At 43.1% G+C, this 72,089-nt stretch overlaps 1 protein-coding gene across 6 annotated transcripts; it reads right to left on the bottom strand.

The window, feature by feature from the left end:
- Nucleotides 1-7,060: 7,060 nt before the first annotated feature.
- CD96 (CD96 molecule) lies at nt 7,061-38,649 on the bottom strand. Of its 6 annotated transcripts, none has more exons than XM_048295477.1 (14): nt 38,538-38,649; nt 34,321-34,539; nt 30,986-31,411; nt 27,418-27,527; nt 25,738-25,960; nt 21,517-21,572; nt 19,504-19,594; nt 18,964-19,140; nt 17,745-17,798; nt 14,924-14,995; nt 12,950-13,027; nt 10,282-10,371; nt 9,086-9,209; nt 7,061-8,038 (listed from the first exon to the last, which is right to left on the bottom strand). In XM_048295477.1, the coding sequence occupies exons 2-14, from the start codon at nt 34,376-34,378 to the stop codon at nt 7,930-7,932; spliced, it is 1,668 nt and encodes a 555-aa protein (XP_048151434.1). In that variant the 5' UTR covers nt 34,379-34,539; nt 38,538-38,649; the 3' UTR covers nt 7,061-7,929. The 6 variants fall into 6 exon arrangements, with proteins under 6 accessions (XP_048151434.1, XP_048151436.1, XP_048151435.1 ...); XM_048295479.1 differs by lacking the exon at nt 38,538-38,649 and adding an exon at nt 36,936-37,131 and having other exon boundaries at nt 12,950-13,024; XM_048295478.1 differs by lacking the exon at nt 38,538-38,649 and adding an exon at nt 36,936-37,130 and having other exon boundaries at nt 34,321-34,536.
- Between the last annotated feature and the right edge of the window lie 33,440 nt (nt 38,650-72,089).

Genomic DNA, 72,089 nt, shown 5'->3' on the forward strand with positions numbered 1-72,089 from the left:
TATTATAAATTTTCACAAGGCACTCCTGACCCTCACACTCAAGGAAGAACATGAGGGTAGGTTTGGCATGCATTCCACTCTCCTGCAGCCCTGCTCCCCCTTCCCATGAAGACCACACTTGCCCCGATATAGGAGGCAGCAGGGTGCACTCTTCAAAGCCATGTGTATGAGATCATAAGCATTTTCTCTTGTAAATAAATTTGTATCTTCAACTAAGAGAGTGGTTGTTATGTGGGAGCTCCAAACAGTCCCTACCACTCCCAAGTTTATCTCCTTTAAATGTCTGCTCTACTGTATGTTATTCACTCTCTCATGCTCCCACCTTTGCAGCTTGTGGCTGTCCAGGAAAAGAGCACTTGTGAATACCTTGAATGCAGCTGGCAACCACGGCTGTGTCAAGTGTAGCTTTGCAGGATGAGAAAGCCTTGCAGTGCAGGGGTAGCCACTTCACAGAGCTTGGTATGTTCCCAGGGACATCTTTGCCTTTGGACAGGGAAACTGTAAACACTGAAGTCTAGGACCAAAATTATTAAGGCTGACTACTGACACAGTACTGCTGGGTGTCCTTGCCAGGCCCCATCCTGCATTTCCCATCTCTCAAAGGACATAACAATGGGGTGTGTATGACAGGCAACGGAGTCTGAAGAGGAGCAGTAGAGTGTGCTCTGACATGGGAGAAGGAAATCTAATCACATCTACCATGAGAGCAGGTCTTAGCAGTCCTCTGCTATCAGATCAGCTAGAAAAGAGGGGGCTACACCTGAAGCAGGAAGAGTCTCAAACCTTCTCCCTTCACAGCCTCACAAAAACCTCTGACCATTTGCCATCACTGTTCCATGGTACTGGGGAATGTGACAGCACTGGGGTCCTTCTGTGCTACCACAGCTCAGTGACTTTCTCCCTTGTCCACAGGTGGTTTCAGCACCCCCAGGCTATGATATGCAGGATGAGCACACCCTGGCTCTTGTGGTTAAGATGGTATCTAGATCTCCAACCTTCAAAGGACGTTTAGACTGTGTGGGACACCACCAGCTCACAAGCAGAACAATAAGGGAAGGAGGACATGCATCCATTCAGCATTGTGGGATGAGACTTCAGCTCTGAGCGTCAGATTTGATGCACAGATGCTTGCCAGCAGTAATCACTACCAAGACTTTCTTATGGTCCAAAAAAACCCTTCCTTTTCTAAGAAAGAAGAGCATTAAATCACCTGTTGCTTCCACCAAAACCTCAACCTCTTTCCATCTATACAAAACTTTGTAAATTTCTTCTGTAATCAGTACCAAACCCTGCAATGATGATCATTAATTAAGATAGCCAGAGGGAACAAATGGCATTAATAATACAATTTTATTTTCCACAGACTAAACTCGCAAATTATATAGGGTCTTGTCACTTGAGACCATTCAAATGCTCCACTTCAAGCAAGTGACTGCAAAAATGAATGCCTAAGCAGGCAGGAAAAACATCACATTACTGACATTTTTAAATCCTGTATCAAGGTCAGTAGGTTGTTGTATTTTTCCATGTAGCTGGAGCATTCCCATATGAATCACATTTAGCAATGAGGATAGCCTGACTAAAGCTTTACTATCAATTTTCCCCCACAGATTATATAGCCATATTTATGCCTTATGCGGATTTACGCAGAGCTCAGCTATTCCCTTTTGCCTGGGTGCTGAGCACAAGCCAATGTCACAGGCAGCCTAGACAATCTAGCAGCTCAAATCCCATTCCCACCCTCCTAACCCTCCTGTTTCAAATGCAGAGTAAAAAGATTAGCTGTGCAGATCAGGCTGGTGCTATTTAAGCACCAAGAGGCATATGGTTTTCACTGTTAGCCAATTCCAAACACACAAATGTGGTTTATTTCAATTTTAACATGTGGGCTGCCATATACAGAATATAAATCCAGAACAATGAACTTTTAAAAGAGCTTTAAAGGAACTGAAAAGAAGCTGATAATATCAGGTGCTACAGGGAGCTTAGCCTCTTTCTCCTTACCACATTGAATATCCTGATAACGCATCCCATTCTTAAACAGGCTGCATTGCCACTGTTAGAAAGCTTTCTGTTAATGTTTTCAAAATCTTCCTTTTCAGCCCAAAGTCTACAGTGCCATGTAAATTCCAAATCCTTACATGCAATTTATCAGCAGGCAATAGATCAAATAAGTTATTGGAACAGCTTCTGTGTCTTCTGTGCATTTTAAAGGTCACTTTGCTACTGATGAGAAGAAAACTGCAGGATTCACTCGCACGGAGAGAAGCTAATTGCTCAACATTGCATGTAAGTATACTCAGACTCTTCCAAGCTGTTCATTACCATTTTTACCCTGACTGCAATGGAATTATTTAACATTTCAAACCATCAGACCATCAGACGCACTCAGTCACAAAGCTCTGCAGACATCACTGCATTTAAAACGCCACTTCTTTCAAGTGCATCACGAGTAGCAGTGTTCATTTTCCATTTTTCATCAAGTCAGAAAACCACTGTTACTATCACGGCACTTTTTGCACTTCCTAAGCCCATTGCAAATACATAGATTTATATAATATAATATAATATTGTAATATTGACTTCCCTTCCTTTTTCTGCCCATCACTCATGGCCTCAGTGTCAGTTCTATCAATATATTGCCTTCTTCTCCCTCTCCCTTTGTTTGCTGCAAGCCAAGCCCTGGCATCTGTGAGCTGTATGTTTGACAATAGCGAGCTATTCAATTTTTCGTTTACACCACATGAGGGTGTTTGAGGCTGTGTAGGATGCCAGAGTCAATCTGGAAGTCATCCCGTTTGGGAAGGAACCAAGGGGCAAACAGATACATTATTTTGCCCTGATTAAAAGTTTTATCAGGGCAACCTGGTATAAGAGATTTTGAAAGAAAAAAGATGAAACATCATAGGCTAGAAAGCAGATGGAAGGGGAATTTTAAAGACATAATCGGATGTTCCCTGAAATCAAATAATCTTTACTGTGGACTTCCCTGAGCTTTGTCTTGTCCTTAAGAAATAATTTCGAAGATAATATGATTTGATATTATTTCCATTAAAATCTCCTTAGACAGGGTTAAGCAGTCGTTACCCCCCTACAGAGCTTTTTAGGAGCTTTCCATTTGTTTATTGCTCAAAAGTTAATTGCAGAGTCAGGAAGAATTGCTTACTAACATAAACAATAAATAAAACAAAATTTCTCATTTGTATCCTGCTTCTTCTGGAGTTAAAGCATACACAGGTCTTTCTAACGTTTTCCATTTCTAACACGTGATGGCTTTAAATCCAGCAAAGACCACGCGAAGTAACCAATACCCTGTGCTGGTTAACAGCTATAATTTCTGTGCACAACTTTGTAAAGCAAACACAAACACTGAAACGAAGCTGGAGCACTTCTCAAGGCTTTCAACACAGCTGCAATGAGGAGAACATCCCTGAAAAGAGAAACTCCATAGGTCGGTACTAAGATGGGCGAAACAGCCCATCCCAGGAATTCCCAAGTGGCAAAGCCTATTATCAGCAGCTGTTACCTAATGAGTCTGGCACTGGGATGGCCAGGCAGCCTGTGCTCTCCCACAGCCTGCTCCCAGGCACTGCCACACCTCTGCCTGCATTCCAATTACTGGAGCACACCGTGCAAACTATAGGGGTGCTTCTTAAATAAACAAGCCAAACTTAATTGATTTACAGGACCAAAAGGTGCCTTGTAAGAGAAACCACTGCAATACTGTTTAAAAAGGTTGTGTGATTCAGAGTGAGGCAAAAGGTAATTCAGGGGGATTAGGGCTTGGGATGGCTGTCAGGTGTGCCAGGACCAGGGCATCCTCTAAGCTCAGGGCTGTCCTCTCTGTCAGAGAGGTGGAAACCAGGCTGAGGAGACTTGTCTGCTCCACACACACTACAGGCTTGGGGCTGGAAGCCTTTCCTGGCCCTCCATCAGCAGGGCCCAGCACCACCTGGATGCAACAGGCAGCAATACAAATGACAGAGTCCTGGGAAGAGTCACTTACTCCACTGAAATCCCCAGGCCTTGCTGCTGACTTCACAAGGCACATTAGCAACTGCAAACAAATACTGAGAACAAATTCCTTGCTTTTGTCATTTTTTCTTCTCACCCTGCAGCATTCACCATCTCCTCAGGAGCAGATGAAAACCACTTGTGCATAAAACCACCTAGCTGCTTAGCTTTCCAGTGTATTGCTTTTATGGCTGTGTAATGCACGTATTAAAGACCATATACAGCAGACCCAGCTAATTTCACAGTATGACATTACATGTTACTACGTGACCTCAGATCCTGACGTGGGTCTGCTTTACATGTTTTATTGTGTCATGGATTTGCATTTAGCAATATAGTTTTGGCTGGGGTAGAGTTCATTTTCTTCATAGTATCTGGTATGAGGATTTATGAGCTGGTGTTTTGGATTTATGATAGAAACAGTGTTGATAATGCAGAGATATTTCCATTACTGCTGAGCAGGGCTTACACAACGTCAAAGCCTTTTGTGCCCTTTCTGCCTCTCACCCCACTACTGAGTGGGCTGGGGGTGCACAAGGAGTTGTGAGGGGACACAGCTGTGACAGCTGGCCCCAAGTCACCACAGTGATGTCCCACACTATATGGTGTCATGTTTGGCATATAAAGCTGGGGTAGAAGGAAAAGGGGAACATTCAGAGCGACGGTGTTTTGCCTTCCCAGTTCACCATCACAGATTATGGAGTCCGGCTTTCCTGGCATTGACTGAACACCTGCCTGCCCATAGGAAGCAGTGAACAAATTCCTTGTTTCTCTTTGGTAGTGTGCACCTTTTGCTTTCCCTACTAAACTGTCTTTATCTCAGCCCATGATTGTTCTCACTTTTACTCTTCCAGTTCTCTCTCCATCCTACTGGTGGAAGTGAGCTGCCACCTGGGGTTAAACCACAACAAACATTTAAGAGTCTCTTAAAAAATCTTTACTATAGCAACACAGCAAGCTTTTAACATTTTCCGCTTACAGAAAAGCTTTTATCTAATACTCCCATAGCCACCTTCAAGCATCTGGTAACTTGATCTGGGCCAATTAATTCCAGAGCTGACAAAACCCAAGCTCAAGCCAAGGATTCCAGTTTATGTACCGGGGCAGCAGCTGCCAAAAACAATCACTGAATCATAGAATGCTCTGGGTTTAAAGAAAAATCTGAAGTTATCATCTAGTTCCAACCCCTCTGCCATGGGCAGGGACACATTCCACTCCACAAGGTTGCTCAAAGCCCCATCCAGCCTGGCTTTGAACACTTCCAGGGATGGGGCAGCTGAAGTTGCTGCAGCTGAGTGTTTTGTTTGGTTGGGTTTTATTCTCTTTAAAGCAGGGGTCAGTTTTGAACTAAATTACAATTATTGAGTAAACTGTATGTTCTATTCTTAGCGTGGTGAGGAACAGATAGAGGCAAACAGAATAGAAACGATCCTACACCAAATTTAGCTGCAGAAAACCAGGAAGATGGGGCTGGCAGGCATGGGATTTCCTCTCTCAGGTCGCAATCTGATGGCTGCCCCTTTTCCCTGTTCCCTCTCTGAAGCTGGCAGAGGAGGGCAGGCACCCTCCGTGTGCCCGTCCCTCCGCCCCGGGGCAGGCAGGGACACCGCCGCATTCCCGCGCTGCTGCCGGCGGGACGGGACAGGCAGGGCAGGGCAGGGCAGGGCAGGGAAGGGAAGGGAAGGGAAGGGAAGGGAAGGGAAGGGAAGGGAAGGGAAGGGAAGGGAAGGGAAGGGAAGGGAAGGGAAGGGAAGGGAAGGGAAGGGAAGGGAAGGGAAGGGAAGGGAAGGGAGGCGGGGAGCAGCCCCGCTCGGCGGCGGGCGCGGTGCTGCGGCGCCACCTGCTGGCGAGCGGCGGGAGCGCAGCTGCTGTGCCCGCCCGCGTGTCCCGGCGGAGGGATTTTTGAGGAAAACCCTCGGGAGAGGCTGGAAGCGCCCCGCAGCCAGGCGGGGGCTCCCGGGCATCGTTGCCCCGCCGAGCACCGCTTACGGAGGCAGCAGCAGCAGCAGCAGCATCCTTCGGGGATGGGCGGTCGGGGAGCGGGGCTCACCGCAGGGAGCGCTGACACCCATGAGCGCTGCTCACGGTCAGAGGGAACATCTCTGGCCAGAAGCAACCGTGGGGATCAGAACACCCGAGATAATAAAATAACTCCCCTTCGGCACGTATTCTGCAGACAGTCATCCTCGTCTAATGGCAAGGAGGAACGTCTTGGCTCTTCACACCCCTTGGAACACTGTTATCCATCTGTTTAGGGGGGGGGGGTTGTTGTTTGTTTGTTTGTGGGTTTTTTCTAATTTATTTTTTTAAGGGCAAAAATCGGCCTTCTTTTGCAGCGACGGACAGTATGACAAAAGTTTAACTACTGGGCTCCTACAACACCACACAGACAAGAAATGCTCAAATTAACATTGGTCGGTATAGTTTTGTAGGAAACAAAGTGTTTTCTGTTCCACACAGATGATGGATTTAGAACTGCTTGTACTATAAGGTAAATAATACAACAAAATATGCTAAAAAGGTCTGTGAGATCATTTTTTCCAGTAAGCCATTAATTTAATCTAAAGTCCCGGGAAATACAGTGCTCTGAACCCTGACACTCATCGACCAGTGTTTAGCAGTAAATAAAGCAAATCCCATTCCTAAATCAGAATATCAATTTTAAGCCTGACATGATTGAATTTTAGCTGATTTGCATTAATTACAGAAATACCATTGTGGTAACAATGCATTTCCAAACTTAAGAGGGACAGTTTCTTGGCTGCCTGAAGGTATTGTAATTGCTGCCAAAAGCAGTGCTCCTCCTGCAGCTCTGGTGCCTTGCATTGGTGATGACACAGCTGCTGACCTGGCTGAGAACTGTGCAGAGGGCCAAGCCGAGCCCACCCTCTGCACCGTCATTTATTCATTAGTGTCAATACAAGGAAATCTGTAGCTTGGGCAGGACAGGGGGAAGATTGGGTCATCTCTTTCACAGGCTTGAGCCACCTGGGAAACTACCCCTGAGGTCTCGGAAAATGTGAAAATAGCAAATGATGGAAGCTCATTAAGACCAAATTAAAATTATTAAATTCTCTTTTTTTTTAATGTATACTGTAAATATAATTCCTGAAGCGCAGACTTAAAAGTAAGTACAATTTCAAAGGCCTTTCAAAAGGACTAGAATTTTCCATTATCTTTAGGCTTGCTTCAGTCCTTAAGTCTCTGGCCCGCAGGTGACTTGTACATGAGCCCAAAATTGGCTTTCTTGTGACTTCACCGATGACAATGAGACTTCTTTGCATACACTTGCACCAGGCCTGCACCATGACCTTTCATCTCACCAGCCACTCTCCATGATCCGGTGCTGCAATCCTGTGCCAAGAGATGCAGAATGTTTTCTTTCTGTGTTTGGTGCTGATTCTTTCTTTTGGTTTCACAGTGATAGAAAATTATATGTTGGGTTATGTTAGTCCACAATAAAAATAAATAATTGCAAGAACAGCTCATGTAGGTCTCAAAATCTTGTGTTCAGCCACTCTTTCCCATGTAACTGTGGTGTCCATACGGCAGAGCTGTCATCTCTATACATTTAATAGATGGACAAGCTTCAACACTTCAGTCAGGCTGGCAGAGTGATGTGTGAATCTGCTGCTATGGACAAGACAGCAAATTCCCAGTCAATCACCCAGTTCAAATTAAGCACATGTAATCTCACAGTGACACTCACGATGGTGTTAATGTAGTGCGTACCTAGAGATACATGGGATGAAGGGAGTGTCCTAAGGAGTGCTCAGCTGCCAAAATTAATGTCATATAGGAGCTCTGAATTTCAATATGGGTCATTAACACCAAGCTCCTGTAATCACTGTTCTAAAGGCAGAACCTTTTAACTGTGTCAGTCTTCTGTGTGCTACACAAGGGGTGTGGGTGATGTTACAGGTTTTCCAGTTCATGGCAGGATGGGGGAGTCCCATCAGACTCCACCATGGAGGTGTACTTTATTGGAGGCGGCGGTGGCTTGAAAGATGGAGGTCTGTTCATACTGAAATAGAAGAGAGAAAATGCACTATCACACAAAAGTCACACAAAAGACATTTGTAAAATGTTCACAGGAGGAGGTGGATTGGCACTAAGTCATTATAAGAGCACCTGGCATTCGCTCTTACATACTGTGACTTCCCTGAGTCTGTTTTATAACCCCAGCACACCTCCTGGTATTCATTTGGCTTTCTCAGCTCCCACCTCAATTTTACTTCATTCATGTTTTAAAAGAAGAGAACATGGTCCTGATGAACCATTCAAAACCCCTGCACAGGCCCTTTGCTCACACTGCTCTCTGAAGGTGTAGTTAAAGACTCGTAACTTTTTTTGGTCAATTTGTAAATAAAGGTCCCATCCCAAATCAGTTAAAAAAATCAATCCTGTTTTTACCTTTGATATGCAGGATTTGCCGCTGTGTTTCAAGAGGGTTTTTTAGAATCATAAGTGATTAATTATAACTATGATTTTTTGAGTGTTTTAGTAATGTTAGTAAGATTAAAAATAATTGTCTCGTAGATATCGCTTTCACCAGTAGATCTCAGAGTGCTTTAGCAGGGAATCAAACTTTGGTAATAATTACAAACTCAACACTTCTTTGACTGGGATTGAGTTTTGGGTAGCCTACTTTCATATATATTATTCAAAACTCAAATAGAGCTGCCCTAGAAGTACAGTTTCATTAAAACATGTCCTCAAGTAACCATAGAAAATGAGAGAGCAAAAGCAGCTGGCAGGGAGGCTAATAGAAATGGGGGGCTCTGGGGACAAAAATTGACTGTTATTCTTCCCTTACACCCTGAAGCTGCACTGCAGCTCTTTTCTTAAAGTTTATTTTAAAGATAACCCACAGAACAGATGAAAGGACTGAGAGCACTCCACTTTTCATACTGTATGAAAAAAATGGCATTAGTTATTCATGTACTTAAAGGCCTTGTGTGCTATGTGTCATCTCAAATGAAAAGGTGTAAATCCAAACAGTTGGGTTAGAGTTTGTGCTGCCCTCTGTGCCACCCCTCCCACCCCTGTGGTTCCATTCAGTTGTACTTACATCTCTTTCTGGTACTGACACCATTTCCTGATGCCTAGAGCCACTAGAGAGCTGCAGAAGAGGAGCAGGACAGCTACTACTGTTGGCCAGGGAAAGCGACTGGCTTTGGTATTCCTCTTGTCACCTGAAAGGGACACACCAGTCAGAGCTCATCAGAGTGTCCTCAGAGAGGAGGGAAATCCAGGTTTTCTGCCTGTGGCTCGCTGTTCCCTGCCCTGCACAGCGCTGGTGTCAGTGCAGCCCCTCATCACCAGGCTGAGGATCCCAAATTCCAAGCATTGCAGCTCTGATTTATGGACTTAGGCCACCTTTGTTCTGACTGGGTGTGTGAGCTGATTTCAGCCACCCACTGGTTCTCTTGACAAGATTATTTAGGCACAGCCCAGAGACCATTTATCCAAAAAACCATTGGCTTTCTCAAGTTCCCCTGTGAGCTGCTCTGCTAGAAGCTCACAGTGCAGAGAGGCACATCTGCCCACCCCAGCCCTCCTTCCCAGTGGTTCATTTTTCACATCACTGATGCCAGAGCCTGCCAAAACGTCTGGCCAAGGGCTCAGCTGCCTTTTGAGGTGAACTCTTGTCTGCAGCACAGCATCCCAGTCCCATTCCAGCTGCCTCTCCCTACTGGATGCTGAGATTCCTGTCCCCTTCCCCCTTCTGCACAGTCAACCTTGTGTGTGCTGACAGAGGTGCCCTGAGGTCCTGGGCATGGAGAAGAAGGACAGAAGGACCACAGTCCTTCTCCAGCTGCCAGAGGGTGCAGCAGTGGCCTGGGTGCCAGAGAGATCCATGGGCGATACGCCTCAGTGTCACCTCCCGTTGTGCTGGCATCACCACCCTGTGCAAGGCTGGCCATACTGGTGTGGCACCCAGCCTGGGTCTTACCCACCATGGCAGCCAGCGCTGTGGCCAGTCCACCATGCTGCATGAGCTGTGAGATTTCCCTGGGGCACGAGTGTGACTGGCCAAATTTTGCTGCTGGAAGAAAACATGCACTGGAACTTTGCTTGAAGATGGAAGGAGAAGGCTGGAATGCCAAAAGCCTGTGACAACCTGTGGTATGAGGACACAGCAGCTGACTCCTCTTTTCATCTCTTTTCCCTTTTTTTGAAATCCCCTGGTCAAAACAAGGCTCCAGGTTTTGTACTTCTGCAGTGGCATGCTGAAACTAGAGGATTTGTAGGATAATGTCTCACCAGTACTGTTCAGCAGGCTGCTGGTAGTAAACAAATCTTTTCCTCCAGTAGCTGAAATTGTCTGGTCTGTGATGCTGTAGGACAGGTTACCTAAAAAGATACGGGCACAGAATATTTTTAGTAACTTACTTGTTTTTTTTTTTTTAAATGAAGGTTGTCTTTTGAACCCACTGTTATTCACCCTGCTGAAAAGAGGAAATCAAGTTCCAGGATCAGGGTGTAAAAATTCACTGGCAAGATGCCTACATTTTTGGCCTACAACCTGGTGTTAGATAAAAAGTGTACTTTTATCAAATTAAAGGAGAATGGGAAAGGAAGGGAAGGGAAGGGAAGGGAAGGGAAGAGAAGAGAAGAGAGCAAGCACCTGTTAAGATGTTCCATCAAGCCAGCATTGAGCCAGCTTTGAGCTGTGCAGCCATCTGGGAGAATGATAAGCTTTTTACCGCTTTGATGGTAATGAGAAACCTAAAGATATTAAGTGGCTTAGCAGCAACACAAAGAGCGTACCTTTGTCATGACTGAGCAAAACCTCAGTCTCCTCTGTCAAGTACTGTCTGAACCACAAAAATCATCCATCATCTGTTTATAGACAGTTTTTTCCCTTCCTAATACAGTTAAGCTACTGATGTTTAAGATCAGTGCTCCATAAGGATACATTTCTGTTTTTTCTAGCTATCTCCACATTCACAGCTTCTGAAATAATAGCTAAAATACTCAAATAGACAATGGCACAGCATTTCCAGAGCTGCCATGGCACTTCTGATGTGCGGATTCAGTGGTGGAATCATTCAAATTTGTACAGAAAAGAATCATGTCCTTTAATTATCTTACAAGCCTGTACATGACTACTTCATTAGGCTCTACTGTGGCTATTTTGTACTCTTTGACTTTCTCTGACGCGAACAACAAATGAAATAACGGAGGAACCTGAAAGTCTCTGGTATAACTGTTGATTTATAAATTCAATACAAAAAAAACCAGCTTTAAATTATGTAAATGGATAACCAGACAGAACCAAGAAAATCTCTTTATGGTGAGATGCTTGCTAGCTTTGGCTGAAATTGAGAGTTCAAGTGTATGTGTGTGTGTGTATATATATGTATGTATGTGTGCATTAAAAAGCCTTCTAAAAATCAGTCCAATTTTAGGGCACTCTAAATATTTGCTGAGATTTTTGGATATTAATTCAGTTCTTTTCTGCTTGCTTACTAGGTGTTAGATTTTATGTGACTAAGCATGACAGATCTCACATTTGTAAAATGCATGGCATTTTACAAAGTTACATACGAAAAAAAAGGATATACACTTATAGAGATCCGATAGCACTGTGCTCTCTACAGCACACTGATGAGCACTATTTATTCTTATTTACATAATGGCTTGTGTTAGAGCATCTCAGGACCAAAATGATAATGGTGCTCACTGTCATAGGAGCCCAGTGGCCCTTGGAGAGCACAGGGATACATGTGTGTGCCTCAGCAGGCTCACTGGTGCCTGAAACTGCCCTCAATTACAGCTGCTGGACTGAGGACCCTTCAAGGCCCTTATCTCTTAGCTGATGTTCAGGCAGGCACAGGTGCAGGGAAGCAGTGGCAGGGATGTGCGGATGAGTGGTGCAACACACGGTATCCCCTGCAAATAGTAGAGCAATTCAGCATGCTTTTAGCAAAAATTGCAACCAGCAAGCTGTGCAAGAGCATAATTGTGAAGCATTAGAAGCTGTCACAAGGTTGTGGTATAAATGCACGGTTGTGGGTTGTACGAGGGTAGATCAGCACCAGAGTGCTACCAAAAATACATTCACAAAATGGAAAGCGGCTGCTACATTTGTGCCTCAGCCAAAAGATGACTCCCATGCAAATGCAAAAGCACATTGACAGGTCCTGCCTGTTCCAAACGCACAAAGGCAAACCAAGATGTTAAAAAGGAAAAGTCACTATGGGCTTTGTATTGCTGAGCAGAGATTTTCTAAAGGGAAAGACTAGTGAAAAAATGTTCACCCTAGGGGGTTTTTTTATTGATTTATTGATCTTTAATGAGGCTGTCTTTCAATGTTCTATTAGCCAGCCTTTATTGCTCCACATTATCTCATTATTTCACTGCTGCTCTGCGATTTTATTTAGCTTCTCCAGCAATTTATTTCATCAATAAACTACCTTCAGCACTCACTACATTTGCTTAGCAACTATCTCAATTGTAGTATTATTAAAATAAATATGTATAATGAAACTGGGCTGCTCAAATGTTTTTTCATTCCTCTTTTGCCACTGCAAATCCTTGACAGCTTGGAAACCCAAGCCTTTATCTTCTAACTCAGTGGAACTCAACAGGGAAATTGCTTCTGTGAAATATTGAAAATCTGGTACACATTACTCCACCTGACTTCTGGCCTCTGCTCAGACACAACTTTTCCATGCTTAGTAATAATTTTTGCATGGTAATGTGGTGACTCTCAACTAGCGGCTGAAAATAAGCACCACAGAGCTAATGCTCTGAGAAAAGGCATCACAAATTGAGGACCTGAAGATCTGCTGCTGTGGTTTTTGCAAGATGCTCCAGATTACTCTAGATTTGCAACCCAACAAGCACTGAGCTGGTGCCACATTTGCACTTTCATAACCTCTCTGTTTCAGTCCTGTGAAGCAAAGGAGATGCATTGTCTACTCACGTGCTGTTGTCAAAGTCTCGCTGATTGCTGTAGCACTGATGTAGCCTTTTGCCTCTGTGGTAGAAGTCAGTGTTCCTGCTGAAAAGCACACAAGCTTGTAAAAATTGCTGTAGGGAGCCATATCACTTGTTTTTCATTTTCCCCCTCTTTTTTCCCTGTTTTCTGACTGAGGTCAAACAGGTGTAGCCCACTACTCAAGATGCTGGCTTCCCTCAGACAAGCACTACACAATGCTCTGTCTGGTTTGAAAGCTTATCACGAGCTAGAAACTCAAGAGGAGTTTTACTGAGATAGGTAAATAAACTTAGACAAAACATTTGAAGCATTTTTCTATTTCAGCTTAGTTTCAGGTGAACCTCAGGAGCTTGAGTGCACTGGCTTGTTTCGACCTGAAACCAGTAGAGTGATGAACAAACATACATAAAAATCAGAATTTAGACAGGATGTCACCAGCTCCAGTGAAACAAAACTGTTTTCCCAACTAGCAAAGGGAAGTTTTGAAGAAGTTAGACTACAAGAGTCACACCTGCAATGTCTGATGCCAAATAACAACTTATTTAACATTTTCCTTTAAGCATTTTTTAGTGCTAAGATTTCTAGAGCTCAGATAGCTATTTATCTGATATTCAAACACAGACAGATGGCAGCTGGCATGTAGACCTTCATTTTCCCGAGAGAACAATTTCACATTTACTAAAAAGAATCCATCTTTCTTAACAACGGTCTCATTTTTGGAAAAATATCAAGCCATCTGAACAAACCTGAGAAGGTGAACTGCAGCTGTAACTGTATCACTCAAAGCCTAAGCAACTCTGGCTCAGTGATGGAGCTGTTGTGGAAGCTAAGCAAAACCAGGCTACAGTTTTAACAGCCTTGGTTTTGCTTCCCCTCTTCCTCCTCTTGCCTATATATGTGCACTCTTCCCTCATACCCATTCTCAGCAGTCTCTTAGATTTTTATTAAAAACTTGCAAAATAGCAGGAACTGAACCTGGTACAAATCAGTACACTAAAACAGCAGGCTTGGCCTTGGTGTCGTGTCTAGACTGTAGCCCGGAAGATTTGGTCAAGAAGCTGATGGTGGCACCAGTGTGAGGACTAGCAGTGATCCAGAGAGGAGAAGCGCTAACCCAGGGTTGTCATACCATGACTGGCACATGTTGGGAGCACTGATAAAAGACAATTGCTTCCTGGGCTACTTGCAGAAGAAAAACGGCTCAGATTCGTCTCACATTATGAGTTTGTTCTCGTACCACCTCAACCAGAGGAAATGTATAATTCAGTGAGGAGAATCCTCTCTGTTCACATTGTATATTTATAGCCTTTGCTGTTAATATTTTTGTTGAGACGGAAGGGCTTTCATTCAACTTGGACAAGCAACTTATCTGTTCTGCTGTCAGACAGGCAGGTGTCTCCATTTTGGAGATGGGGAAGGCAGTGTGAGAAGCAGCAAATTTTCATTTCAGCACTGCTGCAATCTGTGTTCCAGCCTTGGCATATCTCAGTCAAGCCTCTGCAAGCCCCAGGGCTTTATGTTGAGTGATTTATCTCCCAAAGAGCACTCTTCTGGGGCAGGCCAAAGCCTTGTGTTTAGTATCTTCCTCCAGTATTCTATTTAGGTATGATATTTAACTAAAGACAATAGGTATTCTTTGTAAGCACTATAATAACACTAATTAACTTCTTTGTAAACGCCAATAACACTCGATGTCTGTTCAGTTGCCAAAATTAATGAATATATCCTACACAGAGCATGAAAAAAGATAAAATCAAGACAGTATTTTCTCATATATTTATTCCTGAACTGTGGTTACACTGACAGTGGTCAGTGTACTTCCTAGTGTGTTATGTACTAGGAAAAGGACTTCAATGGATATTAAATTTCTTGCTTCAAAAAAAGTAAGATGGTTATTGTGTTTATGTGTCTTTTTTCTACATTGTTGAAGCAATAGAGAAAACAGATTCAATTCATTACCTTGTGTTGTGGAAGCAGGAGCCAAATTTGCTTGACTTGTGAAATCCAGAGAGGCCAGAGATGTCTGGTGCTCTAAAGACAGTTTACATGGTATCACATTTAGTCCATAAGTTCTTTAGAAAATAATGTAAATAAATCACAAAACAACCTAGATCAAAGAGCTTGCAGTAGCTGTTGGGTAAATGCAGACTGTGCAGCAGAAATCCTGCTGTGGGAGTTAAGGTTAAATGCTCAAAACTCATTTCACAACTCCAGTGGGCACTTGGAGATGGCTGATGTTATCAGTGCTGACCCTTTCCTGCTGGCTGGCTGGCTGCAGGCATTGATTATTTGTGCTGTTATACACAGGGTTCAGTTTGACTGCTCTGGGGTGGATCATCCACTTGAATGTGGTGCTCCCCAGCTAAGCCAGGGCCTTGACATAAATGGTCCATGACAACAGGCCACAGCCATATAAGCCCAGGAGATCACCTGCTCTTGAGGGTTCTCCTCTCAATTGCTGAAGATAGTTTCATGTAATTATCCATATCCATGCTCTGGTAAAACAGAGTTAGTTATAAAATTAATGAATGGGAATGTGCCCTGCTGTCGGGTCAAGGAAAAGTGATGGCTTTAACTTTTCTATTACATGCACCTGTCTGTCATAATAGGACAAAATTATTTACAGTTTTATAGGCATATTATTCCACTTTATAAAAATGTGTAGGAATAATACCTAATATTCAGCATGCCATTTTACATGCTGCCCTAACTTGGCAGTTTTATCAAGATTTCTGTCAGATCTCTGCTTGGGTAACCTCACAGCTCACAAATTCCCAAGCAGCACCCCATTGGTACTGTCAGTACCAGAGCACACTGACCTTTCCCAGTCACACCTTGGATTCTGAGTGCATGACATTTAGGCAGTGGTCAAGCACAGATCCCACATATATTGAGTAAGAAATAAATTATTTTTCCCCCTTAGCTGAGGCTCTCATGACAGCAGATGTAAGTGCTGAATTACCAAAGTCTATAACAAATGAAAGCAAACATTCGGCATGAGAAAGGTGCTTATTCTGCTTTAGGAAAGTGGGTGATTCAAAGATTCAGGAGCAAGAATTTCTAATTTCCAAATTTCCAAATAATCTTTTCATGCACAACTCAGCCAAGCAGTCCAGAAGGAAACGTGAAGCACCTGAGGTAACTGTGCTGAGAAATCCCTAGGGAAACAAAGGTTTTGGGGAAAAATTTTTGGAGCCCCTGGCACCTCAACTTAAAAACCAGAAATGAATCACATGGGTTTATTCCATACAAAGAGAGTCACCTTATTAGCATAGATGCTGAAATAACATTTATGACCTGGTGGTGTCAGCTGCACAGCTCCATCCATGAGGCACTTCAGAGGCTGCAACTCTGAGAGGAAATTTCAGAGACACTCTGCACTGAAAAGTGCTCACTGAGTCCCCAGAGAAGAGGAGGGGGAGTTATTCCTTCTAATTAAAGAACTGTTAATCACACAGGTGAGCTCAGCAGAGACACCATCCTGCCCAAGTTGCATATATGTCCTGAGATATCTGTTTTCTTTCTTTATTTTTCCCATCACAAGAGGCAAAGTACTCCCTGAGTAGGCTAGGAGGATGGATTATGTCTCCCCCAAAGAGGTCCATGAAGAAAGAGATCTATGAAAGCTCACACACTCCACCAGAAAAACATATCTGGGAAGGCAGCCAGAAGGTACCTCTGTCTGGTCAGGCACGTGTGGAGGGCGTTGGGTGGGAGTGACCCTTGCAGACTGGATCGTAGCATAAGCAGGTAACTATCCACTCTCCAGCTGCTTTTCTGTGCTAACACTTGTACCTCCTTTGACTGCTTCTCTTCCATTTGCATTTCAGCTTTGCCTTGCCCATGCTAACAGGGATTTCACAGTAGCTGGCTGATGTAAAGCACTCCTTACCAAAGATGCAACAGGTCTAAAAACCAGAGCAGCGAGGCTCTTTGAGATGTGCCTGGCTCCCAGATGGTTCTGCAGTGTGCAAGGTGAAGCAGGGTGGTGGCCTGATGGAAGTTGCTAGGGTTCCTTTGAGAGCTCACCTTGCAGAGGCCAGCAGAGGAAAAAGTCTCCCTCTCTCAGGGCTCCCCAATATCTGGGATGGTTTTCTGGTGCCCAGTGGGGTATTGGCTGAGCCCCCAGGGCCTGCCACAACTTGCACTTGCAGAAGCTTTTCCCACAAAACCCAAACTTTTTCATGCCATCTGCTTTCAGCATTTCTCTGACACACTCATGTAACCCCCTGCTAAAGTGCAGCTGCCTCCCACGCAGAGCAGAGCAAACTGCTCCAGGAGAGATGTTCCCAAAGGGCTTTGGCTGAGGTGTGGAGAGAACATTCATCTGTCTGCAATAAGCTGATAATAAGACAAACTTGCAGGGGAAGAGCAGGGATTTACCAAATTTACACAAATTAAGAAACATCTATCAGTTCTTTAACACAGCAAAAGTGTTGAGGATCTTGGCTGTGTACTTAAGCAGAAGGTAGAACCTCCATTAGCAGGGCTGTTATTTTTAATTATTAGTTCAGTACTGAAAGAACTATATTCAAATGCCAGCTGAAGCATCACAAATAACATTAAGTGCCCCTCAAGGCTGGAGCTTAATTATGCTTGGTCTTAATTATGATAGATTACATCACCAAAATATTGGTTTATAGTATTTTCTCTGAAGTCAAAGCTGCAGAAAGGGGTACCTTACTACCCATTTAGAGTAGTAAATGCTGCAACAGCTTTAGGACTTTATAAATGCACCTCGAACACAACCCAAGTTATTTTATTCTCAAATTTACCCTACCATCTGAAATTGTGGTAGTAAAAACTTCAGCTGAGGCTTCATTAGACTTATTGTCTGTGAAGGAAATAAAACAGAGAAAGATTAAAGCAATTCTTAAAAGTAGTTATAAAGGCTGAAAATTTAGTTTGGGCTTGTGTCATACTGTGCACCTTTGCAGAAAGTATGGCAGAGAATTAATGTAATTCTTTCCTTTCTGTCACATCTAAATACTTTAACATTTTTGTACAGAGTGGATCTATCTTAGCATTAGCATAGCCTGCAGGCAAGAACATAGACTGCTTTAATTGACATCTCTTCGATGTGAATACATTTCTAGAAAACTGCAAATTGGGGGAAATGAGTAATTTTTGAGAAAAATTATGATTTCTCTCCTTCCCCTCTGAAACTATGTTTCCAGAGGAGTAAGCGGTGGCTTTTGCTGCAGTCTTACTTTGTGGAAAAACATGCCAATAGGAACATACGCAGCCACAAGAGAACCCAGCTGGGATGCAAGTGGTTTCCACGGTAGGTGATGTGCCCCTAGATGCTGCTAAGGGGTCAGCAGCTCAGTCATATTGTCTGTGCAGCAGGGAGCATACACAAAAAAAAAAAATTAAAAGGTATGCATTTGCACCTGAGGAGGAGACATGCACAAGAGAGTGCTAAAGGAAATCTGTCTGCCATTCTCACCCATCACACTGCATCCTCAGAGGTGCTGAAAACTGTACTGCCAAATCTCCCGCTTTCACCAAAAAAGCAGGACAGTATTTCTCCCCACTTCCCTAATCATGTAGCCAATTCCTACAGTACAGGTTATAGGGCAGTTTCTCTACCACCCACAGCAGTGCAGCCTTTTGCATGTTTTACTGAAGACGTAAAACTTAGCCCTGAGTCTGAGGATTTGGTTTCCCAGGGAGCCACGAGTGCTCAGTGAAAAACACATGATTATAATAGCTCACTGGTGCCATGTGGCTATGCTAGAATATTTTTGGGTATGGGGAGGACAGCAAGATTCTGCCTAAACAAACAAGTGTCTTCTGTTTGTGCAGGAGTTTCTTAGCTCATTTGGAGGCTTGAGCAAAGATTTGAGCTAAAAAACCTGCCAGAGAGTTCAAGCTGTGTGATCAACTTGTACAATAAAGCTTCTATACTCTTGGCATTTCTTCAGTATTTTAAATAACAGAGAATATATGTGTTTGGTGTTAACATTTTAGATATGTCCTATCTGTGAAAAACCTACCGAAGGAAACAAATATTTCTTCTGACGAAATATTCCTTGTTTCATTCCATGGGAAGGGAAACAGACACACACACGAGAACATCTTATATGTCTCATGGGTCCCTTGCAGCATCAGCGTTGATCTCAACTCATAGAAACCTTCATTGTCTTGCCAGTCTTCTTGTACCACAGAAATTTCTTGGGGAGAGGAAAAGAAAGAAAAGACCCTCTTGTTACACTCCAAACTAAAAGTTAGAGCTGTGCAAAACATCGGTACTGGAAAGCAGGCTCATATAGCCACAGGTTTCTTTGCTGAGACACTGTCAAAGATTTGGCAAGAATGGTGTGGTCATGCCAAACCATAGTTCCCATCCCTGGCAATTGCAGGGGGCTCTGGTCACAGCCATATGCCAGCTGTTTCCTTTGAGGAGGCCTGGCGCTCCCCCCTTCAGCCAGATAGACCCCTACAGGTTCCCTGTGGCAGGAGTGGGTAACAGCCATGACTTTCCCTGGGATCCACTCCTGCAGCTGTGCTGTTTTCTTGTGGACAGGTTGCTTTACCTCCAGGCTGCTCCATCAGGCCCACTCTATCCATGTACCACAGGAGGCTCGGCTTGGGAAATGCCTTCCTCACAACACAGCTCACGTTAGGCTGCAGGACAGCAAAAGGCAGTTGTTAGGTTACATCTATACATCTGTACATCTCTCTATATATATATACATACAGACACACACACACACACACACATATGTATATATATGTATGTTAGGTGAGCCTCCGACACTTCCCTCCTGGCTGCCAGCTTCCAAACTCCTGTACAGACAGTGCTTGTTTACTCACAATCCTGATCTGAAAGAAAGCACTTTGTTCCTCTTTATTGTGTTTCTTGCCCACTCCCCTCATTTTTCTGATTGTGGACGCTCTTGAATGAGAGCTCAGGGACACACCCATTGCCCTGGGTGTCAGGACTCCAACCCCCTCCAGTCCTGTGCTGTGGCTGGAGAAATGTAGAGTGACCCCCACTCTCCTGTCCCCAGTGACAAACACCCACATGGAAAAACACTGGAATTGGTAATTGGCATAGTGCGTGTGAGGAAAATGAGAAATTTTCTGATTGCCATGTAAATCCTTCCTTCGTTAGGCAGATAAAGAAAATAATCCCATGAAAAAGACTGCCTAGCCCAATGATATGTTGAATATACAAAATTAGATACCTTTGTAGCAGACACAATATGTAAGAGATTTCCAGAAATCACAAGGAATTGGATGCTTTAGATGCAGTCGTCCTGGTTCTGTGCCATTTGTTCCCGAGATCTGTGTTTGTGCTCTATTTAATTTCTCAGCAAACAGTAGATGGGCAGGACTTTAATATCAAGGCTGGATAAGGGTTGGGCACTAGCAGGGTGAGCGGTCTCATCCTCATGCTGCCTGGACATTCCCAATTATGTTTATTTAGCTTAACCTTAGTTTAGGTTATGACACTGCTAAGTACTAAACACTGTTATAAGAGAAATGGCCTTGTTCTTTTCAACAGAAGAAAAAAGCATGTGCTACTCATGCAGCAGAAACCCCTCTTGCTCCCTCTTTCAAAGAAAGTGGTTCCCACATTTAGTTGAAAACAAGCTTGATGTATTGAAGTCAGCAGAAATCAATCATTCAGTACAAAGACTGAAACTACCCAGCTGAAACTCTTTCCCTGCCATGGTAAACAGCACATGAGCTTGTAGTGTAATTGCTCCCCACTATTTCATTATTGCCTTATTTTTCAGGCATTTTTAGGTCATAATATTTTATAAATTCTTCCTATGAAGAAATACTAATCTGATATCCTCACTAGATTTAAGCCCTGCAAGAAAAGGCAGAAAAGAGAAGTAAAGGAGTTGGTATTTGGAGGTGAAGAACAGACAGAGGCTCTTGGGGGAGTTTCTATTGTCCAGTCCCATGATTGCAGCTTGTTCTGTTCAACAGGACAGTGCAGACAAAAGCCTGCAATGTCCAACACCACACCCAGAAATAGGTCACCAGGAAAATGATACCATTTTGCAGAACCAACTGACTCATGGATTGTGTGGGGTGGGTGGTTATGGATAGTACAAGATTCTGCCTGTCCACAAGCTCTGTTTCCAAGGAGAACCTTCTTAATTTGAGATACTTGCAGATCAAAAGCTTTAACTTGGAGAGATGGAACAGGAAGCAAAGTACCATAGCTAGTAGACAGAGAGGCTTGCTAGTCAGCCACATGAGCCATAAATATGTTTTATGCCCCATAAATATGTTTTATGCCAAGCATGGCCAGTGCAATTCAGCAGACTTTTAGGTTTTGCCATTACCAAAACTAAAAGAGAGGCCCACACAACAGAGAAGGCCTTAGCTAGCTCCAGTTTGTGCTCACTGCTGTGGGGGCGGGAGTCGCTCAGAGGAAAGGGCATGAGCACCTCATTAACTCATTGCCTTGCCTGCTGCCCCATGAGCTCGGTCAGTTTGGAGGTCCCTCCTACTTGTGATTCAGCTCAAGTTCCCTGGCCCTGCTGGTGGCAGTCACAGGCATCACTCTTTGCTCCAAAATGGCTCACCTTCTGCGAGGTGCTGGCTGAGCCCTCCTGCAGGCTAATGAAGATCTCAGGGTAAGCTGGAAAGCAAACATAAATATGTTAGAGAAATGGATGCTGCAGATCACAGTAACAGCTTCTAATAACACTTAACAGCCTTGTTTCATAAGAAGAGTGGAAAGTAAATCCTACCTCCAGCCACACATCAAGCAAGATAAAAGCGTGCACAGCTGCAATTTGAGGTCGAGGAAGTGGTTTACAAGCCTGTACCAGCAGCTATTGCCGCAGGATCCATGATGTATTTCACCGCCTACCTCAACTAGGCTTGGGTGGCTTTGCCGGGGAAACAAACTGAAACCATCCTGCAGTCGCAGCAGAGCCACCCTTCCCAGGCCCTATGAAATCAAATACACCCCAGTTGCTGGTTCCTCTGTGTGCTTGCCAAAGGTATCTCCAAAGAATGTTCCAATGCTCCAGTGAATCATCCCCTAAAATGTTGATTGATTTAGGGTGCCAGCTACCCACATGCTGTTTCCTGGACAGATGCGTGACAGTGTCCCACCACAGATGCTTCCTGCCTTGCCAGGAAGCCCAGAGCCCACCTTCACAGCAGAGCAGCAGATGATGACCACATCCACATGAAACAAAAAACTTTTTTTTTGCAGCATTTTGGTTCTGGGCACAGCTGACTGTGTAAATTAAAGCTATCAGATGCTGTAAGCCTCTCTAAACCAGCATTTCAAAATTAGCCACTGGGATACCTGGTTTGGAGCAATATTGACTGACTTGCTAAGTAAGGACTGCTGAAACTATGTTAATATGTAGCAAATCTCAAAAGCCTTAGATAAATTGTGCATCTGGCCCTTTCTGAGCCCTGAAACTGGACTGGAAACAAGTGCCCTCCCTGAATTACTTAGGAGATCCACAGTTCTTTATCTTTCCAACCTAAACCTCAGTTTAATCTCTACCATTAAAATAATTTTCTCTTTTTCTTACCCTGTTAATTGATACAGGACCACCTCAGGTAATTACATTCCCCCCTGAGGTGAACTATTCAGGTTTCCCTGTTGTTTTATACAACTAGTCCACCAAGGACTCTCCTGACTTTAATTTCCATTTTTCTGCCTGATGTTACTGATGGATTGTGCCTGGGCATGACTTACATTTAATTATCATGGCCTTATGGTTTTCTGGACTTATGATACTTTTTTTAGTGGAATTTCCTTTTTTTTTTTCCCCCTCTTCTGGGTTTTGGGTTTTTCTGCTTTTTTGGGGGGTGAGCTGGGGCAGTGGTTATAGATTCTTCCTATCAGAAAATGAGCATCTTAAGATTTCATTCTTGTTTCTTCCTTGCCAAAACTATACAGATGGTAGTGGAGCTGGCAGAAGACAGCCATACTTTTTCAGATACAGGGAAAAGTCTGGAAAACTGGATCTTCTAATCGCTGCAGAGGTTGGCTGGGAGGCTAAATGATGTCTGGTCTAGTGCGTGCTCCTCCTTTTGTTTTTTTGGCGAGAATGGGTATGCTTTTCCACACCCGTATTGAGCGCTGTCCTCTGTTTCTGAGAAGACGTGTTTGCTGGGTAACTGTTCTGGCAGGCAGGTCTCACACATAGCTCTGAATGGTCTAATAGATCTTTTCCAATTAACATCTCAGCCCCTGTTAACAGTTTGACATTCATTTGTCTTGCTAGGATATTTACCAAGGTTTTGGATCTAGCAGAAATTCAATATTTAGTTCAGTAGTTTCTGCTGCTGAGATTTTACTCTTTCAAAAAGGAGAAATCAATATTTGGCAAAGTTAGACATGAAAAGGCCATACCTTTTCACAGAAAATTTTATCTAAAAGAACTCTATTCTAGAAGAGAAATATTTTAAAGTATTTCAGTCCAAAAGTACCCTCTTAAAAAAAGCTATCTTGATTGAATGTCTGTTTTTACTCAACCTGCCAAAACTCTCAACTTCCTTGAGAGATTTTTTCATGGTTTCTCCATCCTCTCCGGTGCAATTCTCAGCCGTACTCAGGCCACCTCAAACAACTGAAAGAGAACACTACTGGCACCCCTCAGACTTGGCCTGTCTCTGCTGTGTTTAGCCCTGCCTGAAGTATTTGTCAGAGGGATTGTGCATGAGAAGTTTCCCACAGGTGCCCTCTCCTCCTCCTGCTCCTCCTGTCCTTTACAGCTCTGTGATGCAATATCTGCCTGCCCTCCCTGCCCTACTTTCAAGCCACCCAGCCTGTGGGGTTCAATTGCATGAGTGTTTGGGTGACAGGGGAGATTCTGGCTTGCCAAGATGGGAAAACCTTCCCAGGTTTCAACTGGCATTTTTTCCCTAGCTGTGTCGTTGCTAATGACCAGGATGACAGATAAAACTGCCATAAGGTGGTGTTGACATTGTATACACACACTATCTTCAGGTACTGTCTCACCCATTTGAGGCTGGATCTAACTGCCAGAACAGAAATATTCATTTCTTTATTCTCTGGTCAGCACGAGGAACAAGAGAAGTGCTGTCATCTGAAAGCTCTTTGTCCCCACATGTCACCTAGAGAGTGCTGGATTATTCTCAGCAGCGTCTCTCCCAGCGCTGCATGGGTTTGTGGGCTGGCTTGGAGGAAGCTCTAAGCCCTCTGCTCTTGGTCTCTCCTCCTGCTGCAGCACAAGAGAGTAAATGGAGAAAGGCTGGAATGGTGCAGTCATAAGTGGCATGACTTCAGCAAATGGTAACAGAAAAGAGTGAGACAGGATGCAAAATAATTATTTTACCTGCAAAATTCAGAGGTGAAAGGGCTAGGAGCACAAAAGCACACTTCCTCTGAGAGGTGGACTCTACTTGCCTGAGGTCTGAGAGACTTTCCTCAGCACCCACCACAAACCTCAGGGCTCTCAGGGAGCCCCTGCACCCAGCTTTGCCCTCAGGACCCCTGCGAGAGAGGCTGGTGGCACAGCACCCTGGTCCAAAGTGAGCCAGCACTTACTGAGAAATAGACTGTTCACCACCATGGGCCACAGCTGTTTTCTCTAGTTTGCCTCTCTACCCTGCTGTACTGATATTCTGAAGTGGGTTCATGCACAGCTAAGCACACATCTCACCATAATTCAGAGAAAAAGCGAAATAAAGCAACCTCTTAGGCTGAGACACACAAATCTAGGCAAGCGTACCAGCAGTGATGGAGGAGAGTTCAAGTATATTAGTATCCTTGAATGATTACCCAGGTAACACTGTTGCTATTTGAGAAATGTTGATTTTAAAAAGTGTCTGAATCATGCAAACACAAGAGGAGATTTCAGATCATTAGCTTCTATTTTTATTTCTTTTACATCAGTGACCAAGAGCCTCCAGACATATTTTCCTTTTTTTTTGCTGTTCTCTATTGAACCTTTCTTTGAATTCAGAGCATTAGCCTTGAATATCTGTGCCATCCTCAAGCTGTGGGCTTCCTTGGACAATTAGCTACAGTCAAGGGACTGTTGACAGGCCCACTGTTTAAAATTTACTTTAGGAGCTTTGGAAATATGTTTTCCAGACCAACTGACCTATAAAGACAAAATAAAGCCTGGTTTTCAAGTGGGCAGCAATTTTCTGATTCAGTTGTACCTTAGTGATTGTAGAGCAGTTCCTAAGCCACTTGAAAGGGAACAAGGCAAGTAACTAAAGATGGGGAAGGCTTACAGAATTAAATGCCAACCTACATGTTTGAAGTACACAGGCCCTGCCACTCCCGACCAGTTTGAGACCCCCACCAGGACCCTCATTTTCAGCGCCAGAGTCTCTGGCAGCGGTTGAATGTCACCTGCCTTTTGAGGATGTGACTTTGCTACAACGGTAGTCTCAAACTGCTTACTAAATTTTGGCCATAATTTCCTAACCACAGACAGCATAGCCATTGGGACACGGAGATCTTGATGACCAGTGTGCTTCCCCATAACCCACAAAATCCCAACATAAGCCTCCACATCAGGGTAATATACTGGCCATGTGCATGGCAGTGAGGTTGATATATGTGCAATGAATCTACTATTTTTTCATGCCAGAAATTGAAGGAATGGACTCACATTCTTCTAAGAACTACAGAGTTATTTACTAACATTTTACCTTATTGCAGCTGAAAAAATGACAAGGTAAATATATTTATATTAAAAAGCCCCCCAGTATCTGTCAAAGGTTATTGGCTTCAGAACCAGACAGGAGTCTCAGCTTTCCAAGTGCAAGGCAGCAGGCAGTTGGCGTAAGCCCCTTACCAAATACTCTCACAGTGGTGCTGCTCTTCTGGACTCTCTCCGGGTGGTACAGCACATGGCAGGAAAAGACTCTGCCATCATCAGTGATTTTGGGGGAGGAAATCTTTAGGGCATTGTTGAAACCCAGGAGGACTCTGTGCCTGTACAGCATGCTGCTGTTCCTGTACACAGCAGGACAGGAGGGCTCCTTGGTCACAAGTTCCTCTTTCCTGCCATTTTCACCCTGTGTACAGAAAAATCCACAAAATTGTGAAGCCCAGACACACACACAGAGAAATTTTTGTAAACCAGCTCTATTCCCACTATGAAAATCTTCCTTTGCACATTGTGTAGCAGTAAGTGGACATTTGCAACATCTGGGCTTTTTTCCCCAATATATTCTCTCTCAGAACTTCAATACCAAGAGCAGTCATCATCTTGACAATAAAATATGGAATAATGAGCTATGTCTGGTGAATCCTGATCTCTGTAGCCCGCAGAGAGAGCAACAGAGGTGCTTTCTCACTGCACCAATCTCTAAGTTATGCTGAACATCCCATACATATTAAATATGATTGAAATTTCAAGGAAAACTTTGCTCTTTTAGAATTTTAAGTAGAAAAACCTGATAATAATTACTAAAATTTATCTCCCCTTATTGTCTGTGTGGCAGCCACCCTTAGCTGTAAGTGCAGCCAGCATGTCCTGGACATCTGTGCCTCAGTACATATTTGCAAGCTCTACTCTGTATGATGCATGGCAACCCACATATATCATTGCGCTGACCTTTGGGGTTTTTTCCCTTTCCTCTGCTACTGTGTAGACTGAACCAGCAAAATTGAAGTAGTAAGGATAAGGGTGCTCCCTACAAAAAGATTTAAAATTTTAATATTAAGAACGACCTGCATAAGGCAGATCTAAATAGATAATGAACAAGAACAAAAGGTTAAAAAACCTAAAATATTTGAAAGTCGCCTTTAAGGAAACCCTTAACAGCTACAGCTCCTCTGTGACAGCATATATAAATGAACAAGCAAAGCTCAAGGACACTGCTCACTGATACTTATCTTTACACACCAAAATGAATGCTAAAAGGTTACATTAAAACATGCATATAAATATTTATCCAGAAAGCAAGATAAAGTACAAAAATATAGTGAGCTTCATATCTCACAGAAAATTGCTTAAAAATAGTTTTTCATTGGTTAGCTTGATAACTGGGTTTGCATGTCTTCGGTGGCATCTGTGACACAGAGGTTAACAAAACCAAAAACATTAGTCAGTACCTTCCTTTTCTATCTCAAAGCAGCCTGATGTCTTACTATCCTACACAGTAACCATGTATTTTTCAGATACTAAAGCTTCACTACAGAAAAACTCACTGGAAATCCAACATAAGAAATATTTTAGTTTTTTTACATTAGCCACTTTCCCTAGACCTGCTCTGTATGTGCTCCTAAAAAATTCAAAGCAATTAAGATGGAATTTTTCCTCTTTATTTCTTTAACAGCTATTATTTTGTAGTGTGTATGTTGCAACCCTATGTTTATACTTTTTCCCTTTATTATCACAGTACAACATGATTGATAAGTTTTTTAGCAGATTCTACAGGACACAGTAATGTAGAACATTTTCATTTCAATCTGCAAAAATACCCTGTAGTTCTTTCTGAACTTTATAACTGAGATGAGAAATACTTACCACTAGCCATTTCAAAGGATAAGTGGACAAATTTTCTGAGGTCACGTCCTCAAGGCATGGAATTTCTAAAGTCTCGTTTAACCACACTTTCTTCAGGTAGTGCCTCTCCTCTTTTATCATTGGAACAACAACAACAACAACAACAACAACAACAAAAAAACCCAAGCAGGAAAATCAGAAACATGATTTGAAAACCATTGCTGACTAGTCTTCTGTTCAAGGAACAGGCACTTTTCTGTTTAGAAGGGAACTGTAATTTTCAACCATTACCCATAGACACATTTTTTGAGTGAAAGCCCTGCATCTGATTCTAGTTGCAGTTTCATGACTCAATTCACAGCATTACCTGAATTTTTTGGCAATTCTTTAAAAAGCTTTTCTTCACTGCAGGATCACGATATCTCCTTTCGGGGCTGAGAATAATTTGAAGCTTCAATTTTTATCTTACAGTTGTTTTTTTTTCTGAGGCAATAAACCTTCATATCAGTTTTGTGCACCTCTATTTCCTTTTCTCTGGAGATATCTGCAGACCTTCTTTTCACTAAGCAAGCTATTCAGCATGTCAGTCAGGTTAAGATTAACCCTCCTTTTCAGTGTAAGTGTTCCTTTTGTTATTCTTCAACCTGCCCACTACCACAAAACTTTTCACTCTTTCCTTTCTCATCCATTTCAAAATCCATTTCACCATCTCCTACCCTACCCATTCTCAATCCAGGTTTCCATCCAGCTGTGGAGGCTGGGCAGAGTGATGCAGTGAACAGGGCGCTGCTGTGGTCCGGATGTTGGGTCTGTGAGTGTGCATGTCTGCATTTAAGCAGGAAGAGCAGTGGTGATGGGTGGGAGGTGCTGTGAGTGCCATGATCAGCACTGACCTCTCTGACCCTTGGCCACGGAGCAGGTGGGGGTGTGGTGCATCCTGCCATCCTCCCTGCCCTAAAACCTGCCTTCTCTCTTCCCTGGAGGCAAGGCACCAGCACACACTGCAGTGAAACTCCTCAGCTCTGTCCCCTGGTAGATCTGGCTTGCATGTGGAGATAGAACAGATATGTATTTCATTCATTTCTTATCTTGAGGGGAGTGAGAATATCCAGCTGTCCCAGACTGTCATGGTATTTGTCAGTGGGGACTTTCTGATGACTAACTTCCTTTGCATCTGGCACCCAAGCACGGAGCAATGGTGCCAGCACGCAGCGTATGCCGTGGAGATGTGAAGAAAGGCAGTGCCCAGAGCTGTGCCCGGGAGAGCCAGCAGCAGGAGCAGCTTCCCCCCGCATCCATCTGAGTAAAGAACCTGAGGAGCCAGTTCTCACAGCAGGACACAGAGTGAAGAAGCCCAGGGCTGGACAGTGCAGAGAGGATAATGAAAGAACAAAGCAAGCAAATCTCCAGTTTCTCCAGGAACAAAACTGTACAGAAGATTTTGCTGGGACAAACCACCATGCAAAAGTGCTGTACAGAATACAACAAGTATGGAAATGAGTAGTCACCCCAGGAGTTCAGTCTGGAAACAGCTTCTGTCTACTCTCACAGTCACATGTCCCAGATTCTTGCTTCCCCCTCCCATCTCTGGCTCGCATCTTCATTAACAGCCTGTTGGCTAAAGTCCTCTGTGTCTGTCTGTCTGTCCTATGAAGGCCTGCTGCTCTGTGGGCTTTTGACAAGTTGAGTGCATCTGGATTCACTTCACTTGGAGGTAATGAAAACTGTACTTCATCATAGACTATCACCTTTATCCATCCCACTCATAGGCTGGATTAAGTTTTTTTGCTTTCTTTTGAGTGGGAGTGGTTCATTGCAAATCTGGTTACCTTAAAATACAAACCTGCAAAAGGTAGCAAACTCAATTTTTTAGTTCTCTCTAGCAAGCAGTCATCAGTAGCACAGCTTGCTACATCATGTAGTTACTGAAAAAAGCCGCAATGATGCTGATATGAACAAGAGCTGCCCACACTGTAGACAGCAATAACAGCATTGAACCTGTCCATACCAAGGGCAAGAGAAAAGCAATGCCTGATTGGCAGAGTAACTGTACTAAGGTATGGAGAGAGAAACTTTTCATGAAGAACAGAAGCGTGGGAGGGTTTCACAGGGTTACCAGCACGGTTTGAACCTCACTGCACTCCCCTTGATCCCTCTGCCCTGTGAAGCACAGGAAAATTCCAAAAGTGTAGCCTACTACAACACACCCCATACAGCAGGTAGAGCGGCAGCTTCATCTTTGGCACAATTATCCAGTGTGCACTGTGTCCTCTGTGGGTTGGGCAGAGGTGCCAGCTCTCACTTTGCCTCTGCAAGTTCATCGGGGCAGGAGGGTGCCACAGGGTTGCCCAAGATGTGCCTCCAGGATAACAGCACCAAAATGCTTGGAGCTACTGCCACGCAGGGGCCATCAGTGTTAAACATCCCGGAGTATGAGTCTTGCACAGGACCTCCTCGTGCTACAGGAGCAACATGGTCCAGCGTGGGGACTACCAGTCTGGCCTCATGATGCAGGTAAAAGGGCAGTGGGAGCAGACTAAAATACCCCGAAATTAACCTGCACCCACCCTGCTCCTAACTCTTGAATGTCTGTTGCGTCGACAGCCCTGGGCACAAGCAGAGTGAGGACGTTGGCCTTGCAGCTCCTCTGAACTGAAACGGTGCCAGGTTTGTTGTATTTACTTCAATCCTTCTTGGGTTGTTAACAGAAACCTGGGTCAGAAAGAGGTTTCTAGGGCCATTAAATCCAGTTCCCCATGTGCACAACAACAAGCTCAACACCCCTGCCAAGTTCCATCTTCATAGCAGTTTGGGCTTTTGCCCTCACTGCTGACACTAAATAGCTGTTCCCAAAGTTGCTGCACTGACAATTGCCACTGTTGTTTAATTTGCAGTCAAATCCATTCTCATCTGATTTAAATAATTTGTTCCTTTACCAGGATAATTTAAATATCCTCCCTAGTGTTCACACTCTCCCCCGAGGCTTACTTACCAAGAGCAGTCATGCTGCTTTCCAGCTTCCTTTTGGCTGACAGAAGCAGCCGAATCTCCATTCCTGTGATTCTCCTAAGCAATTCCCCACTTTGCTCCAGTGTGTTTTTGGTGGTGGGGACACACATCCATCCATGGAGCTAACACCTAGCATGCCCTGCAGATGCCAGCCCTCAGCCTCAATCAGACAAGGATGCTTTCTCTTTCTGGTGCCCAGTGCTGCACGCCCACAGCAGTAGCACAACATGGTTTGAAGATCCAACATCCTTAGTCCCACCATATCCTGAGCTGCTCATCCAGTCTCCTCCACAATGTTTCTCCAAAATGAAAATGCAGAAACTGCCTGCCTCACCACCTTTTTTTCACTTTACTTTACTATCTAACTTTGTATTCCACCAAACAAATAAGGTTTCCTAATCAGAAGCTAGACAAAACAGCTAAAGAGTGCCTGGTAAATAGGAAACTGTACAAGCAACATTCAGTGGCACAAATGTAAATCCCAAACAAGTCACCATCACCAACCAAGAAATGTTCATCTATCCTGATATTTTCCCCCACATGGTTAGGAAACAGCAAAATTTCATTTGCAATCACTTACCTGCTGCCTTGACAATAAGTTGAATTTTTGCAGCCTTTGTCCCATATGGGTAAGTAGCAAAAGTGCATTCGTACTGCCCACTAAGGGACATGGTAACATTTTTCAGATGCAGATCCCACCAACTGCAGTCAGAGGTGGTATTTGGATTGGTGGAACACAAGGACTCTCTGTCATCCCCACGGCAGCACCTCCTCGTGCTGAAGGACACCGAAAAGTTGTAAGGAGCCACAGAAAACTTGAAGTAATGGGTGCCATAATCGGGGTGATATACAGCTATTTTGGTAGACAGGCTGCCATTAGTCTTGGACCACTGCGTCTGTATTACCTCGGTGGTGTGTGGTTTTGGGAGCATGCACACCAGGGTCACATCAGCACCTGGCAGAGCATGGACCACTTCTGTCTGGGTAATGACATCTGCAGTCTGGCCTTAAAAACAAACAGGATCATTTTCAGTGCAAGTGTTTAAACAAAGCTTTACCTAAGACATCTTTGTCATGACCTGGTGCCCTAGCCACAGACAACTATGAAGACCTTACAACTGTAACCACAGGCTTCCCAGCAAGGAGCTTTACAGCAAATCTCTACCAGTACAGACTTCAGAGAGACAACTGGGAGAGCAAATGCATGTGTGTCTGGAAGAGGCCAGGAAGGTCCTGTCATGCTTGTGGGAGAGAAATGAGAGCTCTGAGGGCCTCTGCGCAAATGAAAATCTTTCAGGTAAAATAAATAAAACAGAAGCTGGGCCCAGTTATTCCCCAGTTCTTCTTGCAAGAACAAATGAGATATCCCCGCTGGCCAATTCCCTGCACTGTCCCCCTGCCCATTGCCTTTGTGGCTTTGGCAGAGAAAGCCATTCTCCATGTTATTAAACATCTCCTGCATGTCCTAAAGGAGTGTCTGTCACAGTGTCAGAGTGAGCTGCTCTGGTGTGTGTGGTTTCTTCCTCAATTAATTTCATAAAGCAGGTGGCAGTCCTTAGTGTGCCATATAAAGGAGTAATGGATCGATGAAATGAAGGGGCTTTCAGCAGGAGCCTGTACTACTTGGTTTAGCTGCTGTTGTAGTAAAATTGATTTATAGCCCTTTCTCCCTCCTATGAGTAAGAGTCTTGCAGTCCCTAAACCCCTGAATGCAGGGCACTGACAAACTCAAGGAGATGAAGAATTTATGGAGGGGGTTGTTGCAGTGAGACAAGTAATCAATCACTCCCATCGAGCCATACACAAAAAGTCCCTTTTCCAAAAGGACATGCGAGTCCACAGAATAAAATGAGTTGTGAAGTTGTCCTTAGGTACAGACTTGTTGCCCCCCATTTACATTGCATTTTATCCTCCCTGTGCATCATAACATCACTGTATATTTTCTTTGGGAATTTGCCCTGCAGTCCTGCCAGCTGCAAGTGCCCACCACTCACCTTTTTTACTTGAAAAAGCCAGGTACCAATCCTTTGCTTTGCTGTGTGGTACAGGGCTCTGGGGCACCTGAGCCAGGGTCAGACAACCTCAGTTGTGCTGCAGTGTGCCCCACACTCTGCCAGCTCAGCCAGGAAGGAGCCAGGCAGGGACTCTGTTCACCCTCAGCTCTGGCTTGACAGGGAAAAGGCACAAGGGCAGAGTGATACATCCCCACAGAGCTGGCTCCGATTTGGTACCTGTCCACTGAAGGGTGACATGGACACTTGGAGACTAGATGTGTGGAGAACAAAGCTACTGAATGGCCATGGCCAACATTAATCTCTGCTGTTTCATTGCTGCATGTGTTCTGCTCGTCTTTTATTCTAAGAGATGTGGTGATGTAAGAGGGTAAATAAAAATAAGCCTGAATGACAAGTCTCACAGCCTTGTGCTGAGGTAAAAATTACTAAAACTATTTTTGTTAGTCCAAGGAGCTTATTATAGGAAATGCTCTCTGATTTCACCACAAGTTTTGCATCAGTAAAAGTTAAGGAAAAAGCAATTAGTAATCTTGCAATCAGACTATCAGGCAAAAGGCACACAACATTTTTTTGCTCATATTCATGCTGATGTTGCCTTAGGTCTAAGATTCATATAAAGAATGCCTATGAAGAATCACTTGAGTAATTTCTATTAAGTTGCCAAAGTTATATTTGTAGAAGCAACATCCTAATTTGCATTTGTTTCTTAGTAGCCTAGCACATTAGATTATTTTAACTGAAAACTTCTTGTGCAAAAGTGTTCTTAACTTTTTGCTAACATCCCAATATAAGTAATCTCATTTTATGTCAACTTTATTTTTCAAAATCAGTGTCCATTAGTGCATACTTGTGCTCCAATTGAAATTTCTTAGAGTAACTTCCAGACCTTTAGGTGTCTGATCTCCACAAAGGGCATAAAGGCCTCCACTTTCACCTTTGAGTGACTTCAGTGAGGATTTCATCCTCGGGGGAAAAAAACCCCAATTCCTATTTTTCTCTAATTACTATTGCTTTCTTATGTGTGCATGTTTTGAGGCTTCTATTCCTTTCTTTGCATTTGACATTTTCTATTTTCTATGAATACACGTATAAATTATTTTTCCTTTATTTTTAGGACCAGTTTGCCTCAGTTATATGGAAAAAAAGAGCAGCCTATGCCAGATTTTGAGATGCATCTTACCATGCTAGTCAAATACATGCAGTTTTTCCCTTCTTAGTGGAAAATTTTGTATCCTACAAAATTGTTCTTCCTAGCTGGTAATAAATATTCCTGCATTTATCATGGTCAGAATTTTGAAGGGGTGGGGGTTTGTGAACATCATACTTTTTCTTGGTTTTCCTCAGATTGCTTTTGGTTTAAACTCTCTCCGACAAAGACGCAGCCCTCCTTAGCCAACTTTTCTGAGTGTTTTACTTGAATGACAAACTTGTCTCTCAAGCCTTTAACACAGCACATGGGACTAGGTGGAGAAGAGGAAGGGAAGAATCTGTTTAAGGGGTTGCAGCTGTACAATTTACCCTTGACTTGAAGTGTTTCAATTCTTCCTCTCTCTGCATACACAGGTATGTAACACAGAGACAGAAAGGTATTTTTAATTTTTCCATTGAAAGCAGTTTTCCTTTTGGCCCATTTGAGAGGAGCACACCGTGCCCTAACTTCAAATGAGCTCATCCCTGTGATTATTCTGACAGGTTAGGCACATTGAATTAAGCAATCTGCTAGTCAGCATAAGCCATTTACTCCTTACTAGCTGCACATTATTGTTATTTGAAAGTTGTCAGGAAATAGAAAATCATTGCCAGTAGCTACAACTCTCCCTTGTGAGACCCACTAATGCCAAACTGCCCCTCACCACCCTCCATCATAAACTGAGTCAAGGTGTCCTCCTGGAGCTCTTACCTGTGACACTGGGCACTGAGAGCAAACAAAACAGAGAGAAGAGCCACCTTGCTTTCATCTTCACTTGATGAAGTTCTGGTGAATAAGTATCTCTGTTGGTGCTCCCTCAGAAAAGGAAGTTGAAGTGGCCTGCCCCGTGCAGGCAGGCAGATGTGCAGCAGAGTCGCTTAGCATGACTTCAAAGAAATGCTTCATTAAACTGAAAGCCTCAGTTTCCTGCTGGAGTGATAAAATAAGTACAGCTTGTGAAACCTTTAAGATGAAAACATTACTTACATTTTAAGTCCACGTTGAAAACCAATTTTTTTTCCTTTGCCTTTTCAGGTTAATTTAGAAGAAGCAGTTTACTGGTTTACACACTCCCAAAAACATGCCAGGTACCTAAGTTTGACTATGTAATTTTTGGGGATATGGTTTGGGAGTGATTATGGTGGTGCCACATTAGCTGTGGGACTTGCTCTCAAAGGTCTCTTCCAACCTTGATTATTCTGTATTTTCTGGGTACTATATGGTAGACTGCACACACAAAAAAAAGCTGACTTTCTTTCTTCCTTCATTTCCTTCATGTATTAGTTCAAAGTATCTCACATATACTATTTCTAGACCCTCTACACTCAGAATCTTTAAAAAACACAGCAAAATATCAAAAAACAATCTCCAGAAATTAAAACAGATGAGATGAGAGTTTCTTCATTCACTTCTTTTTCCTCCTTTTCTTCCTAAGAAGGAGAACATGAATTATTTTCTGCAGTTTGATGAATTACAGCATCACATGTGACAATGTCCCTTGGTGTAGTTAATCCCTGTACTGTCCTTCAGCTGTCAGTTTTGGTTATGGCAGCACCCTCAGGTGGAGGAGCATGGTTCCTGGCAGTCCTGTCACCTGTCTCTATTGCAGGTCACCTGTATATCCTTCTGAGCTGTCCTGGAAGCACACTGCATTTCCGTGAGCTAGGCACACACCTGCCAGCAAAGCATCTCATTGCAGGCAAGTCATGCAAATTGGCAGCTTTTCAGAAAGAAACAGGTTTGAGTTCTTGCTTATCACGCTTCTTTCCCCCAAGCCAAAAAGAGCAGGGCAGGACACCTCACATGCACAGCGTGGATATGTTATTTGCTGGCTCTTCATGATGTGGATGTTTGGCAGTATGGATGGGCAAGAGGCTTGTTGCCCCTGATAGCTCCATCCTCGGGGGCCCAAGGACAACCCACCATGTGGACTTTGGGACAGAGCCTATTACAGCCCATTCCTCAGGGAAGAGAAGGCAAGTGTCACAGTCCCTTAAACAGGCACCTCTCTCTGCCAGCAGTGCCCTCCCTCAGGAGGGAGTCCTTGACTGATCCGAGTCCTGACATGTCTTTTCCTGACTTCCAAATTTTGCTAACCATGGAGCTCCCCACACCTCTAGCATGCAAGGTACAAAGTAAAAGGTGAAAAAGAAAGACTCTCTGGTCATTTTCCTATTTTGCAACCTGCCAGGTGTAAACAACATCTATACCACTTCCCTAATTTATGCATATGCAACCTTTTGGTGTCACACTTAAACAGGCTCCAGCGGGAGCTAATAGTGCTGGCCAGGCTATGTCAGGGCTCCACATGTCTTGGAGAATAAACGCTGTTGCACAGTTCTTTCTTTGTTTCCATTGCTCTTCTACCTGAGGAAATGCACTAAGAGCACTTGCAGGAAATGCACTGGATGCCAAGGTTACTGCTAAAGGAATTGTCCCTGGGGATGAAATCTCTGTTTGTCATTCAGAAACCTGACAGAGATCTGTCTCAGAGGATCAAGAAGTCCTGAAGCTGAGGATAAACAGAATATTGAAGCCATTGTAACTGACAAGCACAGAAGGGAGCAAAAATACTAAAGAGATATGTTCTGGTTTCCAGTTCAGACCAAAGACCACAAAGAACCCAGAGATTACCTGCAGATACTAGAGTCCAAGAAAATCTGACTTCAATCTAAAATTTGGATTTTCATTTATGATTGCAGTTACCTTAGCTTCTCCTGCTGATCAGGTCATGTAAGGTTTGTACCATGAGAGAATGTATTTTGTCTTAAATGATCTTTTTTATTGATCTGAAACACGCATCACAAATTGACAAGACAGCCCAAGTGCTGTGTGGCACATTCAAGAGACACAGAAATCCCTGAGCAGCTTGTTTGAGTTACTAGATCACTGTATCTTGCCATTAGAATTTGTTTCCCCCCCTAAAATAACATCCTAAAAACATACTGCTGCTATGTTTCATTGTGTTGGCTGAATGCAGCCACCCAGCTCTGTTGCTGTGCTTGGTGATTAAAGACAGACAAGAAAGAAACCTCCCAGCACGATGGAGTTTTGTTCAGTTCAGAGCTGTGTTTTGCCGCAATTCCTGCCTTAAGCCCAGGTCTTGAAATAGGCACTCACCCTGCTGCCAACATTCATGTGCGTGAGTAGCACAGTCCTGCCTCTGCAAATGACATCAAAACCCATTCTGAGACACACCACTTATCTCAGCCTACTGGCAGGGAGACATCTCTTCCCTGGAGCCAGACTTGAGGTCCTGCTCACAGCAATACAAATTATTACGAGAGTTTCTTCTCCCACTATCCCTTTCCTGGAAAATTACTTACAGGCAGCTTTGCAAATGCCGTGGTTGGATGTAACACATCAGGTTACGGATGGCGAGGACGAGAGGAGGTACTGAAACATGTCCAGGGACAGTGGACCTCACTGGTAGCTGGAGAGAGGATACATCTGTATTTGGCTTTTCCTTGATGGAGAAGCTACAGGAACGATTGCCTAGAGCTGGGATGTGCAGGCTTTTCCTGCCATTCCAGAGACACCCAGAAATCGCTGCAAGGCTGGGAGGTTTCAGAGGAAAAGAAGCTGTGCCCAAGCAAGTGACACACCTTGTCAGTGGATGTGTGAATCACAGTGTTTTCTTTTAGGCTGGACAAGCATTTGACCTGGTTGATAGTCCCCAGTGTCCCAGGGGGTGTCAGGAACAGATGGACTCTGAATATCCTCCAGGATGGGTTCCTGACGGTGCACTGCAGCGAGGGGCTATGCCCACTGCACAGGCACATCTCATGCAGCATTAATTTTTTTTCCACTCTGGTGGGGACGGCAGAGGGGGATCCTTTAATTATTTTCTGCAGATCTGTTCACCACTGGAGGAGGTATTTTAAACACTACAAATGACTCTTTCCATGGCAATCACCCTATTATGTGTCATGCTCACAAAACCCTCCACTGCAATACATTTCTTCTGCCTCAATTACAGTAAGCTGTACCTAAGGAGGAAGCACAGCTACAGTCAGTCCCACAGAAAAAGAAATCTTCAACTCCAGAGACAAATTCAATTATTCACAAAGAGATCCTTTTTAGAAATGCTAGTGCACGAGCCGTTCCTGCCAGAGGCGAGGATGATTACCCTTGCAGACTGGTGTCCTCTAAACATTGCTTAAAGAAAGCACTAGTCCCTGGTGGAAAAGAAAGGGAGACTTTGAAGTAGGAATTTCATTAAAGAGTAAACTAACCTTTCAGGTTTGCTTGGCACTTGGCACAGAAACTCCCACTTCATCACTGTGTTTTGGTTTTGAACTTCTTTGAAACCTGCACTAATGGCTTCACAGCCGGTGGGCACCTTTGACCACAGCACCTCATGGGGGGTTGGATGTGTGGGTGGCACAGGATGAGGGGCAGCTTTGCAGGGGACAGGGCACTGAATTGGCAGTGGGACACCCACTGGGCTTTTTCAGTGATCCCCTGCTTCCTCTGTCTCTCCTTCCCACACGTAGTTCTGGTGCCTCTCTCTTGCTCACAGCATTGCCTCTTCTGCATAGAAGGTAAGAGGGGGATAAGAGGGAAGAGGGTTTCTTCCTCTGCTTCCTCCTCGTACTCCTCCTCCCTCATGGCTGCATGTGCACACCTGTACCCTATGTATGACACAGTCCAGCCCCATTTTGAGCCAGGGTCTGGAGGCAGCATGGCAAGGCACACACATTTCCCTCTCACCAGCAATTTCTCCATCTGAAAGGTGTTTAATGCTCTGAGCCAATTTTTGTTCCCTATTCACTGACAGCTCAGAGTATGGGAGAAAACCAAGGACATGGGTGCCTCCCTGCTTCAACTTTTTAATTACTTTTTCTAATTAGAAGGCCTAACTTACACGTCATGTTTCAGAGAAAGAGAGCATATGGTGATAAATGGAGGATAATGAGCTCCCTCACCTTCTCTGCCATTCCAGCCACAGGTCCCTGTGGTCCTCTGCTCCCATTTAATGCCGTTTCTGACCAATGATGTTTCATTGGGGTAAGCTGTTGAGCATTTCCTTGTGCAAAGTGCAAGTTACTGAAAAAGCAGAGTACGAAAAGTGCAACCAATGAGCAAAACGAAACAAATAGCAGGCACATTGACGCAACAGTGAAATACTAATGAAACACCACCGTGTGAAAGCCAGCCAGACATTTCCATCAAAATTAAAGACTCTACACAGACATAGGCACACATGAGACCAGCCCTGCTTTCTTTGGTCACTTTCTCTTTTCTAGATACAGCACAAGCTGTGCTTCCCCACCGTTTTCAACATCGGCTAAAGGCTTTTCACTTGTACATCTCATCTCTCCAGTTTTGTAAGAAGATGTTTCAAAGTAGATTAAGAACTGTGAAACAAAATGTAATGGCACCCATAGCTTTGAATAAAGCATTTGTTTGGAAAGGATAACCCACTGCGAGTGCTGGGAAACACCTGCTCATGTGAGACTACAAGGTTGAGATTCCACTGAAGCCTTCCAGAAGGGCCATGTCCTCCCCCGGTCACTTTGGCAGCAGCTTCAGAGACCTGGAGCAGCTTTTGTGAATCACTCCAGCAAAAGAAGTCTGCTCGTGAAAGAACTTTTCTCAGACACAGCTTGTGGGACTTTGTCTTGAGTGGTGCATGACAGAGGGAGTTAACAAGACAAGAACAGACCGCTTGGTCAGAACCAAAAAGCTTAAGCTCACTTCTGAAATGATATAAACCTAGATGGGTTGTACAGCTCATTTTTCCATGCAGACTATCTCCAATGGATTGTGTTCCCCAACTAATTTAAATTCATCCATACTATTGTATGCAAATACCTTCTTGAAGGCACACAGACACCTGGCCAGGGCACAACATGGCAAACTGGTTAGAATTCACCACTGAAGAAACACATCAAATAGAAAAGAATAAAGGTGTGAAAGTTAACTTCAGATACAGTAGCAGTGACGATTTGAGCGTAGCACAGTTGTCTTTATTAAAAAACCAAAGAATAAAATAATTTACAACAACAAAAGGCCAAGTTTACAGTGACACTGAGAACCATAACTTGGCTTTTTCTTTTTGACAAAATATTTTGAAAGCATCGTATGTTAATGAATTCATTTGCATACAATACCTTTGTAGCCTATAAATACCTTCCGCACTATCAGCATGTCAGAAGCAACCATAGGAAAGTGAGATACTACTTCCATCACATCCATCATCAATTAAATTGTCCACTAAACTGTAATTCCCTGCCTCTTTAGAAAAGGTGGTGAAGTACAAATGAGAAAAGGAAAACAGAGGTTGTTGCTCATGTTGAGCCTGACTTTGCAGAGAAGAAAGTGTATCTCAGTGGAGCTGTGTTTGGACCGTTGAGGTGCTTTAGCCTGAAGCCTTGCAGAGCAGGATGCCTCACCCAGGTCCTGGAAAGAGGGGGGTCATCTCCAGAAGGCAGCACAGAGCTGAGTGCTCCTTACATGAGCACAGCATGGGATGAATGCATTCCTAAATCTGGGTATCTCAATAGAGTTAGCCTGCAGTCAGGTGGGATAAACACAGCACAGCAGCAGCTAGAAGGTAAAATGGAGAGTAGAAAACTTCTTGGATATTTCTGCATAATGTTATTTTCCACACCATAAGCTGAATAACATGTAGCTACAGCAGATGTGAATCCTTTTGGTTCACTCTGTGCTCAAAGTCATAACACGAACCTGCCCGAAGGAGCCTGCAAGAGTTTTTAGTATGGCAAAGGGCACTGAACACAGAGTCCTTCCAGAGCGCTCCTGACCAAGTAGCTGAAGAAAAGGATGGAGAATGAAGGCAGGTTTCAACAGAAAACCCCTCTTTCAATATTCAATATGACTTCATGAAGTTTCAACCACCACTAAAATTAAGAAAGACTTCCACTTTTAGGTTGATTTGTAAGGGTCACTCTCCATATAAAATACATCTTCAGTTTCTAGCTGAATCTGTCACCTCCCAAAACAGTACTAGCCAGGGCCTGCACTGCTGCTGCTTCTTTCAGTGAAGCTTCATATCTCAACTAATGGGGATTTAAAAGAGTCACTGTTCACACATCTTTTTGCATAAAATGGAGAAAGGACAACCAAGTAATGAAAATCATCCATGAGTGCCACCTGGAGTTTTGATTGTGAACAAAGAGTAGGTTAGTAGTCATCTCCTCTAGCCCTCCTCCCAGTCTGACCCCTTGTCTTTAATACTATTTCCATCCCAGTCACTCAGGTGTACCCTAACCATTCCCGGGAGCCTGCTTGTGGCCCACTGACACACAAGCACCACTCGACTGAACACCGCTCTTCCTCTGCCTGAAATGAGGTTATGCTTTAATTTCTCCACAGCTGATTAAGCTTAGCAATGCTGCTAATGGCAATGAAATAATTTGAGACCTCTAGCAGAGCAGTTAACTTCTATTTTGCATGATTGCCTCCATTTTCAATGAATATGTAGTGGCTTGGTGGGTTTAACTGCCCGAGTTGATGGGTGGCTCCTGGGTGCTTCCAGACTGTGTCCCAAAAAAGCACCACTCTGTAGACAAGGGAAGCCACTCATGTTACCCAAGTCTTCTTCCCCAAAAGGTTGAAGTCACCTTCTGCCCCCTGGAAAATCAATGATTTCAGTAAATGAATTTCAGTCTGTTACTGTAATTGGATTAAAGAAAAAGAAAGCATCTTGGAAGACTTATGAAAGCCAATAAGCTGGAGAATTGCACTGTGACTGAGCACAAATCAAATAGTGTATTTGACATTTTAATTGCAAATAAGAAAAAAAAAATCTCTCATTACAGAACTGAACAAAGTTGACTTGTGTGAATCAGACTCTCCAGAGAACCCTTTCCTCGCTTGTCCCCTGCTCAGCTGCCTGGCAGCTGCAGCATCAAACATCATGCAAACTATGGCAGCTGTGGCCATTGCTGGTCATCCTTTCTCCCCATAAAATTGCACTGACTCACATTTCTCTAACAGATGATAATGTGCAGCAAAGAGCTTGTGAAGGAGGAATAAAAAAAGCCCACCACAGAAGTGCTTGAAAAACACAAGTTTAGAAGCCATGGATCTGTTTGCAGAAGGGTGGATCAAAATCACTTCAGGCTCATTTCAATGATTTACCTGAATACACCAGAGACACATTTAGCTTGCAGCGCTTCTGCCATGTCTTGGCTGTGGTCTTTCAAGATGCAAGAGCAAGTACTGAGCCTGGAGATCAGTACAGCTGACCAGCTGCTCTGAGTACAGGTACAATTTTAGAAGTCTGATTTAATATCTGGCTCAACCAGAAATGCTCGTGGCTAAATTTGAAATAAAACTAATCTATCCTTATTAGATTGGGGCTGTAATCTCATAACACCCTCAGATATTGGACTTCCCTGACAGGCTTCCTGCTTTGCAATGGCTCTCATTCCCAAGAAGCTGAAGAGAATGAAGTGAATAATGAGAGAAATGTAAGTTCAAAGAAAATTCATATATGGTTCAGTGGCTTGTACAATAGAAGCTTTTAACAACACATATATGAAACAAAAAGGGAAAGAAGCAGTCTACTAATGTGGTCCATTCGCCCAGAAGGTAAGTTTTATTATACCAGTGTGGATGCTGCCCAGATCTGAAAACTCTGGATGCAACAAGTGTATTCTGTGGGATCCTAGGGAGGATTGCTTACTTTTCCTGAACAGAAAAAGTACATGCTCTGCTTTATGGGACTGGTACACTGGTTGCCCACAGGAAAGAACTAAGATTTTTTTTTTTCAGGGAAGTTGTATCAGCTGTTCCAAAAAGGACAAAATATTGAACAGAGCAAGTATATTAGCTATCTTATTATTAGAATTATTACCTCTAAAAAATATTGACCAAAAATAGCTTAGGTGCAGTTAGTCTGACTTTGGCACAACACAAAGAATTAGATCTCTTGACAAGCTCCCCAGCGTGTTTTCCAGCAATTTCTTCTTTTCCTTTCCATTTTCAGGTGCAGTTTTCAGGAGTATTTCTCTATGGCTGACCTTTTCTTCCCTCACCAGAATCATGTTTGCCAGCCCCTGACCTGCTCTGTGCAGAATAGCTCCAGCAGCCAGGCAGTTTCTGGACAGGAGGTTCCCAGACCTGGGAGTTACCTCTGCAAGACCTCACCCACCACCCCCCAACAGGCAGGCATGACCTTCTGTTTTGTTTTATTTAACCCCCCACACCAATTCTCAAAAAAAAAATCCACCATCCATTGTCTGTACAAAACAACACAAGTTCCTTGCCAACAGCAACAGCTTTTCCATAGGACCTGAAGTGCACCTAAAAGCTTGACATTTACTGCTTCGTATTTTCTAGGAAGCAGGATTTAGCAACCCACATTTAAACACCACAGAGAAGCCTGTAGTTTTTTCCTGGTTCCCCATGCTGTGTACTTTCTCTTTGGGAAACTGCCAAAGTCTGTCTCAGGAGGTTGTTATTTTGCTCCAAGAGACCAAAATCAATCAATCAATCTGTGACTTGGCAGAGTCAGAAGAGAAGATTAGGACTCTCAAGGCAGATTATAAACACAATCCCCTCAATTAACTTCTCTGGGATGGGCTAGAGGCAGTTAGATCCTCATTAAGTTGATTATTAACATGGATGGTCAGTGTGCATATTTTTTATGACAAATTGTATTAATTTCAAGCCCAAAGCAGTAAACCCAGAGAGAGGCTAAGAAGCAGGGCCACTGCCCTGCCTGCCAGGCCACTGGGAACTAGCTTCATGGAGCACCTTTGGCCCCTGCTATGTGCAAACAGCCACCTGCTCTGGCCAGCAATGCCAGGGCTTTTCCAGCCTCCTTGGTGTCTGTTCGGGTCCCTTCCCCCTGCCATGGAGCCCTGGGAGAGGGGCCGTGAGGGGGAGGCACGGGGTTTCCCTGCCCCTGATCAGCCTCGTTCCCCGTTGGTTGTTTTGTGTTCCCTGCGCGGGCAGAAGGACCCTCGGGTCCAGTGATCGAGCAGTTCCTCGGCAGAGCTCCGGCCATGCGGCTGAGAAATAAACATCTCTGAAACATCTACCAAGAATCGGTCCATAGATATTTCTTTTCCACGGGCCTTGTTGTCTGATACACGTGTTGCAGTTTCCCCACTGTAACAGGTGTCCAGGCATTTGGGACTCCGTGCCCTGCCTGTCTTTCCTGAGTACATTAAATGGAGAGACTTCTGAATTATGCAGCTGATGTTGGAGGGGCTTTTTAAAGCTGCTACTTTGCATGCCAAGGCTGGTGCTCCTGCTCTGCTGTGGGGAAAAGGGCTGGGTAGGGCACCTCTGGCATCTCCTTTCGCAGCCTCCCGCGACTCTCCAGTGAGAAAACTCAACCGGCATCCATGATCCCCACCCTTTGCACAGAGAATCAGTCAAAGGAAACATTTTGTGCCTGTATAGTTTAATCCATAACTACATAGCTCTCAAGGAATTTTAAGCGCCCAGTTTTCTGGACCTGAATAAGCTTGCCAGAACACAGGATTTTTTTTCTACTGGAAAGCAGGAACAAAACTTGCCCTGAAATTGCTCTGACAACGTAGTCCTGATGCACTTTTGCTGCCATTATGATCATCATTCATTATGATCATCCTTCTCAAAATGCCCTTCCATAATAGCCTGTTGCATTTTTAACAGTAGAACTTCACCTGCCTTATTCCAGACTTTTTCAGGATTTAGCCTTAAAATTATGTCAGCTACAGTTAATCTTACTACAGAAACTTGTCAAGAGGATGGAAGATACATATGGAAGTCACACTTGTTGGGTCTCAGACTCTGCACGTAAAGGCCAGTTTCCCCTGCTGACTCGTGCCATGCCTAAGAGGTGGCTTCCTCATTTGAGTTATGTGATCAGGCTCTCTATGTGAAAAATTAAGGCATTCATGCCTCTGTGAAAAGGGCTCAGAAAACTGACCTTAACATTGGGTGTAGATTGGATTTCCCTTCAAGAGTTCAAAGGAAAGAAGCTGAACTGTGACCCAGAAAGACTGGAATTAGTTTAAAAATATCCTGTTCTATGACACAGCACTATATCCATGCTCCTTGCTCAGCAATAATTCATTAAAATTCCTTACTGCCTGAACAACATTTAAGGGCAGCTAAATGAGCAGCAACACTGACAGGCAGTACCCTGCACTGTCCTGTTGGGCAATTAAAACTGTGCCAGGCAAGTGTCTGATTTAACCTTTTTGTCAGGCTCCTGTAGCCTGTTGAAACCATACGAGATCCTGGCAGTACTGCTGACCTCCAGAAAAAGAGCCCCAATTGTTCCCCTGTGAAAGGCTGGCAGATGGACCTTCTCCAGTGGCTGAGGTACTTGGCACAGCCTGAAGAGTGACTGGAAGCAACCCAGTGAGGGGAAGGAAGGGCTGGCAAGCAGCTGAAGACACCTGGATGCTCTCAGCAGGGAAGATGACATGTCAGCACGACCCACCAGTGACATATGTGACTGGCTAGGAGCAGTGACAGCTTGAGGCCAAACCTGATTCTTGCATTCATCCATCTGGATAAATATTTGCTGCTGTTAAATGTGCTCACCAGTGGGAATACATGATTAAAACATTTCTAATTTGCAGCGCCTTCAAATGCATTCAACTCAGGCCCCCTTCTCCAGGGGATAAATGGCATTTATAAATCCTCAATATTTTTCTAACTTCTGGTATTATTGCAGGTGAAAAATCAGAATATTTGCACTTTAGCAGCCTGTTAGGTGAATGTTGCCATTTGATGAAGATTCAGATACATATCTGCAACCCCAGGCCAAGCTCATCTTCTAGTGAATATGTACAAATTGGTATGGGTTGACAATGGAAAAAGGCAATAAGCAGTTTTTATAGAATCACAGACTGGTTTGGGTTGAAAGAGACCTTCAAAGATAGTCTAGTCGAACCCCTTGCCATGGGCAGGGACATTTTTTACTAGACCAGGTTGTACAAAGTCCCACCCAACCAGACCAACTACTTCCCAGGAATGGGGCATTCTGCTACTCTTCAACCTGTCCTGCTAGGAAAAAAATACTGAAAAAAAAGTCCTTTATTCTAATTTACCTACTTTTTTTTTAATGGTAATCTATGTTAATGATCATTTTGGTTGCTGGCCTTTCGTTAGCACCTTTTTGTTCTGCTCAACACCCCGGCATGATAGGATTCAGCGCAGGACGTGTATGACCGGGGTTCTTACCTTATACTGGTGACTGCTCCCTGTGGTAATGTTTTCTTTCTTACACCTTCTTCTGCTCTTTATACACGGTAAGGCAGCACCAGCCAGACCAGAAAAGCAGGAAGTATAATTGCTGGAGCTGTGCAACTGAAATGATGGAGTTTCCTAAGTCTACAACTGAGATAAGAAGCTGCCTAATAAACAAACAAACAGGATGTCTGTAGTCTGTCAGAGAAGTAATCAAAGCCTGGATAAGACACTTGGCGTACCTTAAGACAAGGCTGTGTAGACTTGGAGAAGTCCAACTACAGCATCTCAACTTACATGGAATAAATTGAAGACAGAGCTGATGGTGAACAGACCTGGAATGAAATCTGAGCACTTGGCAGAAGTCAGTGATTGACAAGGAAACACAGAGTTCTCTGTAAGAAAAGATTCCCTGTAAATAACTTACTCAATTTCTATAAAAGGAAGGCCCAGCTCCAGCCTTTAGACAGGCATTTCTACAGTGTTGGACCCCACCACGTGCAGTGTTGTGTTTGCTGCTTTTCAGCCATTGAATCTGGGGATGACAAATACAATACTGAATCAGACCTGAGCTAAAAGACAGCTGACTAATTTAGGAATCCTGGCTGGGGAACTGGAGGGGGCAGAAGGGGCAAGGACAGCCTGCTGAGCACTCGTTATGACCAGCCTGTGATTTCACGCAGGCAGCTTGGCAGAGCTCACCAAATCACCACCGTGCTGGTGGTGACTGGGGGAAGGCAGCTCCTGGGGAAAAAGCAGCAGCCGTGGCTGCATAGCAGTGCTTGCACAGTCCAGCACAACTCCCTGACAAGCAAGGTTTGAAGCATGTATAATTAGAGACACTGCACGGTCATAATGCTTTTATCCGCTTTAATTTCTGTTGGTGATTTAAAAAAAAAATTGTAGACAGGCTACCCAATTTTTTTTCTTAGTATAGAAAATAATCTGGGAAAATGAAATTAAAAATAAAAAATAATTTCCAGGTATATACCTTTTATCACAAGAGCTCTGGTGGTACAGGAAAAGGGTACAGATCTTGAGTTTCTCTGGCTGAAGCCAAGGTACCTCCTCCCCACTCCCCATGGGCTGTCACGTACGTGTCTGAGGCACCAGATGCATCCAACTCCTTTATGCCCCAGGTGAAGATGGGGGGAAACAATGTGACACAGTCACTGTGCCCTGTAAAGGGACGTGACCAGACACCACCCCAGACCTCAACATCCCCACAGGTGCTCCCCAGCTTTATCAGGCTTATGACTTCTCCCCCCTCCACTGAAGGTACGGGTATCTGCTGCCTGTAACATTATGTTACCATGCTCAGCCCTTGAGCTACTCAGAGAAATAGACTCTTTGCAGGTCCCCTGCGGCCAGACTCAGCTGAATGCCACGGCTCTGCCTGCTCCCCAGCCAAGGCAGCCATCCTACAGGTATCTCTCCCAGCCCTCATATTTGTAATCAGTGCCTCAATGAGATGCTAAAGAGTAAGACAAGCAATTCTGAAGGTTAAACACTTTTGCAGCTGGCGATGCCATTCCTCCACAATTAAAGGCAAATGCCTCAGAGGTACTTATATCCTTGTTTGCTGCTGAGACAACTACACTTTTTGGAATGACAGGCTTAAATCTTTCAAGAGAATTCACATTGTTGTGCCTCTGTTATTTGTGGGCTTTTCAGAGATACAGGAATTTTTATGCTTCAGGCAAAACAGTGTAAAACAAAAACAACAACAAAAACCTAACGTACTCATAAATCAGAAATATTTTACTTCAAGAAAGGTAGAGTCATTAATAGCAGCAACACTGCAATATGTGCTAATTACATGTTTGGTGAATGTTTTCAAGGAAAGAGACACAAGGCAGTGCCACAGCCCAAGCCACTACCATTCAAGGCTTTACCTTTAAAACAGAGGCTTGGTTTACAGCTATTTTGCCTGGTGGTAACTTCTCCCACCACCTCAGCAGGGCCATCAGCTGGACACTCTTGGATTTTTGTTCCCACTTAGTGGTGTCCTCTGAGCTCAGCTCTCCATGGGGCTAGGCTGAGACAGGCTGCTGCTACTTACTCTCATTTCTCCAATTATGTTCTTCAGGCTCTCCTTAGGCCCGTACTGCTTTGAAACCCCAAGTTTCTCACTGCTGGTTACCTCACAGCAACCTTCTACCATTTTCAAAACTCCCCATCTTCCATTCTTAGTGTTTGGTATTGAGATCTGGGGAGTAACCCCCAGAAATTAGACTTTTAATTATTATTTTACAAAGATGGATTTGCTCTGTTCATCCAGTCTAGGACTTTTTAGTATGGGAAACTTGTCTGCAGGTTCAGTCTTTGCAGCGGACTTAGACAAAAAACCAGTTTAGCTGAACTTTGGCTCAGCAGTGTCTGTGCCCATTCAGGGAGAGCAGGTGCTCCTGAACGACATGTACTGGCCCAGGATATTTTATTCCTATTTGTTCTGTTTCCAAGCACTATTGTCAACCCAAAATCTACAGAAGATAAATCTAGCAAAGCCTGCATCTTCTCAGTGCTTTGCAGAGAATTATCTTTAGACTCTCAACTCGTTGAGGATTAGCCACTCAGTCAGGTAACCCCATCCATACCCACTGCTCTATCCAGAGTGCATCCAAACACATTATGTTTGTTCTCTACACATTAAAAAAAAAAAAAAAAATCCCAGACTTCCTTTGGTGCTGGGGCATTTCCCTGGTCCAGCCAGCAGTACTGTGCCGAGTTGGTTATATGGGAGCAGCAGTGCGGACAGGGCAGAAGCAGAGACACCTGGAAACCCCGTGGTCGTCAGGGGAGACATAGCTCCTGAAAACAGTCTCCTGGCACCACGAGGTGGGGACATGGAGTAAAAAAAGCCCCAAACGCACACATAAATAACCTCTGAAAACGTGCCAGCAATTTCTTTGCACATAAAAATCAAAATAACCCTTACGGGAAAGCCTTCCCTATCCCTCCCTCAAGGCTAGTCTGACTGCTGAGTGCAGTCTGTCTCAAAGCTAAAGTTTGCTGGTGCCTGTGGTTTTCCAGCCACAGGGTTACCTCATTCAGTCTTTGTCTGGGGCTTTGTCCAGAGAAAGTATCTCTAACCTGCAGCAGAAGACGGTTTTCCCCTTTCCAGTTTATCTGGTTATTGAGAGGCCCCATCTCTGAGCCCATCAGTGAATTGTTTTCTTCCTCCCTGTCATTTAGCAGTCACTTCTGCTGGTTCAATAGTGACAGTGCATTTTCAAACAGGCTTAAAATTCAAATTGACTCAAATTATCTCAGGGTAATTTACCCACAAACTGCCAAGGTAAGAGCATCAGACTGTCCAGGTATCACTGAAGCTAAAGGAACAAAGCTACTTGGAGTGCACAGGAACAAGCTGCTCATTGCTTGTGCCTTGAATCACTTTTAGTCCAACAATTCACCTTAAAGCAGGCACAGAGCAGAATATCACCCTCATTGCCTCCTAATGCATTTTGCAATGAATTAGATTTTAATATCAGAATATTACAGTTTCCAGTACCAAGAGATAATGGGTGAAACACAGGGTTTCCATGAGACATTGGTGTATTTTTTCTTTTACGTTTGCTCTGAGCTTTGCTTTGGTGACAAAATATGCTTATATGCCATTACCATAAATTCAATTGTTCGCACATTCTCTCTCAATTTCCCAACCTCTGGCAATAAAGCTACATTTAGAAAGGGCTGTCTTTAGCAATTGCTTGCCATCCTTTTATTGATGGATTCTCAGAGCATCTCATTGCACTGTTTTTCTATTATCCATTTAATGGTTTTTCATTTACTCCAACATAGACAGACCAAGGAATGCTTTACCACAATAGCTGCCACTTCTGCTTTCCACTCTGGCATAAGCCGGGGGGTGGAGGGAGAACAGTGGGGATTTTGTCCATGAATTAATTTTTAAAATTAACTCTACTTTTATATACTACATCCTTACTGCCCTGAAGAATTTTCTTCTTATTTCTTGTCTCTAAAATATTGGAATCATGCATTTTAAACTGATGTTTAGCATTCTGCTAAAATCAGTGTTGCCTGTTTAAACACCTGCTTTGTATCACAAATACTCAAACTGAAAAATTTATTTTGACAATGATTTCGACAAGATTTAACTTACTAAACTTACCCTAAGACATTGCTGCCACTGGTAAAATTAGGTGAATTACCACTGCTTACTCTTTGTTTCAATGTGTCTCATTGCATCTGGTTGCCGACATAGGATGTATCTGAATTAGGAAGGCACTACTGTTTCTTAGAAATACAGTGGTCCATAGCTATAAGTGAGACTTTCAAGGAAAAGGAATATCTTTCACAAAACCAGTTGATAAAACAATAAAAATCCCACAAGAACCAGGCACATGGCTGAGCACATGAGACTTCTGGTATGGGGTATTAGAAGTTATGAACAGTTCTAATTATGATACACAAAACATGTAAAAATGAAATTACAGTAGACAAACCACTGTTTCGTTGTTCTTAGCTTATATATTTTATTAAGCCAAATTGCTCTGTTGTTTAATAAACACAGTCTAGTATAACAAAGCACTATCTATTCCCTCTATGGCTTCAGCAAAATCCTGCAATCTGAAGGAATCCTTTTTCTTTTGTTAAGCCATTTAATATCCATCTCCCTGCATATCAACAGGCTCAGCCCTTTCATGGCTCAGAAGCCTTCTTACCACTGCTCTGATGGTCTTGCACAGAGATGACATTGCAACATCTTGAGAAAATGCCTCTCTTTTTCCTTATGTTTATAGTGGGATGTGTATTTCTTCTGGGGGCTCCACTCCCCTGTAGCACTCACTACATGAACTCCCGCACAATCAACAGTAACAGAGGATTTGTTCAGTGCTCTTTCAGGCTAGACCTGTCTTACTAAGTGCAGTTTCAAGAGGCTATTTTCCATCCTCATGAGGTGGCGTGAGCAGAAATTAGCTCCCAGGCTCCCTCAGCTGAGATACCCATTCAGGACTGCAGGAAGGTAGGCGCATGGGAGCTGTGCCATCAGCCTCTGAGGGACTTACTCAGTGCAGACTGATGTTGGGATGTTTCCACCACACAGGGGAGAGAGAGAACTCAGTTCTGGCCACAGAAGGGCAAATTGGCCAAAATGTTTAACAAAGCAGACAAAGTTATTTTCTACTCAATGATTGAGTGAAAACAGGTACAAATTAAATCTGGTCTACTGAAGAGGTGAAGTGAAATACCTAACATGAAAAATAAGAAAATACATTTTAAAAAAAGCAATTAAATCTCAATTTAAAGTTAAACAATCACCAGTTCAATAATGTTTGAATATTGGATTAAATAATACCTATATGGCTGAAACAAGAAGTAGCCATCAAAATAAATCTTCTCTTGCAGATATTTGCCTGTTGTGTTTGAAGGTGCTTTTGTCATTGAAACATGAATCTAAGACGTGCTAGATATCTACTTCAAAAGTTTTTATAAAAAAATAGCTGAAGGCTGAATAATTCTCCACAGCATTGTGTCTGGGAAAAAAACCCCAAAAACATTTAAAAAAGCCCTGACTAACCTCAAGAAACACTTAGATGGCAAGGAGAAGTAAAACAGTATAATAAGGAAAAAAAACCCACAAGCCCCCTCAAAATACCACCCTCCTCCTACCATTTTTTCTAACTTACAGCGTGGTCTTCCATTTCAGGATTATGTGGGGTTGTGTGCAGGGGCATCCTCAGGCCCCCAGGGGTTGCTGGATATGTTTAGCAGAGGGACAAATCTGGCACCCCTCTACCAATGTCCCTGATGCCACTTGCTCACATTGGTTACAGGTGAACTCTTTAGAAGATGAGTTCATTTACAGAAAAATCCTGCAGGACACAGGTCACCTTATCCCACCTTAGCTTCAAAATGCACAAGCCGACTGGCTGAAACTCTGGATTCCCGCATAATAATTCCTGAACTAACTGAATAATCCTTCAAAGGGTGAGACTGGAGTCCAGCAGGTTCAGAGGTTTCTGTTTGACCACAGAGAAATAATTTTATTTTCTTGTCACTGTTTCGCAACTGAGAAAATCATCATCTTGTCATCATCAGATCATTTCATTCATGCAACAAAAGAAAAAACGCCCAGGAAGCATGATCTCTTTGTTTGAACTCCATCATTTATTCTGCTCAATATCATTCCAGGCTGAAATTAAATATTTTCCTCTTCTCCACCTAAATAAAATGTGATCCAACATATTATGCAGTTCTAATCTATTTTGGCCAGCTACATTTTTATGCTGATAATGGAAAATTAATTTAACCATATATGCCCAGGAATATCATCACATTTTGTATGGAAGATAAAATCTCACAAGGCATTTGACTCATGAATGTAGCTTCCAGGAAGATGTTCATTTCCAATTGCATTTTCCCCCCAATAGATTCTTAATTTGCCTTGTTCTATATGGTTTCCAGTTATCATTTTGTATGGCAATAAAAATCAGTGAAGCAGCAAAAGCTTATAGGCCCCTGCCTAGGTTTGATTTATATAATGAGTGGCACAATATCGCTGGTCTGCGTAATTGAAATTCATTCATCTCCCACTGTTTATAATGCAGTCATAAAGTGCATTATGTATTTATTGATAAACAATCATTTCATTTGTAGTAGTGCTGGAGAAAAGAAACATGCTATTTTCATTTTCCTGCTCCATGTATGGTTTACATTTATGAAATTTGTAGATCTATGTAAAACCTGTTTGTTCCCACCACCTTCTGCTTGAAAGACCAAAAGGTCCTAATAAAGCACCTTTAATCAAAAAAAAAAAAAAGGCTGTGGCAAAAAGCCAGGATTTTAAGACTTGAATTAATACTCATCTATAAGTGAAAATCTGAGTAATAAGTAAATTCAACAGCTGACCTGAACATGTTTCAGACAGCCTGCTTTCTCCCACAGCAGGAAAGCTACAGCTCCAACCATTTTCCTGAAGTTGTATTTTCCCCCTATCAGGGAAAAAACATTGAAATATCATTTTCCTGAGATATTTCCTGTAAGAATTTTTTTAAAAAATAACATTTGTTTAAAGAAAAATTTGAAACCTCGCTCGAGAAACCACAACTATCTCTTGCACAAATGTAATCAGGTGTTTTAATCCTACTGTCAGGAAAATTTGCATGTGCTTCCCACACCCCCTTTTTTTTTTAGAAATGCTATGTGCTATATTTATATCTCTGAAGGCATCCTTTTACCATTCTGTTTTCCTCTATTGTCCCATTTTCCTCACGGTGCAATTAAACAAAATCGTACTTTCCATAAAAGATGTATTAATTCTGGCGAGGGTCATTAGACTGACAGCTTTGAAGTGAAGAAATATTCATTTACCCAGGAAAAAAAAGAAACCAGAAGAAAAGCAATAACGTGTCTTTATCCTATCCCTGAATGAACGGCTTCTGAAGACTGTTCAGAGTACATACAGTCTCAAGGGCCTGCTCCAGTTCATGACACCTCTCTGGGAGTGCTTGAAAGGATCAATAGAATTTCCTGTACAATGAGAATTCAATAACATGTCCCTTTCTATAAGGGATGTGCTTGTCTCCAAAAAAACTTATTTCATAACAGCCAAATCTAAGTCACTGAAAGGTCATCACTTTAATTTAGGTCTGGATTGTACTGAGTACTTTTGAAGTCCTGTTTTTGAAAATGTGGCATTTTACTTCACCAGAACCTTGATCACATGAAGGTTTCAGTAGGTTTTACTCTGTGGTAGAAAAGTCAATTTATTGCATTTTACTCCTTGCCTTCAACTGGAACTCTTTCGGAGATGTCTCAGGCCAGCATTTAGACTTGGCAATCTCCTGCATTGTGTCCTAACATTGGAATCTGCACTTTTCAATGTATTCAGCTGCTTGATATATGACACAAATGGGAACTGATGCCTTTAGGGCCTAAAGCCAGTGCTGAAATGTGCTGCAAGGGCAGGGTAAAGAGAGTCTTGTTGTTTACTGCGTATCTTCATTGCCTGGGGGAAAGGGACGTGGTGGTGAAGGGAGAGAAGACTCCCCTTTTCATAGCAACCGAACTTACTATTCAAAAGCATTGTCTGAAGCATGGAACACCAACGTTGGCCTCCACAGCAGGCCACAGCACCAGAGGCAGCATGTCTCTTTTACTGCTTCTTGGGGACAAAACAAACAAAAGCATCCCCCTCCAAACAAACAAACAAACAAACAAACACCAAAACCAAACCACAACCCCCACTTTGTGAAGATTTCCTCTTCACAAAAAACCCCAAATCCTAGATAATGACTCTGTTATGCTGATATTTATCTCTGGCGATGTTCCACCTGTGAATGTGAGGCAGGTGCCTGTATGAGTTATTGCAGCCTGGTATCTCTTGACATCATCTGACCAAACCTCCTCTCCTTCTGGCAATCTAGAGGATTGATTTATGGTGTTCAAATTCCATTCCTGACATACATAGAGCCACTGGTATTGGCATACAGTGCTATTTCAAATGGACCTTGCTAGTTTTGCTCTTTAAAATGTTGGTGGCAGTTGGATTTATGGTCCCCTGTGAGGCAACTTCAGCTGCTACACTCACAAGTGTATATAGATGGCTATTTGCTTATTTACCTTTCATTTCTTGCCATTGAACAAAAGATTTAGGATGTACATGGGGGACTGATTGATACAGCAGGGTACCACACCACTGTTTTTGGGTACCAGGTCTCTCTCATGGGGTTTCCTATTGGGTTTTTGGTAGTGTTTGACTTCAGAAAGCTGGTCCCAGGGCCTCCTTCCATGCCAGCAATGATGCTCTGAGGACAGGGAAAGTTCCCAGGCATTTGAGAGCTGGATTCCAAGAACAAAAAGTCCACAGACAAGATAGCATCGAGAATAAGCTGCTCTTAAAAGCATCCCTAGCACAGAGCCACCCCACACCCCTTAGTCATGGTGTTCATGACAGAGGGAACTTGCAGGGATAGCAAGATGAAGAAATCAAAGATATGCTAGAGAGCAGTTTTTCAGGGGCAGAGCTGTGCCTTGGTGGTTCCTCTTACAGTGACAAGATGACACCAGCAGCAGTGAGTAGCTATAGGTTTGCTCCACCATGACTGGAGTTACACTTCAGTTGGATTTGCTCCATGAGGCATCAGAACTGAGGCTGGGATAGACCATTTTTTTTGCTAGCTAGTGAAGTCTGGAAAACAATGGTTCCCCTGTTCATCCATCTCACTCAAAAATGGGGGGGAAAAAAGGAAATAATTTTGCTTACTGTAAAGAAAACTCTATATTTAGGATGGTTTAAATATTAAAAGAAGCTGAAGCTTGAACTAGTATATGGGAATTTTCTTTTTCATATATTGAAAAGTAACATTCTTTTGTATAAATATTTTCCTTCCTCAGCTTAAACGGAAAGCTGTATTTCTCAATTACTTTGGTCATCTTTAAATTACTTGGTCTATTCAAACATTTATTTGAAACTTCTCATGAATCTTTTGCTAATATTTAATGACCGTCAAAAAAAAAAAAAGTTCTTCTGTGTCCCAAGTGCTGTAAGTCTCTTTTCCTTTCCTATGCTTTATTTGATATTCTGTAGTGAGTTGACCCTCGCTGGATGCCAGGTGCCCGCTAATTCACTCTATCACTCCCTTTCCCTTTGGGACAGGGGAGAAAGAAAGATGGAGAACAGTCAGCAGGGTGAGATAAAGCAGTCTTATTACAGTAAAAGAAAAAGAATAAGCAGAGATTAGCATGCGCAAAAGCTGAAGTGGAAAAAAAAGGTCAATCTCTGCTTCCCGTTAGCAGCGATGTTCGGGCATTTCCCACGAAGCAGGGCTTCAGCATTGTTACGATCCGGTTTAAATCCAGAAAAGCAAAGAAAGCTAAGTCTTGATGCATAAACCGGAAACAACTTAGAAGGTTCAAAATATTCCCAGAAACGAGATTAAAACCAAACAAGGTTAGATGTTGATGCCAAAAAATGGTTGTATTTTATTTAATAGTAAAAGAAGGAAAGAGAAGGGAAGAGAAAAGAAAGAAAGTAAGCAAGAAATAGAGAAACAAGTGTACGTGGGGAGTGGGGGGACAGGGAGAGGTGACAGGGGTTAGGTGGAAGCATCTCACCCATCCGAGGGTCCCAATGACATCTTGTTGCTCCCCTCCATCCGGTCTGCTGGTGGTGAGGGTCCCCTGTCGCTGCCGTGGCCACACATGCCACATGTCACACCAAAGAGTGCAGAGTCCTGTGGATAAATATACGCTGTGGGCCAGGTGGGAATGCCCACATCTCTCTTGCAGGGGCTGGCTTGACACTGTCCCTTGCAACACTGAGGGTCTGTTGCATCATCTCTGGTGCAGGGTCTGGAGGCCCCTTTGAGCAGCCCCTGTCACCCCTTCTGCTGTGGATAAGCTTCCCCTCAGTGAGGACCCCTCAGCTGGGCTGCTCTGCACAGCGGAGGATGGGCAGTCACTGTGCCTCTGACCACAGGCTTTTCCCAGGTACCCAAAGCCTCTCCTCCCTCCACCCTTTGGTGCAGGGGGTCTGTGGGAGCCTGGCAGCTGATAGCCCTGGGGCTGTGGTCTCCACCTTGGAGGTATTAGGCTTGTGCTTTGTGAATATCCCCAGCCCTGAGCTGTTACTTTATCTTATCTTCATCATCGAGCAGTGTAAGGCCTCAGTCAGGGCCCCATTCAGGGTGCAGTAGTCTTCTCTGTTGCTTTTGTACTACAGTTTTAAAAAGTCCTTTAAGAAAATGCTTAAGCCATAGACTATAATATTTCAGTCTCTGACAAGCATGCATAACAGTTGCTCCAGAAGGCAAACGTTGGAAGCTCATGAATGCCCCCCACTTCCTCCTCTCTTTCAGTTTATATATCTGAGCTGATGTCATATGGTCTGGAATTTCCCTCTGGTTGATTTGGGTCAGCTGGCCTGGCTGTGTCCCCTCCCAGGATCTTGCCCACTCTCATCCCCTTTGGTGGGGGGAAGGAATGTCAGAGGGGAAGCGCTGCTCAGTAGTAGCCAAAACACTGCTCTGTTACCAGCACCCTTCCAGCTACTAATGCAAAGCATAGCACGGGGATGCGAACTTAGCAGAAGTGTGCTGGGCCTATAACTCAGAGGTGGATGGATTGAAACCATCCTCTGCTACTAAAAGGACTGTCATGGTTAGACACTGGCCCAACGTCAGGCACCCACGAGAGCCACTTGCTCACCCTCCCCTGCCACAGCTGGGCAGAGGAGGGAAAAGGAAAAAAGTGAGATAAGGACCGGGAGAAACACTTAAAGGGCAAAACAGGCTCAACTTAAGTTGCAAAGTGAGTTTACTACTAACAGAGTCAGAGGAGGATAATGAGAAGTAAAATAAGCCCTTAGAACACCTTCCCTCCCCAACCCCTCCCTCCTTCCCAGCGAGAGCACAGGGAGACAGGACATGGGAGCTTGGGCAGTTCATCACCGAGATTTCCTTCCACTGCTCCGGGAGAGGAGTCTTCCTGTGTGAGGCCGTGGGGTCCCTCCCAGAGGAGACTGTTCTCCATGAACTTCCCCGGCGTGGGCCCACTCTCATGAGCAGCAGCCACACCGCACCTGCTGCAGCGTGAGTCCCTCCCACGGGCACACAGCCCTCCCAAAACTGCTGCGCTGTGGCTCTCTTTCCACGGGGTGCAGTCCTCCAAGGACAGGCTGCTCCAGCCTGGAAGCAGGGGCCCCCTCTCTCCAGCGGGTGTTCCACTGGATCACAGCCTCCTCCAGGCATCCACCCGCTCCGGCACGGGCACCTCCCCCACGGGCTGTGGGTGGATCTCTGCATCCCCCGTGGATCCTCATGGGCTGCAGGGGCACAGCTGCTTCACCATGGTCATTACCACGGCCTGCAGAGGAATCTCGGCTCTGGCGCCTGGAGCACCTGCTGCCCCTCCTTCTCCACTGACCTTGGTGTCGCCGTGTTGTTTCCCTCACATGTTCTCACCTCCTCTTCTCTGACTAGAATCCAAAATCTTGTAACTTTGTTTCGATTTTCTTCTTAAATGTGTCATGACAGAGGTTACCAACCTCTCTAACTGGCCCAGTTTTGGCCAGCAGCATGTCCATCTTCAGAGCCATCAGCCACTGGCTCTGCTGGACATGGTGGGAAGCTTCCAGCAGCTTCCTCACAGGAGCCGTCTTTGTGGCCCCCCTGCTGCCTAAAACCAGGCCGTGCCAAGCCAATGCATTTTCTCATTTGAATCCTTACATCTTGTACATGCCAGCTTCACTGACAAATGTGTACATGAGCAGCTATCTGTGATTTTTGGCTCAAGGAAAATAACAGCAGACAACACAGGGCACTGAAAAACTGAGAACAGAAAATTTTAGGACAACCAGTGGAAAAACACACACAATGAAGGAAGGAACGTATTTGAATGTTTGAAGCTTAAAAAGATATACCTTAGACTGTGAAATTTTTTTCTAGGATTTGCTCTCCTTCACCCCTAGAGAATATAAATAATTTTTTATGTTTGCCATTCAAAATTACAGCAGGTAGATTTGTTAATGTTGACCTTCCCTTTCCCTCCCTAACTATTAAACTTTATTGCTTATAATACAACACAAGCCTCTAATGGCTTACCAAATTGTAAAAAAAGAACCGGGAAAAATGCAGAGTTCTCCCTCCCCACATGCAAAAAATTGAAAACAATCATTGACACTGTGTGAAAATATCAAAAAAACCCTTCTGAAAATTCAGGTACTTTGCAGACTACTGTAATTTAGCATGCAGTTCTCAAGACACTCTAGCGTGTACTAAATAAAAATTCTGTGTTCAATAGTGTGCCAAAATAAAAAAAACATTTTCAATTTAAAAAAGACATGTTGCAGAGAGGGATCGGTGAAGTTTAATGATAGAAGATTTCATGCCCTTTTTTAGAAATTTTTTTCTAGGAAAAGATAAGTAGCTACAGAAAAGAATTATTAAAACACAGTGGGTAAGCTTGTCTCTCTCAAGTCAGTGGTTTGCTTGTGATTTACAAGACTCTACTCAAAACAAGAATCTGGCCTTTGTAGGCCATTTATTTATAAATTATAACAGAAGAGATGGACATACTTAAGCTCTTTGCTGACATCATAACCAAAAATATGAACCTTCCTTCACTTCCCTGTACCAATGCTGACTGATTGAATGTGCTGTTCAGATATGAGATGGTCCCAATGTAGTTATCCTTCACCAAAGATGATGACAGCCACAAGGATGATTCATTGCTTTGGACACTGACTGTGCAGTAGTTGACAGAGATAGCTTGCCTGATGACCAGCAGAACACCACCAATACTTTTTAAAGGAGTTTCTACAACTTTTCCCTTGACACAAGGAACTTGTGCTCCAAAGCAGAGATCTGGGGCTGCTGGTTGACATCCAGCTGAACATGAGCCTGCATCTTCCCAGGCTTCCAAGAAGACCAAGGGCACCTGGCCTGTATCAGGAATAGTGTGGCCAGCAGGACCATGGCAGGGATTGTCCCCCTGTACTGGGCACTGGTGAGGCCACACATCGAGTGCTGTGTCCATTTCTGGGCCCTTCACTACAAGAAAGACATTGAGGTGCTGGAGCAAGTCCAGAGAAGGGCAATGGAGCTGGGGAAGGGTCTGGGGCACAACTCCTGTGAGGAATATCTGAGAGAGCTGGGGTTGTTCAGCTTGGAGGAAAGGAGGTTCAGGGAAGACCTTATCACTCTCTACAACTACCTGGAAGGACGGAGTTGGTCTCTTCTCCTAGAAGAAGCAACAGAACAGGAGAAAAAGGCCTCAAGTTGTGGTAGGGAAGGTTTAGATTGGATAGTAGGAAAAATTTCTTCACTGAAAATATGGTGAGACATTGGAATAGGCTATCCAGGGATATGGTGGAATCTCCATCCCTGCAAGCATTCAGAAAAATGTCTGGATGTGGCACACGGGGATATGCTTTAGTAGTGAACAGAGCAGCACTGGGTTACTGGTTGGACTGGAGGAATGTAGAGGCCTTTTCCATCCTTAGTGATGCTATGGTTCTAAAGCTGGTGACCTGAGCAAAACTGTCTGTGGGCTGAGAAAACAAAACTCCTTAATGATTAGTTAGAACAGGCATAGTAGTGACTGGTTGTGAGACACCAGGTTTCAAACACACTTGAAAGAACTATTTGTCTGTCTTTCAGGTTATCAAAGAAAGCCTTGAATTGGTCAGGAGCATATCTGGGAAAGCACGATGATGATAAAGCTTCCCACCTTGAGTTGAAGCCTTGTGTTTTCATGTCACTAAATGTGCACTTGAAGATCCATGAATGTGTGTCCAGATATAGCACACATCCAGGGAGCAATAAATCCATGTAGGAAGCTGTGCAGCACATAGGATGAAAAGAAAGATGTATGGCACCTAATTGTGCAATAAACTACTGGCTAAACACAAATAGGGAGAAGACAGGATTTTGAAAAGCTCCAGTTGTGATTCTACAAGAGGACATTTTGTTTCTCTCATCCCAGTGTTATGCATCTGAGCACTGGAGATGACCCAGCAAGCATCATATCGCATCCTCTTCTAACTGAACCATAGCATTCCTGACTTCTGAATGCAAGAAGAAGCCATATCCACAATAAGATCCGTTAACTGTTTCCAATGAATAATTCAGCAAGCTCTATGAAACCCACAGCAAGCACTGCAAGGAAGATGAAGCATTTTTGCTGCTCATCATTATGTGTGTTCATGCCACAGGGATTTTTCAATTATTGAACAGTGTAGAGTTGCCTTTGTTTGTAGAAAGTGTCAATTTGAATTGTGTGGCTTCTACACATCCATTTATGTTTGCCAAAGGCTACTTAACATTAGCTTGGCTTTCTACTCCTTTGCCACATGAAGGTGCAGATCAAAAGTACTGAACTATAACTAATATTTTATGAAGCATCTTAAGTTGGAAGTTTTAACTGTCAAGACATTTCCAGTAACTTTTGATATTTTCTTATCAGAAAAAGCCCTATTAACTTTATTTTTATTCACCAACCTGTTATAAACAGCTACTAATGTTACAAAAGTTCAAGTGTCACAAGTGACAAGACTTGAAAGGTGAAATAGCTACTGTTAAGTTTATAAGCTTAACTGGAAAATCTTGCTGCTATAATTTAATTCATACTGAAATCCAACCCACAGCTTAAGAAGGAGCTGTCTTTTCAATTTACAAAGGTTACGACAACAGTGCTTTGTGCAACAATATTTTGCATGCAGATATCCTGAGCTTCAGTTTGGTGATGCAAATGATTTATTTTAGCTAGTGATATAGAAATTAAGGAGTTCCTGATGTGTGAGCTTGGAGGCAAGCATCTACCATTTCCTGGGGCACCAGCAAGAATAGAAACACACCTTTGAAATTACTGTTATGTGTAGTGTGTGGCAAAAGCCATTGCATTTAATTTATTTGTGAGTCATGAGAAAGAAATTCAAGTTTGCCCTGTAATTATAATTGTGGTGTAATAAAATCTGTGCCTGCTTGTATATCTGGTGTCTTTATGTCGTTAATTCCTTTTAACAGATTTTAACAGATTCAGGTTAAGAGAACAGGTTAGTTTCTGCACAGAAAAATCAGTGGACTGGTAAGACAAAAATGGATCTGAGGTGTGGTGTTGATCCAACTCCCAGTCTGTATCACAGCAACACAACTAACTCTCTCAGGAGCTATTCAGGAAGGAATTTCGGAAAAAGTTGCCTTTCTCCAGGTAGATCACTGCTATGGGTAGAGTGATGTCTGTGCTTCAGTGTGCTGATGAGCACCCTAGGTGGGGTCTGTCTGTCCCAGGGACTCCCCAGACATCTCCTGCTGCATAACTGAACAATTCATTCATAGGTGAGACTCTTGGAAATACTAGAAAGTTTTCTGCTCATGCAGAAATGGTCCCTATTGCTTGAACAATTTGGTGCTCTGAATGTAGTTTAGATACTTAATAGCAATGGACACAGTGCTGATAAAAAGGCCCTTGCAGTGGAGAGTCCTGTTGCAATCCAGACGAAAAACAACCATCCTGTTCAAGAGATTCCAGACCCACATAGCCATTACACTTACTCAAAGGATAATCTCACCTAAAAACATGATAAGTTTTCAAAATTGGTTTTGTTTAGATCTGTTTTTTTTTTTTTAAGCATTCACTAATGCTAACACTAACCTTAACCCTAACCCTAACACTAACCTTAACCCAAAACCCTAACCCTAACCCAACAGTAACTGTAAGTGTAACCCTAACCCTAACCCTAACAAAAAAATAATAAAAGTGTCGGCATCACCTGAGTGCAATAGGATTGAACATACTGCTTTCCTCTGGGTGGTTTCTCCACTGCATCAGAAAGTGTGTGCATATGCTACAAGTCTTATGTTGAACAGAGTTTTCTATTAGTCGGAAAAGTCCAACAGATTGTGAAAACCACAGGTTTTTAAGAGAACAAAGCTGAGAAAGTGAAGTGACAGGTTTGTTGAATCAGGACATCCCAGAAGGGTTCTCTGTTTCATCAACATCTTCATATGATAAATCGTACTCCAGAGCAAGCTACTGTCAACAAGGCAATGACAAAAATCACAAATAGAAACTTTCCTGGAAAGACAATTTTTCCTATTAATTTAAACTTAAAAATAATCTCCCTAGCCTAAAATTGATCACTCTTGACATTGATCAGCTGCTAAACATTAGGTGCCAGATCTTCATGATCAGCTTCTGTGGGGGAATTCCTTGTGGAACAGGGGCATAGGATACCCCAGGAGAGCTTGGGCATCCCAGAGCTGTTGCAGAAGTACCCCTGACGGGGCCTCAGGCTGAAGATAGGCTTGCAAGGCACCTGCTAGCTGGCAGCCTTGAACAGCCTTGGGAAAAGGTATACACTGGTCAGCTCACCCGCTGCTTAGAGGCTTTCTCGTGGGAAAGGGGCATGAACTTTGCAAAGTATAACTTGGTGTAAGTAAACAATAAAGGGGAGCATGATGCTCAAATCGTATCGGTGTTCGTGTCGTGTCTCCAGCTGATTGCCCTGCACCCGGGACTCCCCCCCCCACTAAAAGCTTCTTGAGTAGAAGCCCTTGAGTAGAATAGTTCCTGTCAAAGACAATCCACACCTTCCTAATTGTTTAATAACTGACGTGGAACAAAATGATTCCTGTAGGGCCAAACACTGTTACCTTTCTTAACTCTAAAATAAACCTTGAGATTCCTGAAGTGATTTAGTTCTCATTGAGACAAAGTTAACAATTAACAATGTTATGCCCCTCAGCGAGACCTGAGACCCAACTTTTGATTATGATGAATTTTAACTGAGCAAAATAAACTCTAAAACACAAATACAACAAAGTTATTCAGAAATTATGGTTAAATAGTTTAACAATTTTGTCTGAAAAATGCATTCTCAAATACAGAACTATTTTTATATGTAACCATCCACACGCTCTTTTAATTTTTTTTTATTTACTTGATGGCCTCGGAGTACTTTCTGCTGTAAAATAATTGGGAAAAGCAAATGAAGGAAAGTCCAAAAGAAATGAACAGATACTGTTACATCTAAGGATTTCCAGAAGCTTACAATGATTCTACTAATTAACATATTGCAGCAAAAAATGACAATGCAATTACCCATTAAACATCATATGCCATTTCTATTTCTAAAAGTGTGTAATCATTGTAACTTTTCCCCCCAGTCCTGCAGTCTGTGCTATAAACATTAGAAATGCATTTTCACCCCTAAACATTTGCCTGATAACCATCCATCACTGGATGTCTGTGATAGGCATTATGAGCATCCAAATCTATTGCACTTACACATCAGATGTATTCCCAGGACAGGAATGTGTGTAAGCACACATCCTGATGTGCTCTGCTGACCCAGCTTCCTTTTTGTGATATGCAGCCAGAATCTCTGCCCTTTGCCTTCCCCATCTGAACTCCTTCCCTACAGGGACACCTTAAGGGAGAGTTACTCCTTTAATAACTGGTTCCTTACAACCATCACCTCAAGCTGAACACAATGAAGGGAACACAACCATCACCACAGGCTTTCCTGAGAGAGGCAGAGCACAATCTCAGACCAGCATCTCAGGAAGACTAACCCAAAAATCCATTAAAGCAAGCCACAACCTTAAGGTATTGCTGAGGCTGCTCACAGAGCCCCTCATCCTTATACCCCACCCTGGGGTAAGATCTCAGGTTTGCTGTGGTGATTCTCATGCACACACTGCTCCTTTCCCTGTGAGTGCCTCCTGGCAATCAATCCACAGCTTGCCAAAAACCAGTTATTTGTTTATGTGATACAACAATCACTCATTGGCCTCATTTCTCCTTGGAGAAATGCATTTGAGTATACTCTGTAGCTGACACCATAACACCAATACAAAGGAAAGAATGACCACTGGAGTTATCCACCTCTGGTAGAGTTAATTTAACTCATGGTGTGATCCCCTCCAGACACCATTTCCTGCTATCTGCTTATCGGTGTATTTTTCAAAGACACAAAAGGAATAGTGCAAAGGTACTAGTGAAGGGACTTATGATGAATATGAGGTCATGAGCAATGACTGTGTCCCGCTCCTGACCTTTCTGATAATACACCACTTCATAACTCAGAGATATTTATGACATCCCCATTACCTAAGCCCATTTCCCACTTCTAATTTGCATAAATCAGATTGACTGTTATGCACCTGTCCTTCCATAGACATTATGACAGTACTTCTAAAATATGTTAAATAAGGTAACTAACAAATAACAAGCTTGGTCTTTAGCAAGTTCAGCTGCAAATCATGATTGTATCTTCCAGCTTCTGCATGGTTGGTCCTGCCACAAGCAAGCCAGGGCAGCTTGTATTCCTGAAATAAATCTGGTTTTCTGTGTAGCTGTAAGAAGAAACACAGAGATACTTTTCAGACTCCAAATACCCCAACTCTGTTCTCAGCTCCTGCAGGCTTGGTAAGCCTGGCAAATCAGCTTCACCTCTCCATCCTTCAGCTTTCCACATACAAATCTGAGTTGCTATTTCCCCTCTATTTTCCTTCAGGACAGGATCCCTCCATCTTACCTACCAAGCCTGACAGAGCTGGTTATTCCAGCCATTTTTATCTCACACAAACTTCATGTTTAAGCTACACCAAGTAAAAGTGCCAATTTCAAAGCCAGCCTAGCTTCAAGCCAGCATTTTTCCTGTGGGGTCTGACATAGAACCACAGGAAAATTCAGGCTGGAGGGGAACCCAGGGGTTTCCACTCCAGCCTCCTGCCTGAAGTGGGGTCTGTCACGGAGGGTTCAAATCCTGAGCAAAAGTGATGGAGAGGCTGCAGCACTGCTGTGTGCTGGGAAAAAAAAATACATGGTCCTACTGCACAGGCAACAACTTTTAACAGAAATGGATGTTTTGGTCAACCCTACTCTTCACCCAACCCCTTTTGCAGCTTTGAAACAGACTTTGCGTGTAGGTGCAGCTCTGAAGGAAAAGGTACATTGCTCACAGGAAATACTGTGGACTTCAGGCTGCTGACTTGGGGAGACTTTCAGAAAGGGGCCTGACATGGCTGTGGGTAGTTTCACCACAGTTACTCATTTGGAAATTTGTGCAACAACAGCAACTGTGCTTTTGTTAGAGGTTGTCTTCTGTCTCTCTTTTATCATAAAAAATGTTGGCTCTACCATCTGACCTCACTTACTTTTCTCTGGCTGCTACTTGAACCTTCTCTGGTACAGAGCCTTAAGGACATAATGGCTTGCCTAAGACAGCTTCTTTCCTACAGAGGCCCATTAAAAAGCTCATGCATTTTACTGGGTACTTATCATGTCCTCATGATAGATTTCTCATTATTGTAACTTGAAATTTCATTTCCATGTCAAGGGCTTTCAGATCTGTCTTAGTGATGGAAAACCCATAAACTGCTCTATGTTTCCAAGTTGCCTTTAGGAAAAATAAAGATTGAATCAGTCCAGGCTTTCGTTCTCAAATGTGTCCTGCTGAGGCTTCAAATGGGTGCGGTGTGTTCTGAGACTTGGTCCCTGAACACTGCCTATATGTATTGATGCTTCAAAAGCACCACTTGAAATCTGAGAAAAGATCATGTCTGCAGGGAGAAAGCTCATACTGAGCTGGTATTCAATTAGCTTTTTAATTAGGCAGACCACGAGAAAGATGGGACTGTATTTCAGATCACTGTGTTTTTTCAACCAAGTCTGTTGGCAGCTTCCATAAAATCAAGCCTTTGGACATGATAAGAGCAAGACTCATGTGGAACACCAGATCCATGTAAAATGAACTCTCTTGTTTCATCAGCATCTTTGCAGCATAGCTGCCACAGAGCATTGGCATGAAAGATGGTTCAGCAAATATAGCAATTTTACTAGCAATAGAGAATGCTAAAGGAAGAAAGATTAATTTCAAGGTTATGGTGCTAATGTGCAAAACCTTTTTAAGGGATAAACTCTGATTGTATTTGCAGTTTCATATCTGGGTGCAATTTACTTCTGTTATTAATGGTCTAGGTAGTCACTCCTCCTGAGCCTTGACATCCATGTGTCTTAGCAACTACGACTTGCTAGATTTGTGTTCTGTACATAAAAAGCTCCCATGGGACTCTATGCCTCTGAATAAACTCTTTTATTTTTGACTTCTGAATTTTCTCTTTCTGTTTATCTTATTTCCCCTTTTGGAATAGTTGCACTTAGGATATACAAGTGCAAATCAGGCTTGTAACAAGCAGGTATCGTGCACTGAAGTAAGCAGTTTGGCAAGACTGAACAATGAGATTCATCAAATAAATTAATAGCATCGAAGGGAAGGAAAATCTGAAACAAAAACCTCCACTCAAAGCCACATAGCCATTACATCTATGTCTCTGATTTTGGACTTATTTCTTGCCTTTGCTTTGTTATAGATAACTAATTGCACACCTTGGTCAGATATGGTTGTGGAGACAAAGAACTGAAGTTTGCATAGCAATAAAGACAGGGTAAGCACAGGCTTCTGAGTAGAGTTGAAGGCACATGACAAACTCTGGGACAGTGCCACTTGCTACTAGGAAATTTAGGTCCAGCATGCAGTGCAATGACTCCATTGGAAAAACAGATTTAGTCCTAACAAAAAACCCCAAAAACCAACCAACCAACCAACCAAATTTGATTAAATGTTATTGAGGTCAGGTTTCCACCTATCTCTAAGGCCAGAATTGAAGTGCTTTGTAATTTACAGGATTTACATTAGAGAGAACTTGGTGCCAGTGTTGGCCAATAGGACCAAGAAAGTTTGCAGCCATGTAAAAAAAGGCTTTTTTCAGGCCTCTGTGTTTTTAGTTGAACTTATTATTAGGTGCTGCAAAGAAGGGGTTTTCCTTCTTTATCAAACACATTAAGTGAGAATGGGAGAATCCTTCCCATTGTTCCTGTTTTGCTTTACGCATACATTTTAAATCAGATCAGGAGTGTAAACAGCCCACATTGTTTCTAATGAAGCCATGAGCATTTTACAGGGAGACAGAAAAAGTTTGATTTATTAATCAGGATAAAATCCTGACTTACTAAAATTACCAATTCTGGCTTTAATCTACAGAATAAAAACTGAAGTAATGTATTTTTACGAAGACAAGGATAATTACAACATAAAACTAAGCAAGCAGGTCAGCAGCTTCTCACTTGAACAAGTGAAAGCTGTTTTATGCCTAAGCAGGTTAGATTTTAGAGGATATTTCATTCCAATATTGTACTAAGACTAGTGATTTATTTCATCCAGGTCAACAATCCTTGCTGCCTTTGCTTGAAGAGCAGGGATCACATGGAAGGCTGATTTCTTGCAGGCAGACACTGCACAGACGGATTTTTAAAATGCGTCAGAGATTGGTTCTTAAAACCTACATCCTTGCTTTCTCTGCAATCAAAACTCATCACACACCTCTGAGCTGATATTCTATTTAAAATCTTGAAATTGCAAAGTCTTCATATGATTTTGTCCTGTTTTCCATTCTATTACTTTTTAGCAAATTGCCACACTTGAGCAAGTTGTTTTGACATGCTTTTAGGAAGGCCTGCATCTACCACAAGGACAGGTTTATAACAAGTGTGATAATAATTTTCCTCAGCCTCAGCATGCCAGAAGCAGGAAAGGCTCAAAAGAAGTTACGAGTTATCAGCCTCACCACTCTTCACATGGACTCTTGTAAAGAGAATGGTGAAACAGTTTCAGAGCTATATTGCCCTGCCCACATGATGCGCCTCAGCACTGGGGTGGGGGAACAAGGGGAGAGCAACACAATCTCAGGAGACAGTGATGCTCAGCCATTTCAGAAAGGAGGATGCAGGTTTCAGCTCTCAAAAAGATTGGTGCATGAAAGCCTGGTTACAGGGAAAAGTGCAGACCTTTGGTGACAGTTGAGGGACCTATAGCACCTCCAACAAAAACATGGATAAAATGCATCCAGATACTAGAAAATAATCCTGCTCTGTTAGTACATTTTAAGCACATCTAGTCCCTATACCTCAGTGTCAAGCTGTGCCAGACACTTTGTGCCCTGGCCCCTGCAGAGAAGGAATAAAAACGTCTAATATCTCTCTTCCTTTCAGGATCAGGAAAAATCATCAGCCCCTGGAAACACCTTAACAGACAAACTCATACATAGGTGTCTGTTTTGCATTCAGAACAGTAGCTGAAGGATGGAACACAGAGGGGGAACAAAAAAAGAAAGAAAAGAAACTAATAACATTGTCAAGATCTAACACCAAGTTCATTGAGTCGGGCCAGAATTCATAACTTGTATGCAGAATCCTTAAATACCAGCAGTGTCATGAATCTACTACAGTAATTTTGCCACTATTTTTTCAGGCTAAGAAGAGTCAGCAATGTCACCTGTTATCATCCAGAGCTGTGATACATCCCAAGAACATCACTCCAGGCCCAGATGGGTAATTTTGTCTTTCTCCATGTCTTCACTTATAAAAAACCCCAAAGCCTTAATTTCTTAGAAAAATTATTTTCTTCTTTATCATGCATAATGTTTACATTGCTTGGCAGCAGCTGCTGCAGGCAGGTAAAACAAAGTGTTTAGCCTTACAGTATCACATCTGTCTGAGCTAAATTATTGCATATCTATGATCTTCACAGGACAAGGAGGTACAATACCAGAAAGGTAGAGTTGCTTATGGGACTCTAATGATGTCCAGTTCATCAAAAGCCAGAGAGTACACTGTATTGCTAATTCTTTGAATACATTTCCCAAGCTGCTTGCTAGCTTTGAACAACATACCTTCTGTGTCTGACTAGGAGCAGAAGGAAAAGCCTTACATATTTCTGTGCTAGAGGTAAGCAATACTAGATTCAAAGGTTGTGTTTGTTTTCTAAAAGGTTATACCCCTTCTTCAACTTAGCATTCCCTGTAGAAGCAATGATGCTTACCTGTACCACAAACAGATCTCTACTACTGTTTAAACAGTTTTATAGAAAAAAACCCCTCAAACAAACAACTAAATATCCCCCAAATATTTTTATTATTATTATTAATAATAATAATAAAACCAAGAACAAAAAAACCCAAAAGACAAGCACCATCCAATCTATTTAGAAGCCTTTTTTTGCAGCATTTGTTGCAACTTGAGGTGAATTTAAATATGAGCAGAAAGAGCCAGAAAGGTAATGGGTCCCAAGGGGAGTGAATATATGTGGCATATGTTAATCCTCTGACTTTCTTAAGGACTCAAATCCACCAGGGAGCACAAATTTCACTGTTGGCTCTGCTGTGAATTCAGGGCTTGAACAGAGAGCCTTGCTGTGTGCATCAAGATGGTCATGGAGACAAACCAGCATCCCTGCCTTCATCCTTGCAGCAGAAGACACACAGGGAAAGTTGAGACTGCCCAAGACACTGGGATAAGTGCAGTTTCTGCTCCAAACAGCTTCATTATGCCAAACAGTGCCTCATGGAAGTATCTACACAGTCAAAGAAAACCTTACCTGGACCATCTGTCATGAGATTATTGATTATTTGGTTTAGTTGGTTTGAGGCTTGTTAGGGTTTGTTTTTTTTTCATTTGTTTGTTTATTTTGCAATTCAAAATCTCTTACGTGTCTTGCATGATAAAGGTGGCTATAGAAACATGAATTTACTGAAAAGAAGACTGTGGCAATTAAACCAAGTCTCTTGCCAGGAACAGCAGCAAAATGCAGAATGAGGATGATGATAAATTTCAGTCCATGAGGCCTTCAATACACAAGTTAACAGCTCATCAGTAAACCACTGTTGGCAGCTCATGAGTGGGGTTGCCTGTGCTGAGATTTGGGGCTGGAATTTAAGAACAGTAGCTTTAAAACAATTACTTTTATCTGGGGAGAGCTGCTGTCAAAAGCTGTTTCTGACAGCTATTTCTGTCAAAACAGAGGCTACACAGTTACATAGGCATTTGGACTAGGTTTTATTATTATTTCTCTTTGATGAAGCTTTATTTCATGTTCCCGTTCTTGGAACTGGAATCTTTCCAGTTTTCTTAGAAAAGAAATAAAATTTAATTGTACTTAAACAAATTAGGGATTTAAATTTGAAAAGCAAGGTACAGTATCAGGAAGTCTCCAGTGAGCTACCCCACCTTATGTTTTCCGGAGGCTCTCAGGACCGTGCCAGATAGATGTGCCATGACTACACAAAGTGGGTCTTATCCACTGCGTGTGGAAAGTAATTCCATGCTGTTCTGTCACTGTATTCATAGCATGAAAAGCAAGACATTGAATAAAGGTATCAGCTGTGCCACTTACACAGCATGGACCTCGCAGTGTGTCACCATTTCTATCTCTAGAAGAGAAAAAAAACCAGACTACAGAAACATTAATTTCAACCTGTTCATATTTCTGAAGCTTTTTTTTTTCAGTTACCAGAAGAAAGCCTGTACGTGAGAACAAATTTCTCTTTCATTAGATGCATTACTGGCAGCAAGAGCAGTTAGTTCTCCTGGGCACCAATCTTTCACCAGCTTCAATCCATCCAGGAGGATAAACTTGCAGCCACTCACCTGCCCCCTCCCTGGCTCCGGATGGAATGACAGGGCTGGCATCCAGACTCACATCACCAGCTCCTCTCCCTCTCCCCGTGCCCCACACGCATGCCCACCACTTGCCACCAACCCATGGTCAAGTGTCAGAACAAGGATCCGCCCGTGAAAAGGATCAGTTGCTGACAGAGAACAAAAAAGAGGGAACAGATTCAGATCTCAAAGAAATTATATCAGAAGGGAAAAAGGACTTTATTCAACAACAGCTCGTATGACAAGGGTCTGAAGGACTGAAGAAAATCACTCCCCCCTGGATGCTGATGTCTACCTAGGGGCAACACAGGACCATGGATTTCACCTAAACCAAGTCATTTGCAATCACAGTGAGGCAGATTGAGAGGGCCATAAGATGCAGCAAAACGTGAACAAAGACGCATTCAGATTTTCCCAATTCCCTCACAGGTTTAACCTGAGACAGGAGTCAGCCCCTGCTGAATACAGGCTGCTTGGTGGGGCACAACTGCTTCAGGTGAAGCAAACAAGGGAGGTAATGCAAGAGCTGCCACAGCAGCACAGACTGAAGTTCCATGCAAAACATGACTCAGGAATACAGTGCATTTCCCAATCACAGGTCATTGTTTCCCACCGTGTATCCAAACACCCTTGGGCTGTCAGTCTGTCGACAGTAGTAGCCTGTACATGAATTGGGCTGCATAAGCTGAAGGTTCCCTCATTCCACCAGAAGAAAGCACATCTGTCTCCCTGGTCCTAGTGCTGAGGTTTACCTGCCTGGCTCCAGGTGCTTTCCTGGTTACACTGTACGTAATTCAGATTTTTTTCACTACTTTGTGCCATGGATGATGTTTAAAAGACCAAGCCATCCTCTTCTTTTGTCAGCTTGTAGTGTATTTCATCTCCCACTATCTCATAAAGTGACAGTTTGATTATAATGTAATTACTTTTTTTAGTGAATCTAGTGCATAATTTTATTTCCAGATGGGTTTATGCTCCTTATATTTAAGCTCATTTTGAGCAAGAAGGCTGCACAGGAAAAACACAAAGTAAGCTGCTTCTTTTCTTTAAAAGGTGAACATGTTGAAAGGCCTACATTGTGAGGGTAAAGATACCAGTGTCACATGGTAGAGAAGATTAATTTCAAACACGAGAGCACAAATGAGCTTGAGAGCCCTTTAAGGCATTTACATGGAAATTGAAAAAATAAACGTTTAATTTTCATTGCTTGGAATTTGGTAAAAGCTAACAGGCTGGATAGCTTCAATATCCAAGAATCAAGAGCAGGGATCAGCGAGTGGCTGCAGACAACCATGGCAGGTATAGTGCCAGTTCAGAAATTGGTGAAATGAGAGTCTTTTTTATACAGT

This window comes from Corvus hawaiiensis, chromosome 2 (genome assembly GCF_020740725.1).
Source record: "Corvus hawaiiensis isolate bCorHaw1 chromosome 2, bCorHaw1.pri.cur, whole genome shotgun sequence".
Lineage (NCBI taxonomy): Eukaryota > Metazoa > Chordata > Aves > Passeriformes > Corvidae > Corvus > Corvus hawaiiensis.

Coding starts and splice junctions, on each gene's coding strand:
- CD96 (XM_048295477.1), bottom strand. CDS start 34,378: ATGAAAGCAAGGTGGCTCTTCTCTCTGTTTTGTTTGCTCTCAGTGCCC. Junction 19,141..19,503: donor CCTGATGGAGCAGCCTGGAG/GTAAAGCAACCT, acceptor CCTCTCCCCAAG/AAATTTCTGTGGTACAAGAA. Junction 13,028..14,923: donor TCCTGCTTCCACAACACAAG/GTAATGAATTGA, acceptor TGTGCTTTTCAG/CAGGAACACTGACTTCTACC.